The sequence below is a fragment of the Mercenaria mercenaria genome, chromosome 5 (assembly GCF_021730395.1).
Source record: "Mercenaria mercenaria strain notata chromosome 5, MADL_Memer_1, whole genome shotgun sequence".
Classification (NCBI taxonomy): Eukaryota; Metazoa; Mollusca; class Bivalvia; order Venerida; family Veneridae; genus Mercenaria; species Mercenaria mercenaria.
The window spans coordinates 21,442,118-21,514,206 of record NC_069365.1 but is presented as its reverse complement, the minus strand read 5'-3'; the positions used below and the strand labels follow the sequence as shown (position 1 = coordinate 21,514,206).

The window sequence follows — 72,089 nt, the reverse complement described above, 5'->3', positions numbered from 1 at the left end:
TAAAGGAAATTGGTTTCCGCCCAATAACTAGAACTCTTTGGGCTACAGTCTTAAAATTTTATATGGAGGTTGGACACCAGTAGTTCAAAACCCAAAACGCCAAGAATTGTTCAATACCCTTGCCTCTAAAGTTAAGACTGGCGTTCCCATGGGAACAGCAGTAGAAAATCGCAATCATATTTTGCATAGAACCTTATGTAATGACCCCTACCCCCACTTGTCTAGGTATGTAGACTATGCCAAAACCGCCTTTCCTTTTTAAAAAGAAACTTTATTAATTTTCCGACGACTTCTCGGCGATTCACTGCAAAAGGTATTACTGCGCTGGACGAACGGTAACTCTGATAATCAATGGGAGGCAACATAGGTGTCAGCACGTGTATATTTTTTTTTAAAAATGTCGATGTTTATAATTTCTTATCAAATACGAATCCTATTCAGAAAATGCGTCTTCAATATGTGAAAATTATTAATTTCTATGGACCTTTATCAAAAAATATTACTTACAATGGACTATTTTCCGAATCGAAGTCATTTCCGCTTTCAGTTGTGAGACACTTCCGTAATACTTTTTGACAACAAAATACAAAATGAATTAATCAAGTCACATATAAACCGACTGCTACTCAGATCAGTGTAAGTGTAGTTGTTATTACAACAATTATTCCTGTTCATTACGTTATGAGATAAAGTTTTCATGAACTGCATTGTTAAGTTTAGATGGTGTATTATTTACAACTTGCCTGGCCCCGATTTTTTACGTGAATGACAGCAGTCTCGTGCAACTCGTGGAAACAGTTATGAAAAGTATGTTGGAGAATTCAAGGACGCATTATAAATGGCATTAAAGTGAGGATAATTGTACTTTTGTCAAGTTCTGATCATTGACATTCCTACTGTGTATAAGTAAGTTTTGTAAATGAGATTTGAAAGTTATTTTCTTATTAAAATTTTGAGTTTTTTTATCTTTATTTTAGTGAGCATTCCTTTGTGTACTAATAACAGTTGAATCAGTATCTATTTCATGTACCAAAACTTTGCACTTTTTTGCAGATAAATTTTGCGTCCCCTTAAATACATTGATTACACGCTCAGGCGATGCAAACATACACATATACACATGCAAAGAAAGGTATGTGAAATATCTTACGTGACGTAAAATCTCATCCGCGCATTTCTTGAACTGGCGGCTTTGACCAAGCACACGGAAGTGTCCATATTTTATTTCGATACTGGATGATAGTAAAATCATATTTAAGAAAAAGACGAAAACTAACACACAACCGAATTCTAAATCCATGATTTTTTGGTAACTAGACAGTACTGCCACTAGAATCAGACATTAAGGAATGCCCTGAACAACTGAAAACGATATAGGAACATGAACCCCCATCTATAATTCATTTGCTTTCCAGTAAAACTCGCGTAGTCGATTTCAAAGAGATTGAATATTCAAATAATCAATAGGCCAGTTCGATTCACTCAACCTGGGACATGCGGGTCACGTGAGCGGCAAGAAAAAAATTGCCGCCGATTTATTAAAAAACAAACGCTCAGGCGTACGCTGGTCACGTGACCTACAAGCGAAAATACTAAATTTCCAATTTGTAACGATTTTCGTTAGTGGTCTGTTCCAAATGAGTTAGCAAAATATTTATGCAGTATGTTTCTACCTTTACTTGTATTAACCCAAACTTTCCAAATGTTCCCGATTTTATATTGGGAAATTGTATAATTTGCCGCTTTGACTATCTTGCAAGACCGGCGTGCATTGGCGTATGTCGGATAGACCTGGGCAGTGCCGGGAAGCCAAACGAATGTCTAGCCAGTTGCTCGTGGAGAACCGGCATACGCAGCAAACTCAAATCGAATATGCCCAATACGCTAGATCAGACGGACTGAATAATTAACAAAACAAAACTAAACGTAAAATTCATATATGACAAACTTAAGGTAAAATAAAAAAATTTGTTTGTAGTCTAGGGCTTCTATTTCAAGTTTGAAAAAGATATGTTCTCCTATCCGCGACAAGGCCTAACAGGTATACTGTCGGTTGTCGTGGTTATTAGACGCAGTAAGTCATGGGAAATACCGCTATATGTGATTCATTTGAAGGAGGTTAACTGAATGGCTTAATTGAATGAAGCATTGCTACTTGAGAAAAAAAGCAATGAAGCTTATTTTAGATGAAATTATGCTAATGAAAGTGAAAGCTTTGCTGTTATACAATGTGTAAGCGTTCTCAGACGTCACCTTGCATCCAAAGAAATATGAATGAAGATAATTTATATAAACATATATATGTATTTGTAAATTTTGATTCAAATGATTCTCCATATTCTTGTTATAAATCGAACTGCATTATTTCATACTTTCATAAATGTCCTAGGAAAATGTCGATTTGATTTCATTGTTTTTAAAAAAACACTTCTTATTTTCATTTTAGTTCCGTCCATTAAATATTTTATGCGGAAAGGAACCAGCATAACAGTTTTTTTGTATTGTTGTCCAACCAGTGTATTTATTTTTAAACGTTTCTTTTAGCATAACAATATAGATGAAATATGTTTGTTTCAATCGAGAAACAAATCGTCATATATAAGGGAAGCAAATCAATATTTTCATGAATGCAAAAATAAAGTTTTCGTTTAATTGTATGATCATTTTTGAAAATGAAGGAATTTTCAGTAACTATTCAAATCAGACCAATATTTCTAAAAAAAAAATAATAAATGCATTCTGAATGTTTATATAGATATATATAATGCTAGCGTAGAGACATTAAAATAACGGAGGGATGAAATCAGAGCATTTTGCAAGTTCATAAAAAAAGAAGTCTCGGCAGGGAAATATTTCACGGATAACTCTCAGGATTTCAGCAAATGACAAAAAAAAAAACTATTAATGCTATTCAAAAACATATTGTTATTAGTGATAAGTGGTTTTGTTTAGTGTGTGTGAAGAGGAGATAATTGGCCTACTAGCAGTCTCGGGTTCAGTTATTGACAGTCATATCAAAGGAAGTGAAATGTGCTAGTAAAATATTAAGACAATCGATACAAGAAAATGGCAGTAAAGCTGGTAGGCAGTTGGTAGCTGGTAGTTTAACATTCGAATTACCAACTACGTACTTGTTGCCAGCTGGTTATTCAAAATCTGTTGTTGGGTAGAGATATTTAAGCCAAAATCAAGCATCAAATTCAATGATTTTAACATTCTATGTCTTAAACCAAGATTATTGGGAGATTTGAGGAACAACAACACCCGACTATAAGCAAGCCATTAACGATTATATTCAATCATTTATTCGAATATAGATTGTGAACTGTAGTCAGTGTATTAAGTATGTTTTACTCTGGATATTTCGTTGTTCCACATCCGCTCGACCTATAAATGAAAGCAAGCATCTTGCATGTTTTAATACATTTTATTCATATAAAAATGCAATTCATTTATCAAAATGGATTTGCAATTTTTAAAATAAAATGGGTTGAGTTATCAATAAATAAAATAGAGGATATTTGTGAGTGAATATGGAATATATCTCACTGAGAAGTGAGAAAATTTCAAACATTTGAACATTTTCTCACTTCGAGGTGAGATATATTCAATATTCACAAAAAAAAACAACAATTTTTTATTTTTTTATGCTCATTTACGTTGAGATGTGCATTTTGCAACAATTTTTAATCTCAGCGCGGGAAACAGACGCCTGTAAACAGACATGACGTCAGACGTGTTGTGACGTTAGAAAGACGCACACAATATAAAGTTCCATTTTATTTTATTTTTTAAATTCTCATTAAGTAAAATAATTTGAATCGAGAAATATACTATAAAATATAAAGTGCGACTACAGTTTTCATCCTGTTTTAAGCAAATAATTTAAAATTCATACAAAATGTATGAGAAGGCGGAGCTATATCTCTCACAGTGTGAAAATATAGATTTCATATTTTAACAGTGTGAGTGATGAGATATAAAAATATTTAACTGATAGAATACAGTATTTCATTAGTTAGCATAAAATAAAAGTTCGTATTTACAATTTCTAAAAAGAATGATTTAGTAATTGAAACAGATCAAAGTTTGTGATTGCAAAATTTGGTTTCACTCACTTTTAAATGTTGTTAAAGTAAGAAAACCTGTGTTAGTTTTCATGAATGTTTGTTTATACATAAATTAATCTTAAAGTCAAACCTGTGAACAAAGACCACTAGTCAGAAGAAGCTAACTAAAGTTATTGTTTTACAGGTAAGTTTCAATAATAGATACGATATATTTTGTGTAACAATCAGAGACATGCACGTATGAGTCAGGTATTGTTGATAATGATAGCTATATTTTCTACTTGTCTAAACACAAATTTCAGCAACCTCCGCGCAGGAATATTGTCACTTTCAAGCAAATCACGTGACGATGGAACAACCATGTGATCCTAAAATGGCGACACGCTTGGCAACTCCTGGTAAATCAAATTGACATTTATGTCACAACCTTTAAGAACATAATGAAACTTTATCTATATTTTGCAGTATGCCATTCGTCAAATTCTCTTACTGTACAAGTAATTTCATTGTTTACCTTGTTAGCAGGTGCGCATCACAACAAAAGAAAAGAAGTAATTTTAGTATTACTGAATTAGTTATAGGGACTGTATAAATGGCTTTCTGACGCATACAGATAAGTGCGTTGTCACAATGCTCAACATAACTGATACTAAAAGATCTGTGAAGTACATAATGCAGGTATACTATCGAGCAGGTAATCAAAATAGAAACAATTTCATGAAGAAAGAGTCTCTGGGTTTATATATTTGCAATAGTTGCTTCTCAGCTTGCAAATTAAGCGATTTTATTATTTTATCAAAATCAGCTAATTATTGAAATGCCTTCAGAATCAAGCATATTTCGTTTTGTATCGCCTCTTTTGATTGGCCAACGTTTTAATTTAAAAAGTTATAATTTCGACTTAATATTTGTCACTTGAGTTTGACCTTAGCCTTTAAGCTAGTGAACTGTTTTCAGACGGAACTGATTGTCTTGTAACTGCTATTTTAAGTGCTAAGTCTTTTGAAAGTATATCCATGCACGACAACTTTATTAACCGGACAAACATTTAAGCCATTTACATATTCTCAGTAAACTTTTACTCCTTTACGGAGATGAGGAAAACTGTTTGTTTAAAGAAAATCTATTAAATATGACGCGTTTCTATTTAAATTATTAAATTTGTTGTTTAATTCAGCAAGAATGGTTAAGTATTTGCGTTATACACTTCTTAATTAAAGTGTTAATATTATTTCAGTGCCTTTGGGCCTTTGGGTGCTATTAATTTACTTACTGTATTTGGATTTGCCTGATCCAGCTGATGGTTTTAGAAACCTAATGCCTTAATTTAGCCAACATATACTATGGTAGCTATTGTCATAGGGTGAAATCATAATACAAAAATAAATAAAATGAACGAAGTAGTTGTTGTTTTTCATTATTTATTCCTTAATATCATTTAAATTACAGTTTTAAGATTAAATCCATCATACAGTATTTTATTTCTTTCGATTTATCCTGTATACCACCCTTACAATAGTTCCCGTGATTCCTATTATATTCCCTTGCTCTAAACCATGCAAACTTCATAAATCGATGATCTAGACAAGTGCAATGCATTATTGCACTTGAAATGTGGTTATCCTTCCATAAGGACACATTCATATACACAGAATGAATTACCTTTGATAATCTCTGTTGTAATTGTTTCACTTGGCTCGGCCCAAATTGCAAGAACCTACAAATATTTGATGGAGACTCCTCAGCAGTGAGCCGTACAAAATGTAGACATCTATAACACATCAGTTCATTTAAACTACTTTAAGTCAGTACAAAGTCACAACTTCGTCACTATTAACACTATTACAACAATATTGTAATAAAAACGGCCCAAATCAATCAGCTAAATAAACCGTCTTAAAGAGAATTCCTATATTTTTTTTCCTTTCATAGATTTTTTTTCAAATTCACATATATGATAGGAAAATTTGTGCTACAAACAATCAATAAATAAAAACAATGAGTCACCAGGCTTGTTTTTTGTGAAAAATTGTTTTGAACACTCCCACTATTGCTGAAACTGCCAGCGATTTTTCAACATTTTCATAATTTTCTGCTTTTTTTATAAATACCGCCCAAAATATAAATCAAAACAGCACGAAAAGGTTATTACAGGTTTTATTATATACTTATTTGATATCACAGTCATATTTGTAATACTATATCCTTAGAATAATAGGTACAAATGAAAACATAATATTGTTTCATATTCAGTTTTCGAGGGCTCAGAGCGAAACTAGTCTATCTGCTTCTATTTCTATATACACATAGACTAGTTTCGCTCTGAGCCCTCGTTTTGTGACCTTTTTTCAATGAAAAATACCCATAAAGAAGAATATATTTTTAAATTTTGAAAAAACTCTTTCATAGAATTTTTTCCTGTTTTTCTTGTGTATAAATAATTGTTTTGTGAGCATAAAAATGGCTTAAATGTATGGGTCACCAGGCTAAATTTTATGTAAAGACCGCTTGAATACAACACCTGTTCGGACGAAAATTGGCGCGAACCTGACCAAATTGATTACATGTATGTTTGCTAGAAGTCAAAAAAAGTTTTAAAAATTCTTAATTCTTTCTATAATTGAATACTAATTAATCTGAAAGGTGATATTGTCTTATCAGTACTAAGTCAATTGTCTTACATTATATGACCAGCACTGTCTTTGTACTAAAATGCGACGTGGAAACAGAACCACAAATGATTGTAGATAGAACTTATCAAAAAATGTTAATTATTACAAGATTCACTCAATTTAAGATTGTCTGTCAATGTTCAAAAATGTTGATTACTTCAGTTTTCATAGAGTTCCTCGCAGAAAGTGGCTAAAAACTGTAGGATCCTTGTAAACAATACATGTATGCGATATTCAGAGAGTTGAACATAATCTCATTGTCAGTGCAAGTTTTCTTTACATATGTAATGAAGTCCACATTACTTGTTTGCACGAATATAAGAACAATGCAAGTCATGTCAATCAAATAACAGTCTGTAGTTTTAGCAACTGTCTTCTCTTGGCATATTGGCATATTACTTGACTCCCAAATAAAATGTACTGCTTTCGAAACACATATCTGCTCTTCTCTTTGCAAACAGAGTTGACTCGATGCACAAGACTTCTTGCGCTCTCTTTATTTCCGCTGTTGCCATTTCCCACTATTTCAATCTTCATAAAACTTATATCTGTTGTTGAATACAAAATAGAGTACATAAAGTACATAAATAACCATAATAATACTGCACACGATTAATTCTGCCTTTGCGAGCAGCGCAGATCTGCATCATGATCTGCACTGTTCGCAATTCAGTCAGTACCTTTTAGGCTGCACATCTTTTAACAGTTAATGATGTTGTCCAAATTGAAAGATGGACAGGTTTATTACAGAAATTTAGCAAGGTTAAGGTTAAAGTCCATAAACATTTCAGACACAGTTATTTGTGAATCACCAATTGTCATCTAAAATTAAGGTAAATTATATTTCAATTCCATAGTTGAAGAGTGATTGAATGAATAAGAAATCACACTCACAAATGAACATTTTACATTTTAAATGAGTGAAAATATCCGTTTCTTTAAACTTTTAATTGTTCGGCAGGGTTTGATTTTATAGTGTCAAAGGAAACAACTTATCACACCTATAGAAGATTTAGAACAGTATATGTTAGTTTAAAATACGGTTAGTCTGTTCATTACCAGAACAGAGCAGAATTTTTAATTATTAAATAACGTATACAACATTGTGTACATAGTAATTGGTAACATTGTGTACATAGTAATTGGTAAACAATTTTACAGTTTACAAAAAAAATGTTACTCATGCAATTTATGAATAAAACAAAAATCTAATATTTATGTCCGCAGTTGTTCCAATTCTCTAATGTTGATACATCTTAATGTGGAATGACACAGTTTTACTATCTGCCTTTTCTTCCGTATTCTTTTTATTTTTTGTTTACAGCTTTACATTACCTGTATATAAGATATTGAACTGATTTACCCGAAAGCCTGAGTTTGTACTCGCAATGAAAGATGCGTTGAAAAATCAGAGTTTGAATCATTCTACATTGTAGAAAACCTTTCGATCCAAACGTGCAGAACTACCTTAATTCCTTTTTGCTTGTACCTTTTCACATTTTCCTGGGCAATTATTTTGAGACTGCTGTTATACATGTACTTGCAACCATGGCTAATGAATTTTTCATAACAGTTATTCTTTTTCTCAACCAGTAGACTAAGGGTACTTTATATTACCTGACAATACTTTCTTCTCTTGTTCAAAGTGAGACATGAGTTTGGCTAGGATCAATGACCAAAATAGAAAACACCTGTTTCCAAAGAAGTATGACTTATGACTGAGTTTAACATCGTTCTTCATTTATATTTATGACAGCTTGATAAATGTGCCAGTGTAAACTTGTTCACACCAAGGAACCAACAACATCCTCAGTAGAAGTGGCGGCTCACAAAAGTGTCTCTAGATGTACTACATACACCCAAGTAACAACGTGAGCTTTTCCTTCGTTTACATACTTGTAATTCACAGTCATTTTGTTTGTTTGTTTTGTTAACTTAACCAGTGTTCCTGGATTCTGTACCAGTACAAACCTGTTCTCCGCAAGTAACTGCCAAATTTTCCACATTAATCAGATGTGGAGGACGAATGATTTCAGACACAATGTCCTTTATAAAATCGTCACAGAGAACATATGACCCCGCGATCCTTAGATCGGCGCTCTCCCTATTGAGCTAAGCGTGCGGGCCAAATTACTGTCGTGGCTTGAATACTTACATAAAGAAAAAATGTATTTTCTCTGTTCAGACATATTTTTGTACGCATGCTGATAATTACCAAAGGATATAGTCACCTGGACTCATAACAAAGTTGCCATGTCAACCAACAATAGAATCGGTACGTAGGCTAATTAACCTTTAATAAGATGTTGGAAATTGACATCAGATTTCTTTGAGTTTGATCAAATACACGCAAGATCGTATGTTTCCTCGAAAATACAATTTTGTTTTATATATATTTACGCATGATCTTTGTTTACTTTAGTCATTAGGGCAGAAGAAGAAAGAACCAAAGACAGATTTATTTGTCTGTGATCACTGACTGCGTATTTTCAACATATATTTTATTAAAGATTCTATTTGTAATACATTGAATATAGCGTGACTTTCATCTTGTCTTTCTGAACTTGTTTACGATTTGTTAAGCGAGATTCACGTAATGTTTACAAGGATGCAACCCGGTAACGCGATCGCCTGTGACATGGGAGGTCGGAAATAGATGTTGATAAAATATATGTGTTTTCTATATTACGAATAACATATGACTCGTTGATACAAGACAAGCACAACCATGTAATCTGTTACTGATTTGTATCCTTTACCCTGCCTAACATAGTATGCAGTAACTATGGCGACCGTAATGAGGAAATATTTTCCCTGCCAAACTGGAGTAGGGGTATTTTGTAAACATATTTTTGTTAGAAAGGACCTCACATAAGAATTAACGGTATTGCAAGATTTAGGATTTGTTTCCTTGTATCAATAGATTTTCTTCATTAACTATATTTTTATAAATTTGGTTCGTTTACGAGACTTTAAATAAAACTAACAACTCGGATAATACTGCTTCGTTTCTAGATTTACATCTCTCTATTTACGACAATTTTATACATACCAAAATTTATGACAAGAGGGATGACTTTAATTTCAGTATTGTAATTTCCCCGATTTGGATGGGGATGTACCACAGGCTACATCTTATGGGGTATATATTTCTCAGTTAATTCGGTTTGCCAGAGCGTGTAGTCATGTTCAGGATTTTAATGAACGTAACTTATAAATTACAAATAAGCTTCTTCAACAGGACTACCGTTATCATAAATTACGTAAATACTTTTCCAAATTTTACTACCGTAATTCAGATTTGATTTTGAAATACAATAGCAATTTAACGACACTTCCGCTTTTATGGGGATGTGGTTTACAAACTTCGTAAGATTTTGGGTCATGGCAATTTTCCAATGGTATTTAGTAAAGTGATTAAACGTTTTATGAAAAGAGGTTATGACCCAACTGTTTTGAGACACACCACATGTTTGGTGTTCAGCCCTTTTACAGATGGACGCTACGCTTTCCTCTTTGATTGTGTCTGACGGAACAGGTGGAGGACTCCATGATTAGTGGTTCTTAAATCCCACCAGGACTGCGCTATTATGATTTCCGTCTTCTGGCCTGTTTCGTCGGGCCCTTAAGGGTGTTTCCCTTGTTGCTCTGTCTTCTGCAAAGGCATTGAGTTCATACGTTTTAATTCTTAAGGACTGCTTTATATATATTTTTGTGTTTTACATTACATGCCTTCTGTTGTCTTTACGTATGTTAGGGTTTCACCTGGCGGGGATAACTTTTATTTACATTGTCTTATGGCTTTGGAACATGGTGGGGTTAAGAGTGAGGTTAGGTGCACCATAAACCGGTTTAAACTCCCCAGTGGTGGTTTTGCCACCGACCGTTCCAAGGCGGTGCCCCACTGTGTTCCTGTATTTGTTTGTATTGTCCTTGTGTGCGTGTGCGTGTGTGTGTGTGTGCGCGCGCGCGAGTGTTATTCGTGTGTGCTTTTGGGGAAGCTGCGTTTTTGGAACGTGGTTTTCCCTGTTGGATATTCTTCCTTGTTCAAACGGTTTCCGAAAACACCAGACAAGACAACATCCTAGATCTCTTCCTTACCACAAACCCAACATTTGTCAACAGAGTAAATATCTTGCCTGGAATTGCTGACCTTGACATCATATAAACTATTGTAAATGCAAGACCAAACATACTTAAACAAAAACCTCGAAATATACCCCTCTGCAGAAAAACTAATTGGCAGGATTTCAGAGACTTCATGACCCAATCAAAACAGTTCATATTGCAGGATTCAGATTCTTATTCAGTTGACGTGATATGGGCTAGGTTTACACAGGCAATCGAATGTGGTATGTCTAAGTTTGTTCCTATTAAGAAGGTTGGTTGCAAAAGAGCTCTTCCATGGATTACTAAAGAGCTCAAGAAACTCATACATAAACGTGACAAATTTTATCAGAAAATGAAAAAAAATAGCCTAACTCTATCATAAGAAACAAATTCAAAACACTCAAAACAATCATTAAAAACAAAATTAAAAACACACACATTCAGTATTTAGAAAATATCCTTGACATTGCCAGTAACAAAGACCCTAATCATGGTGCTACAAACAGATGTGAAACAAAGAAGTTATATTCTTTGATCAAAAACTCCAAACAAGACTCCCAGAGTGTGTCCCCTCTTAAAGACCCAGTTTCAGAAACCCTGAAATCAAACAATACAGATAAAGCAAATTTAAAAAAATAACCAGTTTCAATCGGTATTCACCAACAAATCCCCACTTTCCCTGAAACAAAATTGCCTCCAAAAACTTAGAAGCCTATATCCTTCTAAACATTGCCAGTATCCCATAATGTCTGAAATTTCTATCGATAGAGTGGGTGTTCTCTTAGTAAGCTAACCTAAAGCCAGACAAAGCTGCAGGACCAGACCGTATTCGTCCAATTGTCCTAAAGGAACTTCGGGATGAAATTGTTGATGTTCTGGTGGTAATATTCCAAAACTTTACCTCCAAAGGCACTGTTCCAGCAGACTTGACAAGGGCTTTTGTTTGCCCGCTATTCATAAAAGGAGACCCGGCAAATTATCGGTCTATATCACTAACTTGCATACTCTGTAAAACACTAGAACAAATGTCTCTGCTCATCTTTCTAAACATAATATGCTTTATGACCTCTAACATGGCTTTCGTGACAGGAGATCTTATGAGCCACAACTGATTGAGCTAACAGATGAGCTGATTAAAAACATTTTTCCAATCGTAAGATAAGGTCAATCACTTTAAACTCCTTCTAAACCTTCAAGATTATGGTGTTTCTCCACAAATCCTCAAGTGGTCTGAGGTATTTCTACTTGACAGTCTTGGAAGGCGACGATTCCAAAGAAGTACCTGTGACATCTGGTGTTCCACAAGATTCCGTCCTTGGACCTTTGTACTTCCTAATTTATATTAATGATCTCCCATCTTCAATCAAATCTCAAGTCCGACTCCTTGCTGACGATTCTGTAGTCTACCTTACTATAAATTCTCCCAATGACAGCAAAATCCTCCAGGAAGATCTTAACAAGCTAGAAAAATGGGAAAATGAGTGGGTCTGCCATCAAAACTAAATATTTACTCCATGGACATATTTTAGAATCAGTTCCCAGTGCAAAATATCTTGGTGTTGACGTTACAGCAGCTCTAAGCTGGAATACACATATCACTAGAATATCTTCAAATGCTAATAAAAAAAAACTCCTGACTTTATAAAACGAAACATCATAACAACCAACGAAAACGTACAAACATTAGCATACAAAACTCTTGTCCGTCCGCAGTTGGAATATGCATCTACCATCTGGAACCCGTACACCCAAGCAAACACACATAAAATAAAAATGGTTCAGCGCCGTGCATTTTGATGGGTAACAGGTGATTTCTCACCTCTCTCCAGTGTTACTGAAATGCAAGAAAGACTGGGTTGGCGCTCTTTATAACATAGAAAATTGAATTCCCGCCTTGTAATGTTTTACAAAATCTACCATCATGTTGTTGCCATCAAACTCCCGAGTTACATTCAAGTACCATCTAGATTTTCTAGACAGATGCACCCGTATAGTTTCAGAGAAGTACAGGTCACCTCTGATTACCGCAAATGTTCACTTTTCCACACTCAGTCTGTGTTGTGGAATAACCTGCCTAACCATATAGTTACCATCCCTGATCTTGATGCTTTCAAAGTGGCTGTGGTAACCACCCAGTACTAAACCAGAGAGCAATGTTTTTATCTTTATCTTTTAATGATTGTTCTTGCTAATCACACTTACCATGCTTACATTCTTTTAGCCTATTCTCACCTTAGCTGATGTTGGACCCATCAGTCTTTTATAACTCTTTCACCGTAACTAATAAGCCGACGCAGGAGTTGCCATTATTATATAGATAGATGTTCAACTTATTCTGGAACACTAATACTCTGGGAGCCAAGGCGAAAAAAGCTAAAAAAAATACAATTTTTATGCAACCCCTTGCTATACAAATTATTTCTAGGTTAGTATGTTGGGGGATGTCCAGTGTTTATGAAAAATGACTTTGGCCAGCTGACCGCTCTTGTGAATCTGAGAAATCCAAGATGGCCGCCAAAATGGCCGCCAGGTCATAAACTATGGGTACATTTTCAAAACTGAACTGAGAATTTTTAATAAAAATGACCACTGTCACTAAAATGTTCAATCAATTTAAAACTTAACAGTATGTGTGACTTTCAAAAATGTAGAAACATGGAGTTAACAGTATCAGTGTCAAGGTCAGGTTAACGGTTAAAGGTCATTTTTTAAAGAAAAAATAGTATTACACCACCAATTTTCTATTATTTCTTCTATATTACTGTCAGAAACTTTATCTCCTATCAAATTACCAATATCAAGAGAAATAAATACAGCAGTTGAAATCTAAAAAATAAAACGTGTTACCATGGAGAAATTAAAAAATGGCCAAAAACAGGCTATGTATGCCAAACTGAAGAAACAATGTGAAACGAGATTATTTAACCTATTTATTTCAGGCCAAAAGTAACAAGTCCAACTGTCTTATAAGTTCACTGTTATTTTATGTATAGCTTTAAACTGAATGCTATGCACTGAGGTATGTCAGGAACTTCTAGACACAAAAATAGCAGGTTTATGTCAATTTTGATTTTTTAATGCAATTAACAGGAATGGCAGGTAAAACCTACTATGCAGTTAAAAGGAATTAGGTTCAATGAAGACATAGTGTAAGTTTTTGTTCTTTGACTCCTTATGCCATTGCCAGGATCATGCAGTAAGAGATATGCAATTAAGTGGAACCTATGCAAATGTATTTGGAGTGAAAGCATTTACAAAATGGTGTTGTTTGCTTGTGAATACATAACATAATATTTATTGTTTGTAATAATTCATAAAGTCTATGACTATTAAATTTATTAAGTATGTTACATATTTGTAGGCTATTATCTGAAGCCACTTGTCTGCCTGAAGACTGATGAAACAACAACACAGACGTTTCAAGGTGTACCGTATGTCAAAAGTTTAAAGATGATATTGTTTATTACCTAACAGATAAAGGAATTGATTCATTCATAAAAGCTGTTGAAATCAGACATGATCATGTCTATGACAGGCTCAAAACTTTCTTACATTCTTACATAGTTTTTTAAAAGAAACAAGTTGCATGATGGAAAACCTATTCCTACATTGTCAAGCAAACCAGCAAACCCACGTAACATCAAATCAGTTGTTTCATGAAAATGCATGAAAGCACAACCAAGCCTAAAAAACTACACATGCTCACGAGCAAATTTGCGATGTTTTGTTGGATGCTCATGCCTGAAGTTGGTAAATGTGGACGAGTTGGCGTAGAGCCTGAAAGCGAAAACAGTGAGATTGATGACTAACTACTACAGAAACTGACTGCTATGCTGTTTATTCTTAAAACGAAATCAAAACAACTCAGTGCTCAGTCTTCGATGCTGATAAAAACTTACAAGCTGCTAAATTTTACAATGTGTTGATGATAATAGGTTACCATAATTACGAGAGTTTACATTTCTTATCATCTACTTAAAGATATTATCACAAGATTGTATTCATTTAAGAAATGAAAAAGTAAAGTTTTCCCCGTTGATTTTGAAAAAAAAAACAAAAGAAAATGCTTATAATTCAAGATGTATTTTAGTTAAAATCACCAAACCTCATAATCATTAGATAGAACATGACTTTTCCTGACAAATAGTATTATCCCTCTTGTCCGGTAAATGCAAAGATTTTACCCTTAATTTAGTATAAAAATGTACGAAAATGTTTATAATTCAAAAAATGTTTTAGCTAGAATCAAATAATTATCAATATGCCCACTTATAGCATTATCCCTTAAACCGTAAAAAGCAGAGTTTCTCCATTTGATTTCGAAAAATAGGGATTTTTTTTTACTGTAAGTTAATTTTTGATGGAATATCATAAAACTTTACACAAATGTAGATTACTATAAGACTGTTGAATGTAGGCCACTTTTGCCATGATCACTTCTGTAACAAGGGTTAAAGCCCTTTAACTGTTTTACATTTCATAAATTCCTATATGACAATGTAATCCTTCGAGGGATCTTCATGAAATTCAAATATAGATCACTCTAGGGCGAAGGCCCTTTAACTGTTTTAAAATTCATAAATTCCAACAAAACAAAGTATCCCTTTGTTGAATCTTCATAAAACTTTATACAAAATATAGAACATAGAACATAGAATATAGGACAGAGTTTTCCCCTTGATTTGGTAAACAAAAGGAACCAACAAACCTGTGTATATCTGGAGATTAAATATCTTTCAAAATATAGTTCCCTCATTCACAAAAACAACCTATTCGGCGGCTGAATTTGCTTTTTAATCTTTCTCTCAGCATTTAAAAGTACGGCATATTTCTTTGTGTTTGATTATGTGCACGCAAGATAACATTTTGTCACAATTCAATCTTTGTTTTATTCTATTTACGCATGATCTTTTGCCGCTTCATTCATTAGAGCAAAAGAAGACGGGACGAGTCAAGAACGATCTATTAGTTTAGGATCACGGACTGCTTATTTTCAACATATCTTACACTTACGCTTTAATTTGTAATAGAAATATAGCGTGACATTCGTCTAGTCTATGTCTCTTGTTAAAGATTATTTCCTCACGATTTCTAAACATGATTCACGCGAATTTTACTAATATAAATACATAAACACGACATATCGCTATTAAGAATAAAGGTATACTTGGTACTAGGGGTGCGTATCTGTCAAAATGATCGATACGATATCTGTATCGATACAAAATGATCGATATTCGATATATCATATGATATTTTCTAACGGAATGATAACAGAGTACAAGACCATATAGTAGTGCAATAAAAACTTTATTAATTACTTTTAAGGTGGGTCTATTCTGCAACAAAATCGCATGACTTGGATGCATTTGTCTTTAGAAAAATCATGCAGTCTAATGCATTTGCATCGAACTTAGACCTTTCTGCAAACAGTATATCTCCAGAGGTGGAGAAAACTCGCTCTGCAGCAACTGATGTTGCTTGTGCAACAAGATACTTGGATGCCAGTGTTGAGAGATGCGGCAGCCTGTTTTCATTTAATCGCCAAAATTCAAGAGCTTTTTTGGTTTTCGGAATCGCTGTGTAGCGCTTTATTTCATCAGTTGCCATGTCTTTATAAAACTTTTTATAGGCCTCTGTAATTTCAATATCATCATCATCATCATCATACAAAAAACTATCTAATAGCTTTGTTTTGTTTTTTTGTAACTGGACCCCCTTCCTCCTCCTCTTCCTTTACAGTGACTGCACCTTCCACCTTCACTTGTCTGACCATCTCTTCCTTCTCCTGAAATAATAAATAGCTTTATATAAAATGCAAAACCTCCGGAACAACAGTAGTGCAAGGAGAAGGAAGACCACTGACAAGGAGTTTTAATGAGGACGAAGCAAATGTATTTAATATTGATAGAAAATACAAAGAAATTATTCTGTTATACTGTTTTACTAGATCAGTAGAAGAAATTGGTGGACTGATAAAGGACATACTTTGGGTATTGAATAAAATCTTAATGCGTACACGTCTTTTGAAAGGAACTTATTCTGTTTGAATAAATAATTTCTCTCATACCATAGGACTTACAACCTCATCTGACAATTCACTACAGGTACTGTCTTCAACAACACCCCTGGACTTTTTCCTTGGATCTAAGGCTGTGGACTTCAGAAGAAAGGTTCTAACTTCCTCGTCAGTGTACCTCATCATCAGATTTTTACTGTTAGCATGTTTTAGATCCCTTGAAAACTGTGAATCGGTCTCATTTGGCTTACACTTTTTAATGACGTTTTCTTTCAAGGGCAGAATCAAACTAGCAGTTGGACTCTTTTCTGAAAATACTGCCTAAGTCATATCATAAAAATCCTTCATAGTCTCAATAAACTCCTCTTCCCTCACAACCTCAGTGTCCTTGAAATCCCTGTAAATATCTTTGTGAGACTCGAGTCTCTTATCAAGGAAGGTAGCATGTATGGCTACTCTTTGCTCTAGGTACCTCTCAATCATTTCGTAGATGGAATTCCACCTTGTCTCTACATCATTGAGAAGATTGTGCTTGGACACGTTCAGAGCTTCTTGCTTCTCTTTAAATACTTTAGCACCAACATGGCTACGGTGCAGTAAATTGATAATAGGTTTCATTTTTTTGGTTTTAGGTTTAGCTAGTTCACCAGCTTTCTTTGCTGCTAGGTCCAGCGTATGTGCAAAACATCCAATTTTTAAAGGAATGTCCGATATTTGTATGGCCTTACCCATGTTGTTAGCATTGTCTGTAGTTATGACTGAAACCTTATCACCAATCTGCCAAGACTCCAGGACAGAATTTAATGCAACAGAAATGTTCTCACCAGTATGCTTTTTATCTAAGACTTTAGTGTGCAACACTTTAGATTTCATTTCAAAGGTATGATAAAAAAAATGGGCAGTGACAGTCATATAAGGAATTGTGGTACTTGATGTCCAGCAGTCAGACGTCAGTGAAACGTGTCGAGTGGTCTGCAACTCTGTCATGAGATTTACAACTTCTAGGTTTTACCATGATTGAATAATCCTTTCACTAAATGTATCCTTGTTTGGTATCACCACTCGATCATCGCAAGCATGGATCATGTCTCTGAAATATATAGACAATTAATATGTTGTCTCTGTATTCTAAATAATGTCATATTAAAGTAGATATTATATTCAGTTATTTGTTCAGTATATACATATTTTCAGTTTCAAAGGCCCTTCAAAATATCACTAATACCTGAAACTTGCACTCTCCACAGTTGAAAATGGACGCATGGGCCCAGGAGATTTCTGTGGCAAGACAGTCTCAACTGATGACTAAAATATACCGCTTGTTTGGTAGTATTGCCGCCCTTGCTTACAACTTTTCTGTTGCATAGCTTGCAATCTGCACCGCCAATTTTTTGTTAAAGTCGGACCATACTTTACTTTTTGGTGGGGGCATATTGATTCTTACTTAGATTTTCAGACGAAAAAAATTATTACCGCAAAAATTACCTTCTTATGGGAAGAGTTCTTTACCGGGTACCGTATACTTACATTTTTCCGATGCTGTTGAACGCTGATTCGCTGTCAGGTGTGACGTCGCAAAATAGCATTTCCGGAGTAAACAAATTGCGCTCACTGGAGGAGAAATATTACTGAGGCCATTTACGATGTAGTTAAATTGTTTTGATTGATATTTTTGATCGATACAGGAACGTATCGATCGAACCCTGAATACCGGTATTCGATACATATCGAGAACCGGTACGCACCCCTACTTGGTACTAAGCAGTGGTGATCATTATATAAGGTAATCCGCCGACATGTTATTCTGAAAACAAAATTGGTTTTATGCCTAGTTAAAACTAAAGCACCCAACCATGTGGATCCTCAGTGTGCTGCCAACAAACAGAACAATTATCTGATTTAGAATTTGAACTAGAATTTAGATTTATTAGCTTTTCCTGTAGTTGATTTCTTTTCACTTTTCAAATGATATGATTTACATTTTTCTTTGTTTCTTTGGCAACAGTTTTCAGTTTTTCTCTCAAGTATTTTTCTAAGCTGCCATTTTATTTTTCTGGCAAACTGTTTTTACAGAACTTAGTTGCTCTAATGCTGATGTTGTAATACTTTATGCTGAAGTTAAGCAACCAGGCAAAGGTTTGGAAGTTGATGTACTTTATTTTACATTAATACAGGATGGGAACACAAGACCTTCTACAACAAAAGGTGATACTGTATCATCAACAACTGAAGTAAATGGTACGTTAATGTTACTGGCTTTTAGACTAAAAATTTCACTAACATATACTGGTAGTGTGTTATCAGAATTAATAACACTTATACCACTAACACCTGATGGCATGGCATTGTCAGTACTTCTACCAAAATAAAATACTCTTGGCTACATCTGCAAGCAGAAACAAAGGGGAAAGATGCTCAGATGGACAGATGTAACATTTATAAAATTAGTTCCAGATAATACAGAAACACCTTCAGAAGGATTTGGTACAGATTCTGATAACACATTTACAAATCTGATACCTGGTAGAACAGACAAATTCTCAGCTGACACAGGTTCTAATGTTACCTTTACAAAATTGGTAAAACGGACAAATGTTGTGATGACACAGTGTATGGTGATACCACGCCATTATTATTACTAGGTACAACAGACATACTGACAGGGTGAATACTCTGAATATTGATATTTGCAACAGACAAAGGGCTGACCACCTGAGATGTCTTTAAATTATTGTTACAATCAACATGAATATTCTCCATCTTAAAGGATTCAGACTGAAAAGTCATGGAAGGCTTCAAACGACTATCAGCAATTTTTGACTTATCAGTAGGAAAACATCGGTGGCCTTAAGCTATTAACAACAGTAAGAGGTTTGTAAAAATGTAACAAGGCCTCATGAAGTTTGCCTGCAAAATTTTACTTTCCAGTGCTTTTGTCTGGATTATCCCTAGTATATTTCCTAACTGTTTGGTACCAAGATTTCTTCAACGGTCCAAATACACCATTATCTAACGACTGTGAGAAAGTGTTTACTACAGCATTTGGTATCAACCTATAACGACTGAGAAGAAGAGTGTACTACAGCATTTGGTATCGCTCTATAACGACTGTGAGAAAGCGTGTACTACAGCATTTGGTATCGCCCTATAACGACCGTGAGAAAGTGTGAACAACAGCATTTGGTATCAACCTATAACAACTGTGAGAAAGCGTGTACTTCAGCATTTGGTATCGCCCTATAACAACTGTGAGAAAGCCTGTACTACAGCATTTGGTATCGCCCTATAACGACTGTGAGAAAGCGTGTACTACAGCATTTGGTATCGCCCTATAACGACTGTGAGAAAGTGTGAACAACAGCATTTGGTATCAACCTATAACAACTGTGAGAAAGCGTGTACTACAGCATTTGGTATCGCCCTATAACGACTGTGAGAAAGCGTGTACTACAGCATTTGGTATCACCCTATAACGACTGTGAGAAAGCGTGTACTACAGCATTTGGTATCAACCTATAACGACTGTGAGAAAGCGTGTACTACAGCATTTGGTATCGCCCTATAACGACTGTGAGAAAGTGTGAACTACAGCATTTGGTATCGCCCTATAACGACTGTGAGAAAGCGTGTACTACAGCATTTGGTATCGCCCTATAACGACTGTGAGAAAGCGTGAACTACAGCATTTGGTATCAACCTATAACGACTGTGAGAAAGCGTGAACTACAGCATTTGGTATCGCCCTATAACGACTGTGAGAAAGCGTGAACTACAGCATTTGGTATCAATCTATAACGACTGTGAGAAAGCGTGTACTACAGCATTTGGTATCGCCCTATAACGTCTGTGAGAAAGCGTGTACTACAGCATTTGGTATCAACCTATAACGACTGTGAGAAAGCGTGTACTACAGCATTTGGTATCAACCTATAACGACTGTGAGAAAGCGTGTACTACAGCATTTGATTTCGCCGTATAACGACTGTGAGAAAGCGTGTACTACAGCATTTGGTATCGCCCTATAACGACTGTGAGAAAGCGTGTACTACAGCATTTGGTATCAATCTATAACGACTGTGAGAAAGTGTGAACTACAGCATTTGGTATCACCCTATACAGCTCTATTCCCCAGTTTCTTTAGCAAAGGTGAACACATCAACATCAATATGACTGCTTACACTCTCAATAAGAAAACTAACATGTCTCTCTTGACAAGTGTTACGGTTTCCATCGTACATCAATATATGATTTCAATCTTGGTATTGAAGGTATAATGGCTGTTGCCTGCAAAGACACCACTAATAATGTACATTCAAATGAAATGAAAGACTACTAACACAAAATGGCGTGTACTTGGGCAGAAGTATATTTCAGTGTACGTGTCTACATAATTATATCGACAAATATAAAAAAATGAACGGCTGTGGGATAATAGAACAATTATGTGGACACAAACCAGTTGCTATAATATACATGCAAAGGCACCAGAAATAATGTAGAAGTCAAATAAATGATTACAATACAAAATGGCGTGTACTGCCGCAAAAGTATATTTCAGTGTACACATGCGCGTAGTTGATATTAGGTTATGGGAACGAATACAATATAATTGTCATCTATCTAACTAGTAAAGTAACAAGGTAGTGAGTAAGCAATTGGTTATGGATTGATGGATTGTTGTAAAATATAGTATGTATTGTTGTGATAGGTGTTGAGTGTGTGGACGTAGTATTGAATGGTGCATAGTATATGTGTTTATGTGAATATGTATCTGTATATGACAAACATATCAAAGAAATAAACTGTGGAGTACAATACACGACATTACAATACTATAACTACGCAAATAATAAAGAAAGCGGACCGACCTGCGACACAAGCATAGCTATCAAAATGTTTAAGGAACAGAATGAATGTCTTCGTATTTATTCCAGCCTTTGTCAGTATACTCTATTACAGTGCCTTTTTCCTGCTATTAATCAACGAATCATAAGCTATTGGCTGAGGACTTGGATATATCAGAAATGAGGGAATTATATCACCTTCCGCATTTCCACAGAACATAGCAGCCAAATTGTTCTTACTTTTGCCACTCAAATAGGGCACGTTTCCAGGAAAGTCTGACTTAGTATATCCAGTTACTGATCCTGCCTCACTACACATAGAAAATCCACTTTCATCTGCATTATACTCTCTGTAAGGTTTGTCCAACAGATGTTATTCAGAAACAAACTCGTAACAGAAAACCAAGTATCAAGTTCTTTTGAAGTTACTTTAGCTCTAGAACTTTCTAATTATGATTCTTTTCTCAACTCAACTAATTACGTGCCATGAAACTGTAGTACCATGTATAACTAGGCCGATCATAATTAAATGGATTCCTATGTTTATCTTTCTTCCAGATACTCTGAACAAAATATAAAACAAATCTGACACTCCAAGACCCATTCCTCTTTTAGACAATTCAGAGAGCTATTTGCCATTTCCTCCTGTTCTTTTACACTAAATACCGGCTGTGGATCATTTCTGTTGTCTCATGAAACGTTATCAAAACTTCTACGTCTCAGAAAACTTTCTGATAACTCATTCTGTCTTGCAGATTTCCTCACCTCCACTCTCAACGTCCCTGTTCACGTCTGTCTATTTACCAGGAGATTTTTTATAACCTCTTTTGTACTTCAATGTAAATTTGGCCGCTTTGTTCTGTGCATTTAATTTTTTCTTATATAAATAGTTCGTATACTTGTTAAAAGTTATATTGATAATGCAGATCTACCTCTATAAATCAAAAATATAATATACATAAACAAAACATTTTGTTTAATATAGCTTCTACCAGGATAAATTATTTTAGACTAATTTATTTACAATTTGGGCAGTAAAATTCTTCATCATTTTCAAGACCTACAGTAACTTCCAAGTGTATCCAGTCGTTACAACTGTCACACTGTCCCCATAGAATAAATTTTATAGACGTCACAAGTTTGAAGTTTGTGTTTTCTGTTTCTGTGAATCTTTTCTTTGTGGGGGTTTTCTCTGCACTTTTTGTTTTACTTCTGTTTTGTTACAATCTTTTACTACTCTTTTTATTTTCTATATTCTTCATTTTCTTTCCTTCGTTCTCTTTAGTTTCTTGTTCATCTAATTCTTTCTTTTCTTGTGCAAGTTCATCACTTGTTACCGCATTTCCACATTTTGGAATAAACAACCTCCTTGCTGAACTCTGCTCTTGTTTTGATTTGTCTTGTATTGGGATTTCTTCGGGGTTTTTTTAAGTTCAGTCTTCTTCTCTTTCTGTATGAAAATCTGTCTAACAGTAAACAATATAACAGTATACAGTCTCTTCCCTCTTTTCTTGATAAGTCCTTTGTATTGTCAACTCTGTCTGCAGTTTTCTTTGGAAGTTTGGCCATTACAGCTTGGGGATGGAATGGGCACGTGCCAGGTGTTCTAAATGCATTTTGTAAATTATTTGGAGATAGAGCTTTGTTATAAGCTTTTCCGATTAATTTGGACAACTTGTATCTATAATAACATTGTTGACATTGTTTTCTATATAATCGTGACAAAAAGCGTTGAAATACCTTTTAAAAAACACCAACTTTTAACGGTTGTAGAATACGAGTGCTGTGAGGTGGCAGCACGAAAATAGGAATCTTAATGAGTATTGCTTCTTTAATAACATCTAATGTGATATCTGTCAAATGTCCATCATACAACAAAATAGCTGGCGGATTGAAACTTTTCAATAAATGGTTTGTGAAGACATGCTGCACCATCCAGTGGGCTTGGTAGTATATTAATTTCTGGTAGACCATCAGAAATCAGCTCTTTGCAAAGACGTTAGCTTTTGTAAATGACACGCGGGCGGTAACCTAGACAAAAACAATTTCATATTTTTCAATAGATAAATCCGATGTGTATTTTCCTTCACATATCGTCATATTTTTTGATGTTGAATTTCGATCTTCGAGCTGGCTCGAAGTTTAAAGCTGGATAGAAATTTAATTTCGATTTTCGATCTTCGATATCAGTGCCAACTTCTCGACACTACGTATCTACACCTATTGTTCACATTTACAATTCGTGTTTACGGCCATCAGTCGGAAACAACATCTGCAATTTTTGCAACTACAAATAAATATGTCAATAAAATTTGCCTGTATCTGAAAGGAGCATTAATCAGTTTTTGTACCGTTACCAATAACCAAACGACAATGAGAACAGTTTACTGTCTTCATTTCAATTTCCAATCAATTTGCTAGTATATATGCTGGGTGTTTGCTAACGCTAAATTGCTGACATTTACGGGAGCAGTATAAAATATTCTAACCCTTACCCTGCTAAATTTCTATAATGAACTTGTCTATCTTTCAGTTTGGACAGTACCAATAACTGTTTTAAGGGGTCCATACCAAAAAGATACAGACAAGATGGCGAACAGTGTAGATCTTGGTCCGTGCAGTCTGATCGTGATCTACTCTGCCATGGTCGCAAAGGCAGAATCAGTCGTGTCCAGCATGAACCCACTTAGATTGACATTATCACTGTAACTGCTTCTAATATGTTTACTGCTTTTGTATTTGAAAAGGATAATATACAAGTTACTGACCACTTTATCTCAACATTAGATATATCTTACATGTTACGTACAACACATAGGTATTTACCTTAGCTAAAGACGTCGGCAAAAGAAAAAGACAAATTCTGAAACATTGTCTGTTTTTAAAGCTAGCCGATCCGTTTATCATCTTACGTTTCTGTTACAAGATAGACAATGCAATGTGATTTGTTCATTTTCATTTTTTAAGATTTAAGTCCCTTGCAGTGTATGTTAACAGAAGTTATGAAGCTACTTATGAAGCTACTCCAGTAAGGGCAAATGGATTCATTTGAATAGAAGCTTGCTATCAATTTACCTTACAGACTTAAGATAGAAAGGTGAAAAAACACGCCCACGAAAATTGCAAATCACCATCTGGTAAAAATCCACTCAAAAAATACTTACTCATCGATCACTACCATTAAAAATTTGTTTAAGCTGTAACTGAAATGTTTAAATTTTAGCCATAAAAAAAGATTGATAAATCTTCCTACTATGTTAATCAATATCTAATTTTTTGACAAATATTTGAGAAACTTGCCAATTTGAACACATTTTAATGCATTTTAAAAAATGTAACTGCCATATTTTCGTTATGAACATAAATATAATATTAAGTTCTTGTTAAATCGTATTGTCGAAAATATTATCTGAAATATTTGTTAATAGTTTGAATCCAGATTAACACAGAAAAAAAAAAGATTTTTTGAATCTATTAGGGTTTTTTATTATTATTTACCTTTATGGCTCAAACTATTTTAAAACATTATTGAATTTTAAATCGTGCATATAATCTATTCCGTTTCATGTTATTGAAGCAATGTTGTTTTTTAAGAAAATAGAAGTTTTTGTTTTTCTGTGCAAAATGCATAGTGCATGTAGGTATAACGGTTTTATTTGCTGTCTAATGTTTGAACTCTGGAAAGTCACCTTCGTTTTTATGGGGAACGAAAGTCAGTGTTGCGAAAACATGTATAATATTTCAGCCATGAAAAATGATGATATGTTTGGAACCAAGTTTTATACACTCTTTATTAGGATCAGGTTATTTATACGCGAGTCAAACAGGCACGGTAACGGTGTTATGTGCGCGGCTTTGTTGTCAACTGAAATGAATTGAACATTGAAATGAAAAAAAGGTGGACGAGTGTCATTGTTTCGTTGGAGTAACTGTTGAAAAATACTAATTAATTTATCGCAAAATACTGAGTTAGTTGAAACATAAAGTCATTTATATATTTCAGTAATCTTTATATCTTCCCTTTTTACCGATTTTATGGTAACAAAGATACAAATGGTTTCTTATCGTTGAAATATTAAAAGTATTGATATTGTGCATTTAAATGTTATATCCGCCATGAATGCACAGTCGTCGTGCAGATTAAAGTAGCGGACATAATTAATGCGGCAAATGGAGAGATAGGCCGCCTACAGGTAAGGATGTTTTTGTTTTTTTTTCTTAATTGATGCATACAGCTTCGTTAAATCTATAAATTACATCTGCTTATAACTTCCAACATTAAGACTGTGTACTAAACTAACATTGTTCTAAACCAATATTATACACCTGGCCTGATGTTCATAAAAACATTTTCAATCTCAGCAGAGTTTGAAAAGGACTATCTAAATTGCATGATTAAATTAAATGTAAAAGTTAATACAAATGTAACTATAGATTCAACCGAATTATCAATATTAATGGTCAGTCTAAGCTGGGATTTAATCTTGAAGTTTAATAAAATTTGCAACTCAAAATCTGTAGTATTCTGAATTTTGTACAAGTCAAGTAAATTTGTGCAGCAACAAGAACAACATTGTGACATTTTAATGGTACATGTAATTGGTGGAAGAAATACTATCTTACTAATGGAAAGCAGTCAGTTATCTGCCCTTGGTATATGTGGGGACACATCTATCCAAGTTCACTAACCTGCAGATTCAGAAAACGCTGCAGCTGCATGTGAAACCCTGCATTTTACGTATTTATTAACGTGGTATGGATCAATATAAACACACTTTATCATGATACGGCCTTACAAACGAGATAACTGTTTTATCATCTATCAAATTTGATAAACAAACAAAACGACAGAAATAGTCTATTGATAACAAGACATTAGTTACATTTGTGTTTAATTATATATGGAGTATTAACTACCATGTGAGTATTTATTTTCATTGGTATACCTGAATGTCAACTAAAATGTTAAGCCTAAGATGTACTTATTTGAATTTATTAAAGGATTAAGAGTCTTGTTTGATCCGGACAAACCAGTCTGTTACGTGCCAATTTCCGCAAAGCGGTAGCTCCGTTTATCGTATGTACAAGAAGGTACGTTTCTTTTCCGTTGCATGTTTGCAAAGGAAAGATACTAGTGGGAAAGGAAAAAATCAGTTCGCCTATTCTGTCGTCTTTTGTTACATTTTTACATGAGAAAGTGTGTAATATGGACAGCCTTTTGGGATTTTGTCAGCTCTGGAGTCCATGTAATTTACTAGCTTGTTTAGCGTGTCCTGGTTCAGACTGGCAGTTAAATGCTTTTCTTGGGTATGCAGGAAATTATCAAGTGTTGTATTTGCCGCATCAAGTAATATCTCATTCGTAGACTCGCTGGCTAATTTGGCTTTTTAGACAGCAATACCATTCCATTTGTTCACAAGTTCTATTATAGGTCTTATTGACCCTAAGGGTTGTCCAATTGATAAGATCCGTCACTTCAAGGAGTTTTAGTGCCTCTTTTTTCACAAGTTCTTACAGGCGGAGGCATTGAACAACACTTCTCGGTAATCCAAGTGTTTTTACCCACTCTTAGAAATTAAATTCATCATTACTTGAATTAACACTTTGATCTGAAATCGTTCGCTCAGTTTCCGGCATTTTTTTCTCAAGCGCTTAAGTATCAATTAATCAAAATTCTGTGGAGATCAGGCCCCAATTTCACGAAAAAGGTTAAGTAATTGCTTAGCTAAGTCTGTTCTTTCAAATGCGTTATATCATGCTTAAAGAGAAATATCATATTTGCGTGATAGAAGTTCTGCAGACAAATACTATTTACCATAGCATATTTTATCTATAAATCCATTGTTATAGAAAAAATCAACTCTAAATAACAAGTACTTAAGAAATAACACGATTTTAAAATAACAGACTTAACTAAGTAATTACTTTTTTTATTCTTTTTTTTTTTCGTGAAATTGGGGCCAGTTTCGATGCGGAGCGCTAGCGCGTAAACCATAAACTTAACTAAATAGTCAGTAAGTCTCCAGGAATCCATAGAAATGTCACGTGTGATTCGAGAAGAACTTATTTCTTTGTGGGTGGTAACGTTGGGAGGAGGGGATGGGGAGGGAGTTGATTTAACCATATTTTATTGCTTACATATACATGCAAGTAGATACATAGAATTACAATAATACAAAAGCAAAATGGTTGGGCAACAAGTTCTATCCCAGGGGAGGGAGTTAACGTCAGCCGACACAAGCATATATCATACGGCGAATTTCAAACTTATGTTGCTGGAGGCCCGGATGCCTCTCTCGGCATTATTTCAAGCACGAGCTTCTGTTAGGTAGCTGCTGGATGGCTTCCTCGTATGATAGAATGCCATACTCCATGAGAGGGTTTGTGCCCGTAGCGATGAGAGGCGGTCGAATTGATTCGAAGTAAGCGGCCTCATTAAGCACTAGGCGGCAGATGTTTCTGCTATTTGCATTCATAATTTAGATGATTAACATTTGACGTTTCATTTGTCATTTTGCAAGTAACATTTGGTACCTTGGGGGTATACATGAAGCGATTGGCATGACGCACCGACCTTACATACTTTTTCACCGCAATTCACGAATGGTTTCTATTTGCCAATTTTCGAGCGAAATAATTCCGACCTTGCAAAGTGAGTATGTTTATAAATCTCCATACTTTATTTCGAATCATACGCTATCATCTGTTCTTTTTAAACTTTAAAACTCGATAATACGAAAATGACATAATATATATTGGTACACGTCCTGTCATAAGTTGACTTCAGCACCGCAATATGAAAAGCAAACATTGTTCATGTATCAAACACGACTTAATGCGTGCTGTCATGGTATCAACAGCAAACCATCGTGCCGTCGTTGTCACGGTCATAAAGGGACATACAGGTGAATGGTGTGTGAAGAAAAAACAGTTGTTGTTTCTTTCAACTAAAATATACAATGTGCACACTCAGAAAAGGAGGAAAGCCAATAACTGTACATTATGTGGAAGAGTAGACAAATCGAGTCGCAAAGTGCAGAGATTGTCCATTTTTCTCTGGCTTAAAACATGGTCCTAGTGATCATTCCCTAGCCTAGTATTACCACAAATCGAAAGTGACAGAGATCAGCAACACCAGTGACTGACAATACAAAATCATTTCCTGCACAGTCATGTATATCAGTTGTATCAACTGTTACATTATGCAAACAAACAAATTTATTTGAATTTTATAAGGGGAAATATCTTTATAAAAATCAGGAGTAATAACAGTAATAACAGTGAGCTTCTTTGTAATAATATATATTGACTTTGACTTTATTGACTTTGACATAATATGTGCAAAATCGTTATCAAAATTCATGAGTAAAAGCCGAGAGTTTATACATAAACAGAGGCTTAATTTTGACACTCTTCTCTTGATTATACTCCTTAATCTTTACATATTGTAACCAGTTTCATTGTCCTTTGTATAGTTTTCTTCTATTGGGTTGCAATTTGATATTGCTGCGTTATTGGATTCTGACTTTTCCACTTAGATGTTAATCTTTGTTGTTTTAAGTTTTCAGATTCCCAAGTGAGAAATATGTTCTGTTTCTCCCACTAATTGTGTTATCCCTAATAAAGCAAAGACTAAGATAAGATAAGATAAGATACATTTTATTTTGAGTCGGCAAGACATGTAACAATACAACATAAGCACTCTAGGTGCTTTTGAACCGAACACTGTATTCGCCATCTATGGTCTTTAATTTTCTTACACTATACATTTCTTAAGTGTATTCAACAGTACCCTATGCTCACTTTGATATGAAAACCACATTATATTTCAGATTTTTCAAAATCTTTCTCGCACAGTTCGGTGATATCCAGCCTCTCTGTACTTTCAGTACTTTGAATAAAATACCCGACGGTCAGTTACAGTTAGATAATGGATACCGCGCTAAATACACGCACACACGGTACAATAGTTTAATTGTAGCTAGGTAAAGCAGGTAGTTGTATACCACACGTGGTTATAGGATTATAGCAACTATATTAACATCGGTAACAGCATGTTATTTTGATATCCCTATGTTTTGATAATAGTTAGACCATCCACCGTTAGAAATAACAATATTTACAAGTGCATATCATGATGTTAGGAACGGACATAAACTATATGTGCTGGTAGGTAAAAAAGATTTTTTATGTACTATTGATATAAGGAGAATAAGCAGAGAAGATAGATATTTTCAGTTTATTCTGTACATTTAGCTGAACACATTGTCAGATTGTATGTTGTAGAAAATATCAGTCTTCCTTTTCAAACATTTTTTATGTAAATTTGTTTTTGGTGTGTGTCTGGGTACTCCGGGACATGAAATTTTTAAATATTGCATGTTTTGCCTTTTTAACAGCTCTACTTTCACTTTCATTTTGCTATTTTTGCATTTTTTTTAAAAAATATATATGGTTTGTAACAGTTCAGCTCCCGGAGGGCATGATGCAAGATGTATTAGATACACAATAATTATAAAAGTTATGAAAATAATACTATTGGGAAAGAAGCTTGAAGATATCTACAAAATAGAAAGTGGACAGCCAAAGTACTTGTATTGAAGTTTCTTTTAACAGTTTGGTGTATTCTTTATGGTAAACTACGGCCTATGTGGCGTAAAAAAAAATCACCCGAGGGGAGGTTTCAAAGGGCTTTACAAGAACCTTAAAAACGTTTGAGGCAAAATGGAAATCTCCTGTATTGTTATTACTATATTCACCCATCTGTGTTCAAATACCATCAACTTTTAAACTCTGATAATAAGTTTGAATTGATAAAGCTGTGCAATTATGTCAAGGAAGCATTATGTATTCGTAATGCTATTTTAAATAATTCTGCTTAATATGTTCATCCTCTGTTACCATATCATATACTTCTAGCTTCATATTATTACCATAAGTATGTACATGTTCAATCCATATTTCCTCTACCATATTACTAAATGTTTCATTTTTATGTTACACTATTACCATGTATATACACGTGACATGTTAAAATTGTTTAAAGATGTGTTTAGACGATGTACTTATGTATAAGTCTTAATAAAAGTCTGTTCTGTTCTGTTCTGTTCTATTGTAAGTTTTCCATTTATTTGGGGATTTGATCATTTCCCCCAAACTACAGCCAATATAAAAAGTCTCCACAGGTAAATAAATTCATGTTTAAAATGAATAATTCAGAGGGAACACTTTCAAAATGGTTAACTCAAATTGTGAATATAACATGTAGTTACACATATATGATACCATTTTGTAATTTCTCATTGTTGGATATACATTTTACATTTTATATCAAATTTTGCGTAAACCAAGTTATCATCATAGAATACAAAACAGTTTTAGCTAAAAAGTCAAATATTAAATATCTGAGGTAAAATTTCTTAAATTCGAAAAATTTCTGGAAATCATGCATTTTTTATTATTTTGATGCACAATTAAACTTTCTAACAGGGCCTTAGCACAGCTTACAAATACCTGTCAGTGTAGGCCATGAGAAATGTGTGCATGTTGTATATCGAATACGAAGTGTTTTTTTAAATGTCTGTCTGAAACCCCTTCCAGTAGCAACAACCACTACTTTTTGTTAGTTTTGATAAAATTATGTTTTTGACTCTAATATGTGTGTGAATGACAAATCAATTGTGTCTTTGAATGTAACTGATAAATTTTTATGCGTGTTTCAAGTCATGTACTAGATTTTGACACGTAACAACTGTTTCAGGTTTTTTTTGTGCAAAATTGTCCATAGGTGATTGCATTTCTTCTGCTAAACGTATTTGATTTATTTTAATATGACTTATTCATTCACTATAAAGAAACATTTCCCTAGTTACTTTAGAGAGATTACGAAGCCATTCAATAAAAAAATCATGACTGAAAATTTAGCCCAATTCAAATACATGGTACTTTCACTTTGGAAAACAGTTTATAATTTCTAATCTGCACATTTTTAAGTCTTGAAAATCATACAGTATCTTCCCTCTATGTAACATGATAAGATAGGTTTGAAAAGTGAACACGAGCATTTCAATTTTTTGTGGACATATCTTTTGGAAATCCTGAAACAAGGCTTTGCAAGAGTTATCTTTCCTGTGGTTATTGCTACTTCCAGTATCATAAAATATATTTTATGTTCAATTTTGTTTACAACCCTTTTCTATTAGTTGTCCTGTCTTTCAATAATCATATAAGGTAGGTAACTATGTCCTTCCGTTTCCCGCGCTTTTTTTGAATGAACGCATGGTATTTTGCGAAAAAGTATGTTATGAGAAATTTCTGGCCTATTTTTAATTTGGCTCTAGTTGAATGGTTCTTAGTAAAAGAATAGTCCTTGTACATTCATTTTGGTAAGTTTATGCAAACAAGTATAAAATACATAGAATGGCAACTGGCTGTAATCTCGCGTGATCTCGCGTCCGAGCATGATTCGGCGTTATCTTAGTGAAGCGAGCATGGAGTTGCAATTTGTTCCTTTAAAACTACATGTAAAATACATGTTAGCTTCTAAAACAACATTTGTTTAATATGAAATAGTCTTAAGCACAAAATACACGTTTCTTACTTTCAAAAAAAGCGTGGTCATACGGTGATAATTAATAACTGACAGTGTCATATCTTGGTCACAATAGCCTAAATAGTTTCCCCTATATATTCTATATAAAACTGACCTTTTTCAAAGAGCTACCAAACATAGCTAGACCCATTTCAGAGAACAAATCCTTACCTCATTTTAAAGAGTTATGATAAAACTGATATAAAATGAAGAGAAAAGTAGGGGTCATGTATCTTCTAAGAAAGATTTCTCTGGTCACATTTACTTACTGTAAACTGACATCAAAATCACACTGCTGTGACCTGGAAGTACTACTCATACTAAAATGGAGCTTGACTTCACCAAATACAACCTGCTCTCCCATTTTTCCTACCAGAATGTCAACAATACATCCACAATGAAATTTAAACAAAAACTAGCCACAATTTAGATCTCTGTTGCCATGCCAAGTGAAAAATTAGTGTTCATATACCTGGCAGCCATTACGCGACTAGACCAGATGGCTCCCACGCTGGTTCCTTTAGTTTAGTTAGGCCTATAAGAAAAACTGTTTTTCTGTAATAGTCTCAATTTCATTTGTATAGTACCAGTAACACATCTGCATGAAAAATACCAAGTTTCAGCTTGATTAAATCAGTTTTTCAGGTTTTATGGCATTTTCAGTAACGCGTGTCCCTGCGCCAATTTTCCTTCAAAACTGATGTCGCGACATAATTTTTAACCAGTTCTTGTAGCCAGAGCTTGTTTTTGCCCTATTTCATAAATTTTCACCATAATTTGCAAGCAAATTACACATTAACACTTTGAAATATACCAAATGTCCCCTCTGAAAGGTATAGATGGGCATAATTTAGAGAGCAAATTTGCATTTTTTTAAAAAAAAATACCCCCAAGACAGTGAAAATGTGATTTTTTGGGTTTTTACCAATTTTTGCAGCAAAATTTCAATGAAATGCTCATTTTTTACCAAAATCTGACCAAACTAGTTCATTTATATCAATATCTGGACAAATCTCATTTTTTGCCCACATTTTCTTATAGGTCACAATATCCTAAATAGTTTCCCCTATATATTCTATATAAAACTGACCTTTTTCAAAGAGCTACCAAACATAGCTAGACCCATTTCAGAGAACAAATCCTTACCTCATTTTAAAGAGTTATGATAAAACTGATATAAAATGAAGAGAAAAGTAGGGGTCATGTATCTTCTAAGAAAGATTTCTCTGGTCACATTTACTTACTGTAAACTGACATCAAAATCACACTGCTGTGACCTGGAAGTACTACTCATACTAAAATGGAGCTTGACTTCACCAAATACAACCTGCTCTCCAATTTTTCCTACCAAAATGTCAACAATACATCCACAATGAAATTTAAACAAAAACTAGCCACAATTTAGATCTCTGTTGCCATGCCAAGTGAAAAATTAGTGTTCAAATACCTGGCAGCCATTACGCGACTAGACCAGATGGCTCCCACGCTGGTTCCTTTAGTTTAGTTAGGCCTCTTTCGCATACAAAATGGCGCGTGGAGAACTTCCGGTAACGCGATCTCGTTTGCAGCCGCGGGATGTTGGCGAGATTTGCTCTATCTGCCTTTCAAGTTGCCGATCTATTTATTTTTATAATTCTTTGGTTTATGACAAGCGCCTATTTTTAGCTCGACTTCTCGGATAGCACTTATCCGTTCATTGGATTCGGCGTATGTAAGCTTGTATTCCAGCAACAGCTATTGGGAATGGTCTGACACTTCACGCAATTATTTGGTATGATGATTTGACACGGAATGCATAAATTCCATTACTCGATTTTCCATTTTTACAAAGTTATTCCTTCAAGTTAACTATTTCTGGTTACGTTTTTAGCTGGACTGTTCGAAGAATATTATATAGAGCATTTTGTAGAGCTCTTGCATTCGCTCACTTGTTCGTCGGTGTCTGCGTTCCGTTTTGATTTAGATTTTGTATGTCAACTAGAATCTAAGTATCCATTGTTCTCAGGATGTACTGTGACAGAAGATTATTCCTCCCTTACTTATACACAATTTGTACTAAAATTGAAACATATCATAATTCCTTCAGAATATTTGGAGGCTATAACGGAGTCACGACCATCCGTCCGTCCGTCTTTCTGTAATTCCTTTAAGGCGACATATTTTTGACACCGTTCAGTGGATTTGCAAAAACCTTCAAATTATGCTACGACGATAGGCATTTATGACCCAGATAAATAGGTCTAAGGTCAAAATCACGGTTGCAGGTTAAAAACTAAACTTTGTGTCCGTTTCATATGTTATAAACTGTTGAGAATATAACTCAGGTCATTTTGTTTTACACCACCCCACCTCTACAAAAACACAGCCCCTATCCCTCATCCCGCCCTCAACCCGCAAAAAAGGGTTTTCTTTACAATTTCCCCAGTATTATACCTTATATTGTTTCTTAGTATTATTATTTCTCACCACACTAAACACACACGATTTTATGCCCCCACATTTATGTTTGGTCATATAGAGTTAGTACTGTCAGTACGTCCATGCGCCCGTCCGTCCGTACGTTCCGAAATCTTGTGTGTCCAACTCCTCCCACACTATTGGCATGATTTGCTTCTAACTTTCACAGAAGAACAAGCTTGATGTGCAAATAGCCATGAAGGAAAGATGTTTTTCTGTGACTGTTTTATCGCAGTTATGGCCCTTTGATAGTTTTGCTATGTAGAATATATATAAAAAACTTGTGTGTCCAACTCCTATCGCTATTAGCATAATTACTATTTGCTTCAAACTTTCACAGGTAAACAAGCTTGATGTGTAGATGACTTTGATTTTTTTCTGTTATTATTTTACCGGATTATGGCCTTTTGATAGTTTTGCTATATAGAATGTCGAGGAAAATATTGTTTGTCCAATTCCTAAAATACTATTAAAAGGATATTTCTCAGATGAAGGACCTTCATGTGAGGATGACCATTAATAACGGACTTTTTTCTTTGGCTTTTTATCTAGAATTACGGCCCCTTTTTAATTTCATAAAATAGGCCATAGTGAAGAAATTTGGTGTGTTCAACTCCTCATACTATTTCAGAAGGAATAGATTCAATGTTGCTCAGATGCACAACCTGAATATATTTTGCATCAAACTTTTAGTCCAACATCCTTCATGTGAAGATGGTCTGTATTAAAGAGGACGGCACAGTATGTGGGGGCATCCGTCCAATATTTTCAAACACTATACACCACCGCTGAACACACTCCGGCGCACACACACTAACATTTAGATTCCAATTGTTTTGGCTCTCCATATTGTTTCTAAGTACCATCTCACACCTGCATCACATCCTGCCACTTACAGAAACACACGCACGCACGTGCACAAAGGTAGAAAAGTCTATATTTTTCTATTGTATTCGCAAATATCTGTCCTTGATCTACTTAGAATGTCGATCTACGATTGTGAATGATGCCGAAGCCTCTGAGTACTGTAACTTGGCCTAACCCTTACCCTGCTACAGTTTTATAATGACCTTGTCCATCTTTCAATTTGGGTGGTAACATTAACTGTTCAAAGGAGTGCTTACCAATAATATACTGACTGAATGACGATAAGTGAAGATCTTGAGAAGTGCAGTCTGATCATGATTCACACTGGTCACAAATGCTGAGTCAATCGTGTCAATCGTATACAATACTAGGCATCATTATAACATGCTTTATTAATGTAACCCGTATGGATGTCATTGTGTATTAAATAGATAGTAGTCAATTCATATAATATTTATGACGCCTCTGGACATTTTTTCCGTTCTTCCATCAAATTTAATTATCCTTAAACGTTAAACATTTAATATAACGCCAAAGGGCTCTATACCGCTTTTCATTATCATTAAAAAAGAGCAAGAACAATATCTTTTTCATCAAATATAACAAATTAAAACTCTTTTCAATGAAAATTACATTATTTGACTATGAAAACATTCATTTGACATGCGCAATTTTCTTGTATTACCTGTTAATTTATTGCTATAAAATGTATTGAAGACCAGCAGTGACTTTATAGTCAGTTCCGGTTATAGCTTTAGGGTAATGTACGAAGTATGCATTTTTATATCCCTATGATGAGAGTTTGCCAGGAGAAGTTCCCTGATTTAGGTTATCTTATGCACGTAAGTCACCGGTCAAACCTGTAATAAACTTGAAATCTTCAATACGGTAATTAAATATGTACATGTACAAATGTATTGTTTCAGTAAAAATGACACATGTATTTAATGTGGTTATTTTTTCTGAAGATACATGTAAATAACAAGAATTAAAATTGCATTAAAGTAGCGGGTTCTCGTTAAAGATTTTCATTTTTTTAAAGAGTGTAGCTTAAGCGAAAACAAATGATACATCTGTAAGATTTTGTTAAGAGTTTTCTATTATTTGCAATTCATATTCTTGCTCGTTTAAGTGTATTTCCGTTATGATTAAGCTGTATAATGATAATATGTTTGAAACACGGAAAATATTACAATATCTTGTTATAAATCACCTTTGTACTCAAATTAATCAAAACATGTTTAAATTTAGATATTACAAACATTCGTCAAGAGATACCAGTATTTGGCATTTAATAACATTTGTCCTTAACATGTCAATAACAAGGTATCATAAAATTTCCAAGCGGATTTGAAGGAATCAGTTGGAATTGTTTTACATGTCAACAGCTTTTTTTTGTTTTTTTTTTTTTTTTTTTTTGTATTTTTAGAAACTAAGAAAATAATGTTTACGTTTTTAATGCAATGCAATTTTTCAAGTTTATGTATTCTTTGTACGCATGGTCCAGGTTTTATATAAAATGCGGTTTAACAAACGTGCGAATTTTAACGCGATTGAAATCTATACCGTGTTCGTGTTAAATGTCATGTTAAAACGAAAATAGGGGTGCAGTTTTCTTTTTTTCTTTTTCGCTTCACCGATGGACAAGACAACATTTACACGTGTATCGAATAAAATATCATGAAGTTTTTATATATATAACATCCACATGGATTATTAACAAATATTTTGTGAAAATGAAAACGACAAAAGTGTGATAATGCGGATGGAAAATGATAGGACATGAAATTTAGAAAAAGGAAGTGATTCACTTATCTCAGTACTTAAATGAGTACTTGAAATAAGGAAACTGCCTCTTTCGCTTGCCAAGTTTAAAGTTTCAATTGAAGTTCATGAATTCTGATTGTTTAACATCTGTTTGCAGGGAAACTGACATTTTATGAACAAACAAGACTATGTGGATCTGTTTCGGTCATCGTAAATGGAACAGATGATATTGACAGTTGCTTAATGGAAAACGAATGTCAAGAACTGGAGAGAAGGAGTGAACCGATAACAACTAGAATTAATTCAAAGGTACGATTTTATCTTCTTCAATACTTATATTATGATTATAGAGTTCCGCTTTAGTCTGCCCTAAGGTTGGTTTCCTCTCATCAAGACAAGAGTTGTGGTCCTTGACTTTATGAAAAAATACACATTATGTGCTGAACTTAAAATATGTGACCTAGAGTTATGAAACCATACAGGAGTGTTATTCATCATGTGAATTTGGGCACCTGAGTTTTGTTTTGGATTTCATTGACATAGTTAAAAATACACATGGAGTGCTTAAAAGTTTGTTGCAGTTATCGTAAGCATGTTTCACCTAGAGTTATAAAACCATGTACAGTGGCAGGAAGATGCTCCAGTGTCCCATGGACACACAACAAGTTTACACAGAGACATTTTATACAAATGCGATATCAATCTTCTGTATGCCATCATCAGTCCCCAAGCCACGTAACTCCTCCCTCCTTATCTCAGTCCCTCCCATCTTTATGTTTCTTGTATTCCTTAATATTGTGTCTTAGTATTGACTTTTCCGTTCCCCGCCACATTATTTACTCACCTAACCACACCCACATTGCCCCTCCCCCAGTGTCGGGTACAATAGTTTTTTTTTATGCACCCCTTCGAAGAAGGAGGGGTATATTGTTTCGCAGATGTCGGTCGGTCGGTCGGTCGGAATGTAGACCAATCCGTTTCCGGATGATAACTCAGGAAATCTTGGGCCTAGGATCATGAAAATTGATAGGGAGGTTGGTCATCACCAGCAGATGACCCCTATTGATTTTGAGGTCTGTATGTCAAAGGTCAAGGTCACAGTGACCCTGAATAGTAAAACGGTTTCCGGATGATAACTCAAGAACCCTTGGGCCTAGGATCATGAAAGTTGACAGGGAGGTTGGTCATGACCAGCAGACGACATCTATTGATTTTGAGGTCAGTATGTTAAAGGTCAAGATCACAGTGACCCTGAACAGTTAAACGGTTTCCAGATGATAACTCAAGAACGCTTAGGCCTAGGGTCACAAAAGTTGATAGGGAGATTGGTCATGACCAGCAGATGACCCCAATTGATTTTGAGGTCAGCATGTCAAAGGTCAAGGTCACAGTGACCAGGAACAGTTAAATGGTTTCCGGGCAATAACTCAAGAACGCTTAGGCCTAGTGTCAGGAAAATTGATATTAGGTTGGCCATGACCAGCAAATGACGCCTATTGATTTTGAGGTCATTAGGTCAAAGGTCAAGGTCACATTGCCCAGGAACAGTTAAACGGTTTCTGATCTTCTTGTCCAAAACCATAGGGCCTAGGGCTTTGATATTTGGTATGTAGCACAATCTAGTGGTCCTCTACCAAGATTTTTCAGATTATTTCCCTGGAGTCAAATATGGCCCCACCCCGGGGGTCACATGGTTTATATAGACTTATATAGGAAAAAGCTTTGAAAAAGCTCTTGTCCAAAACCACAGGGCCTAGGGCTTTGATATTTTGTATATGAAATCATCTAGTGGTCCTCTACTAAGATTGTTCAAATTATTTCCCTAGGGTCAAATATGGCTCTGCCCTTGGGGGTCACATGGTTTACATAGACTTATATAGGGAAAAACTTTGAAAATCTTCCTGTCAAAACCACAAAGACTATGGCTTTGATATTTTGTAATGTAGCATCATCTAGTGGTTCTCTACCAAGTTTGTTCAAATTATCCCTCTAGGGTCAAATATGACCCCGCCCCAGGGGTCACATGGTTCATATAGATATAGAGAAAAACTTAGAATCTTTATGTCCATAACTTACATCATTCAAATTTGGACCACATGTATAGTTTTGAGTGGCAAGATTAACCTTGACATGAGTTGGCCTTGATCTTGACCTAATGACCTACTTTCACATTTCTGAAGCTACAGCCTTCAAATTTTGACCACATGCATAGGTTTGTGTACCGAAAAAAACTTTGACCTTGTTATTGACCTAGTGACCTACTTTCACATTTTTGAAGGTACAGGCTTCAAATTTGGACAACATGCATAGCTTTTTGTTCCGAAATAAAATTTGACCTTGATTTCGACCTAGTGACCTACTTTCACATTTTTCAAGCTACAGCCTTCAAATTTGAACCACAAGGATAGTTTTGTGTACTGAAATGAACTTTGATCTTGAGATTGACCTAGTGACCTACTTTCACATTTCTGAAGGTACAGCTTCAAATTTGGATCACTTGCATAGTTTTGTGTTCCGAAATAAAATTTGACCTTGATTTTGACCTAGTGACCTACTTTCACATTTCTCAAGCTACAGCCTTCAAATTTGAACCACTTGCAAAGTTTTGTGTACAGAAATGAACTTTGATCTTGAGATTGACCTAGTGACCTACTTTCACATTTCTGAAGCTACAGGCTTCAAATTTAGACCGCATGCGTATTTATTTTTGTGTTCTGAATTTAAATTTGACATTGATTTTTACCTATTACCAACTTTCATATTTCTCAAGCTACAGCCTCCAAATTTGAAGCACATGCATAGTTCTGTCTACCGAAATGAACTTTGACCTTGAAATTGATCTAGTGACCTACTTTCACATTTCTCACGCCACAGCTTTCAAATTTGGACCACATACACATTCTTCTGTACCAAAATGAAATTTGACCTTGATTTTGACATTGAGCTAGTCTTGAAATTTGGAACATTCAAAAAAGGCTCAGAGGATGGCGCATAGATCACTCTGTAATCTCTTGTTAGGTTAATAGGTTAAAGGTCAACGTATCTGTTATAGAATATCACATTTTCCTAAACCTATTTTTCATGAGTTCAGTCATAACTCAACGAGGAAAAAATGAGAAGAAAACGGGGTTGAATAGTTCCTAGTGAAATGCCAGTCAGAAAATAGCGCATATTTGCTTTTGTCTGTACAATAACCCCTACACATGGTTTCGATCTGCAAAACCTGCCATTTGGGGTGTATAAACATGAAAACCGTCTCATTTCATGCAGAATGTATTCCGGCTGTGAAAACGTGTGATTAAAACCGTCGATCTACACGAATTTGCGCAAAAAAATGGGAAAATTAGAATCTTTTTACTTTGGATTTCTTTCGACTACACCACGGAATACACCACGGAAACACGGAAGCATTACTGACCTTATTTCTATATCTGTATACTGACATTTTGAATCATAAGAGTAAGGAACTCAATAACAATAGCACGTTTCCGGAATTCAACAGATACTATTTTAGTACACTGTATATGGCACGCCAATTGTCTAATAATTACGTAAACCCAGGTTCACGGTCGAAAAACTAGGAGTAACGATCGATAAATCAGGTTTTTCAAAAACTAACATATATTTTCGAGCGAAAACAAAGGATAACGCCGTAAACCATAGTTCACGCTCGTAAACGTAGGTTCACCCTTGAAAACCCAAGTTCAAGCTCGTAAACATATGGTTCACGTTCATAAACTATGGTTTATGAGCGTGAACCGGGGTTCACGAGCGTAAACATAGGATAACGAGCGTAAACAAAGGATAACGACCGAAATTTGTAGTTCAATCGAGAAACCTAGTTTATCAAACGTAAACCATTGTTTACGGTCGATATATTAGGATTATAAAATCAACTATGAATTTCGGACGTGAACGTAGGTTTACGGCCGTGAAACTATGTTTACGAGCGTGAACATACTTTTACGAACGTTAACCCATGTTTACGACCGTGAACCTAGTTATTTATTTATTTATTCCAAAAACCTAGTTATCGATTGTTAATCCTAGTTTTTCGACCATGAACCGACAATTGGCGTGCCATAACTGTAACCCACTATTAAGACTAATATTATGGTAATGCCATATCCAAGCTCATTAACATGTTCATACACTTTGTCTTGATCTTCAAAAGCACACTGCAGTCCCTATACACTGTAATTTGTCACCTATTTTCGCGGGTTCAGCTGGAAATATTTCGAACCAAGGTACATTTATCTATAAGCTATTGTCAGTCAGAGAACAGCACAGTGCACACATTCATGTCTCGTTGAAAGTAAAAATTATAAGTTGAACACGTACTGTATAACGAGCAGGATTTGTCGTTGTGACGACATATGTAATACGGATTTATATTTATATATTGTCGTTTTATGACATGTTCCACATTTTTTTGCAGATTATTCTGCCCATTCATATAAAAAAATACGTAATAGAATAATATGACATTAGGATAAACCATTTTACCTTTAGTTTCTTATTTCATGGTCCATATGGCTCAGTAAAACTTCAATAGAGTTTCGAAAATAGTTTTGATTTACATATATTAACCTAAAAAATGCTTTTTAGTAAAGTAAATATAAATTTACTAAAGTAATGATAAGGTATTCTGAAAATGAAAAGTGTAAATAGCTCAAAATAAGTTAAACAATGAATTTATAAAATCTGTTCACCAATGTAACGGTATCATACTGTTAGTATTGAGAGTTAGAATGTGCACGAATTAACATAAAATTTCACCTGGGTATCATTAAAGTATAAATACAGTTCACGAGTGTAACGATATCATGTGAATATTCAAAGGAGGGGGCAGGGTTAATAATGTGTCGAATGACGATATTAAAACCGAACGAAAATCCTTTTTTTTTTAATTTTGAAATCCAAATTAAAGCCTGTTATGCAGTATGTTAAATGTAAATGAAAAAGTCATCGTATTTATGTGATTCAGAAATTGAATGTCTTCTTGTTAAATGATAGATACAATGACATAAGCCGAACAGTACTTGAATACTTTTGTTTTCCCTATCGGAACGTTAATTCGCACCATTTGTGTACATCAATAACGATATTTTTGATGTGCAATAAATGATAAATACCCACACTGGAATAGTGTTGGTAACATATGCAAGTTTTTGTCATATGTTAGTAAAAAATTATTCAGTAACTGAGGGAAATCAAAACTTTTTACAGGTATGGATTGCAATAGATTGGGCATTGTTAGGGAAATATATTTTGTACATTTCATTGATTGAGAGTCTAGAGACATTTATATATCTATGATTCGGTTCTCGTTGCATGCAAATATATGCTATTGTGACATTAAGCATTCTTGCTCGCATCCTTATTGTGCAAACAAGTCGATTAAAACAAGATCTAATTATCCCTTTTCCTATAACGCTTACAATTCAATAAGCATTTCCTAGGAGGGAGGTTATCGATCGAACTATACAGCATCATTATACATTAGTATTTAAAGCTAGATTGGAATCACTGCCGCCAGTCCGCGGACGATAATTGCAACTATGTAGTTAGAGAGACGCGGTTGTCACAGACAGGCTATAAATTCCTTATTCGCTTTATCCTTCAGGGAACTAAATGCAATCATCTTAGACTTAAGTTGTAGCTGTTATCGATATTTTCCCAATTTTTTCACATTGTATCAAATTCTCCCAGAAAGCATTTAGAGTGCATAGAGTATGGATTTATTAGAGTTCTGTAGCCGCGTGCAGGGTTTCTACTTCATTAACACGTCGTTTTACTCTGTTCTCACTCTCTCGCAGAACACAAGTGTGCTTTAATTTTCTGACAGTAAGATGAGGTTTAAATAGTTTTACTCTGTACTAACACGAAGTTATTGTTAAAGGATAAACTCAAGTGATAATTTTACGGCAAATGAATGAGTTTTTCATGGCTTGCTATGTTTCAGAGGCTTGTTTCTTTAGTGTCAAAATGCGGACTGTGTGGATAAGAAACAAATTTGCCTTATTTTTGCTGTGTGTTGTCATACTGGCTTGGATATCTTTATCCACACTATCTTCAGAACATTTTCACAAGGTTGGTATAAAATTTGATATATTTTAGATATACATGTTTCAAAGTATTTAGTTGCTTCTGACGTATTCCCAACGCAACATCCAAGTATTTATCTTTGTAACTGTGATCGAAGACCATAATTATGCTATCTTTTTATAATACTACAGCCAGGTTTAGCAGATGTATCTAACACTTATCATGCTGAACAGGATTGATTCTGCCTTTGCGACCAGTGTAGATCATGATCAGTCTGTGCATTTGTGCAGTCTGATCATGATCTGCAGTGTTCGCCATTCACTCAATAACTGTTTGGTAAACATCCCTATTGACAGTAGGTGCCCCTCCATGCATTATTTCATCACGAGCGGGCACCTGGGTAGAACCACCGACCTTCCGTAAGCCAGCTGGGTGGCTTCCTGACATGAAGAATTCAACGCCCCGAGTGAGGCTCGAACCCACATCGATGAGGGGCAAGTTATTTGAAGTCAGAGACCTAAACCACTCGGCCACGAAGAATAAAAATACATGTAACGTACGAACAACTGTCAGACTAGCTAGGAAGAGTATGAACGTTGTCTTATTTTCAGTTGTATACAATTCTATGAGTTATTTGGTTTAATCTTTATTTGAACAATTCCAACTTACAATTCCTTCTCGGATTTCTTAATCCATTATCATTTTTATTGCAGGGGTTATTTTGTTTGATAACTTCCATGAGAAAAATGCTCTCATTTGGCATATTTCAGTTCGAGATTTCATTTTTTATCCCCCGCCGATGAAATCGGGAGAGGGGTATTGAAATGGCGTTGTCCGTCCGTCCGTGCGTCCGTCCACAGCCATTTCTCAGTAACTAGCTGGTAGAATTTCATGAAACCTGAAATAAACATGAACCAACATACTGCGATGATGCCCGTCAAGTTTTTTTTTGGATTGGTCAATTTCCCTTAGATTTATTGCCTTTGATTTAATGAAAAATGCCCAAAAATGTCCACAGTCATTTCTCAGTAACTAGCTGGTAGAATTTCATAAAACTTGAAATAAACATGCACCAACATACTGCGATGATGCCCGTCACGTTTTTTTTTTTTTTTTTTTTTTTTTTTTTTTTTTGATTGGTAAATTTCCTTTAGAGTTATTGCCCTTGATTTAATGAAAAATCCACGTCTGCAGCCATTTCTCAGTAATAAGCTGGTAGAATTTCATGAAACTTGAAATAAATATGAACCAACATATTTCGATGATGTCTGTCATTTTTATTTTCAATTGGTCAATTTTTCTTAGAGTTATTGTCCTTTAATTGTTTAAAAACCTACAGATTTGTACATAACAAACCAACCAATTGGTAGAATTTCATTAAACTTCTTTTATTCTTTTCCATGAAAATTTATTATAAACATGTGAAGTTTTGTACCCATACCTGGTCACCACTTTGCCCCCCCCCCCCCCCCCCCCCCCCCCCCCCCGAAAAAAAACATTCATTTTCTGTTAAAATGATTTTGACTAATGAAATTATTTGCTTCTTAGTAACATCCTTAACTTTTTGCCGGATATATATTTTGCCATTCCTCACCACAAGCCCTTTCGGCCGGAAATACCAATTCATCGAATTTGCTTGTTTTTCATGAGAGATGGAGTGAAAAGAACGTCGAAGACCTGAAACTTTTATTATAATATAAGATTATGTTATAATCAGTAACGTTTAAACAGTGAAACTGATAACAGTTGAAAGTGACTAGTATATTATAATATTGTATTTCTGGTAAATCCATGATAATGTTGCTGATGCAGATTTCATTTGATTTTACCTCTCTGAATTTTCTCCTTGACAAGTCAGAAGTTGTGTAAGTTGGAAGATACAAGATACATAACATACATTTGACTAAAAAAAAATGTTTCGTATTTTTTGTTAATGTTTTATTTAGTTATTTTTTCAGTTGGTAGTGTAATCGTTTGTTTTTCATGTCATTCGTCCCCGTTCCATGTCGGTCGTCCCCGTTCCATGTCAGTCGTCCAAGTCAGTCGTCCCCGTTCCATATCACTCGTCCCCGTTTCATGTCAGTCGTCCCCGTTCCATGTCAGTCGTCCCCGTTTCATGTCAGCCGTCCCCGTTCTATGTCAATCGTCCCCGTTTCATGTCAGTCGTCCCCGTTCCATGTCGTCCCCGTTCCATGTCAGTCGTCCCCGTTCCATGTCAGTCGTTCCCGTTTCATGTCAGTCGTCCCCGTCAGTCGTTCCCGTTCCATGTCAGTCGTTCCCGTTCCATGTCACTCGTCCCCGTTTCATGTCAGTCGTCCCCGTTCCATGTCAGTCGTTCCCGTTTCATGTCAGTCGTCCACGTTCCATGTCAGTTGAACATAATTTGCATTGTCTTGTTTTTTATAAAATGGCAATGCACGGAATGTAGCGAATTTCAAAAAATAAGAAATAACAGTAGGCAATTCAAGTCGTGTCCGTGCATAGCAAACATACAGTACTATAGTTCAATTTAAGGTTTGAAAGCGTTTAATTAGTAAACTTTATCAAGATAAAAAATGCACTCTTTATTCATATCGGGTTCCTATGTCGCCTCAAATAGCGCATTTTTGCCATGATAAAATGCCCACAGTCATATAATCCAAATTTAGACTAACGGGGAAATCCAGGTAAAATTGTACGTTTCTACAATTGTCTAATCAATAAATATTCTCATATGACCAAGGTACTTCATAAAATATTTTATCATACGTTATACATATGGCCATGATTAAGAGAAAGAAAAGGAACTTTGGTATTGCCTTTTTAGTTTTCCTGTTATATATTCACATTTTGTGCCTTCAAATTTTATGAGTCCCCTACTGGTTGAAACCAATTTCGGGGACTATATAATTGCTCTTTTCCGTCCGTCCGTCATTCCGTGCTTACATTTGTATACTTATTAGGTGGCTATAGGAACAAAAGTAACAATACTTTTTCTTTGATGTCATTCATTCTGTTATGCTTTTATGCGGCTATTTTTCTTTCACGTGACTAAAGGAACAATAGAGAGAACAAAAGAGTGGCCACATAAATCCTATATGCTGGAACGTCCGCCCGTCAGTCCGCGATTTTGTGTCCGGTCCATAACTCTGTCATTCATCAAGAAATTTTAATATTACCTGGCACAAATGTTTCCCTTGATGTGATGACGTGTCATGCGCAAAAGATGAATCCCTTGATCAAAGGTCAAATTCACATTTAGAGGTCAAAGGTCAACAGGACAGTTTTATGCCCCCGGCATCTACTGATGCGGGAGGCATATAGCGATTGTCCTGTCCGTTCGTCCGTCCGTCCGTCCATACGAGGTTTACCAAATGGGACCGTTTTGTCTAGCATCAATAATCCTTACTAGAATGACTTGATACTAATGCAGATGTAACCTGTGACCATTCCTCATCTTCAGACATCACGTGACCTCAGTTTGACCTTGACCTCGTTTTGGACTTAGGTTGCTTTGTATGGGCCATCTCTTGGTTAACCAAATTGGACCGTTTCCTCTAGCATCAATACCCCTTACTAGAATGACTTGATACTAATGCAGATGTACCTGTGACCATTCCTCATCTTCAAACATCACCTGACCTCAGTTTGACCTTGACCTCGTTTTGGACTTAGGTTGCTTTGTTAGGGTCATCTCTTGGTTAACCAAATGGGACAGTTTCGTCTAGCATCAATACCCCTTACTAGAATGACTTGATACTAATGCAGATGTAACCTGTGACCATTCCTCATCTTCAAACATCAACTGACCTCAGTTTGACCTTGACCTTGACCTCGTTTTGGACTTAGGTTGCTTTGTATCGACAAGAATGCCACCGGGGGCATCAAGCGTTTATTGAACGCAGCTTCTTGTTTCTGTTCGGAATGTAACTGATCAATCCGTAAAAGGGATTTTTATATTACTTGGCACAAATGTACTTCATAATAAGACGATATCCCATGTACAACTTTCAGGCCTCTAGCTGAAAGGTCAATGTCACACTTGGCAGTGAAATGAACAGTGTCTGTTTCGTGTCCGGTCCAGAACTTATCCATCGAGGGATTACAATATTACATTGCATGAATGTTACCCATAATCAGACGAGGTGCGCAACTACAAGAATCCTAGCTCAAAGGTCAAGTTTAAACTCTGAGATCAAGAGTCAATAGATTTATTCCGTTTTCCGTTCGTAACTGTATCATGCAAAAAGTTGGCACAAATATTTCTCTGGATAAGACGAAGTGTCAGGCGCAAAACCCGGACTCTTAGCTCGAAGGTCAAGGTCATACATGTAGATCAAAGGCCAAAGGTCAACAGCGCTTTTTCCTCTCCGGTCTGTACCTCAACAATCCATAAAAGGCACCTGGGGTCTTCCTCCACCATCAAAGCTTGAAAGTCACTATATGACCTAAAATTGTGTCGGTGCAACGTTAAATCCAACCAAAACAAATCAGAAATATTTAAGCTTAAGTTGACTTCTTTTAATTTATGAGTAATGGAACTTCAAGTAATCTATTTCTTGTTTGTTTTCAGACAAGTGATGGTGATCCAAGACAGAAAGTGTTAAGAATGATAGATGTACAAGGCAGCCGTCCTAATCTAGATAAAACTGTACTAAGATACTCATCCACGGCTTCTGCAGATAATGTTTTAGAAAAGATCTCATCCATTGCAAAATCTATCCACAATGCGAAGAAACATGTTAGAGGATCTAAAACGTCAGATTTTCTTAAACAAACTACAGAAATGATTGACTCTCTTTTAATTGATTTAAATGTAAATCCAGCTTCATTATACAACAGAACAATCTACGAGCCTAAGCATGTGTGTCCTGAAAAGTATATGGGAACTACATTTGGTTATCCTTACTTCTATAAAGGATTTGAAACAACCAACTGTGAACATGGTGTTGCCGTATGGAAACTTGTTACAGTAATAAAACATGTTGAGATTTTCAAACGGAATTCCGTATCTACTTTAAAAGAGACTGAACAATTATTGTCGTCAGTTTATAAAATGAATTCGAATTTCAGTGTAATACTTTCCGCAAGCAATGCGGAATATTTTTCTGATATCAAAAGGTTATATCCAATGCTTTCTGTAATAGACTCGAAAGGTCTTGCGGAGGGGTCAGCTTTAAACCAAATTGTAAGTACAGTTAAAACTCCGTACGTGTTTCTTGCAAGAAACATTCAGTTCTTTACCAATGATTCTAGATTGGAGAGGCTAATTAGAGAGATAGAAACATTAGGTGTAAAAGTTGCTGCAGGTGCCGTTAGAAATGCAGACGGGCAATGGAAGAAAGGCTGTTTTCAGTCTATGTATAGAAATTATACATTAAAATACTTGGAAGGATACGATGAGTCCTTGCATGAATGCTTATTTTGTGACTATGTTCAGGGACCTTTTGTGACTTCGAAAAAATATTTAGAAAAAAACGAATTTGAAAATTTAAATGAAACTGAAGGTTTATTTGAGGAATGGTTTCTACGGATGACACATAAATCCGACGAAGCTATCACGTGTCCAGATTCCATGTTTCATGTTAAATGGATAAATTCTCAAAAATATGGTATGTTAAAAGAATTTATGCAAAAATGGGATTTGTTCAAAATTGTTACACCAAATGGAAGCACTGTAACAAGAACTTGTGAAAATCAATCTTACCAGTCACATAATACTAAGTCATTATCACCATGTTCTGCTCAGTTCAATGCCGACGCCGTAAAGATGATTTTAAGAACATGTGAAGAGGCAGGTCTTTTCTGTGAACTACAGGAAGGAACGGCCCTCGGAGCGGTGAAATTAGGTAAAACTCTTCCATGGGAGAGGGATGCGGACATAACTTTCTTGACGGCAAACTATTCTGGATTTCAGAATCTTAAAAGTGTTTTTAAAAAAGCAGGTTTTGGTTTTTCCGATCTGGGAGCCACCTGGTGCTGTGTGGATAACAGAACTGCAGGAGGGAAATTTAAAATGAGTTACAAGAGTTGGAATTTAGAATTATATGGCCAGCATATGATGGACAGTGAACTTTTGACAGAAAAAGGAATCAAGCCAACGAAAGTTTTCTTGGATGGACAATGGGTAAATGTACCAAGAAATCCTGGATTGTTTGTAAGAAACAGATATGGTAGAGAAATTTATCAGCATGCCGAACATTGGATGTCAACGGGGGGCAGCAGTGGCTGGATTAATTATAAAACAAATATGTTCAAACGATGTTCTAATGAAGGAGATCATGATTGTTTGGACAGGTATAATGCTGATGGAGATCTGCCATTCATTGAAATGCTTCCGTAAAATAAAAGGCTATCTGTGGTAACTGTAATGAATAGTTAGCACGATGATACAGGAATTAACCTTTTCAACATTTATTTATTTGTTTGATTACTGGCCTGAAAATACCAGATCCGTACTTAGTAGATAATTAAACCAGTCCAAGCTAATTGACAGATCATTATGACGATCGTATTACCGAGTTAAAATGCGATTATATTACGTTTTTCAGTAAATTATCGAACTATATTAGAGTGAAATATATTTTGTATTTTCAAAGTGAAAAATATTTTTCACCGAATAGAAACTAAAAAATGGGTACATTCACTAATTGTTAAAACAAGAGTTAAAAAGAAATTTTGTTTGTTTTAAATGTTAGATCGAAATATCTTTCACCTATGAACAACACATCTTATAATTTCACTCATGGCTATGCCACTCGTAAAAATATTGCTTCTGGTGTTCAGTCATGAAAGATAATTTTAATCTTACACTGAAACAAAATATCCTTTATATAATTTTATTGCCAGACGATACACATTCTTCTGGTAAGGTGAAAAATTGCACACACATTCCAGAACAGCTATAAATATGTTTTTTTGGGGTAATCGTGGTGAACAAGTATATCATACAGTTTGATACCCATTGATATGAGAAAAAAATGTTTAGTGCGACGGCAGGTCTACACTCCCGGAACGATAAAATTTCGACCAATTAAAGACTTAGATCCACTGTTATATCAGTGCTATCCTTACCTGCAGCTTATAGGTGATAATGTAAGAGTTATAACTTTTAAGGTAATGAGCTCAGCAAGGGAACAAGACATATTAGAGGTGTTTATAATGTGAACATTATTCTAACTTGTTTCTAGATATAATTTGTATTATCAGTTCTCTTTGAATTTTGTCTAGTGAATACTTCTATTACTGATGTTGCTACTGCTGCTAACTATACCACTAGGGTAACAAGTTGAATTAAGGTAATGATTCACTTTTTTAAAACTTTGCCTTTATTGTACTGGCATTTTTATTTTTGTGTGTAACGTTGGGATGAAATTTTTGGTAAAAAAGTCAAATGTAAATATTCAAATAAAGTCATCATCTTGGTCAAAAGTTACTCCAGCAAATATTTCTACCTTTTAATAAAGTCACTGAACGTCGTAAAATAAGAGTATACAGTCAGATGTATAGTATATTTCAAAATTTGATCGTAACTTACCAAGTATCAATACACTTTGTTAGGAAAGCATATTGATAAGAACTGAACAATTAAAAGCTATATTTTACCTAGGAAATATTTTTTCAAAGGTGTTTATATAGCTAAATATACATTTTGAGATGGTTATGTATTGGATATAATAAGTCTGAAAAAAATGTCTTCTATCAAATTTATAATCGCTTATGCAGTTTCATAGCTGACTGCCATTTTACTCAATTTATGACCTTGTATTTAGGAACCATACTGTGAAAGTTGCAACAACTACGTCAGAATTCCCGTGGCCCACTCCAAAGAGATCAAGACTTTAAGAATAACGTGGGGCCTCCGTTGCCGAGTAGTTAAAGGTCCAATACTAAGGAAAGTGAACATTTTAATTTCTTTTAAAAAGCACAGAAACTATTTCATTTTATTGGAAAATGAAAGTTGGTATGTAGAAATTCGAAATAAATCGCAGTATATGTACAATTATTTTTGTATGAAGTATGAAGAAAGTTAAAAAGACCTGGGGGGTCATTCTGTCGATTCATTGAAATTTCAACATAATACACATACATTTCTTTGAGTTCCAAAGACCTTCTGTAAATTTTGACCTGCCAATCTTCATTATTTAGTGTCTTGCAGAAGTCTATGCACTGGCTATGAAAAAAATTGCCAACTCACTTTCCCTTAGTAATGGACCTTTAAGGTCGCTGACTTCAAGTCACTTGTCCCTCACCGATGTAGGTTCGAGCCTCACTCGCGGCGTTGAATTCTTCATGTAAGGAAGCCGTCCAGATGGCTTACGGAAGATCGGTGGTTCTACCCAGGTGCTCGCCCGCGGAGGGGAGCCTGGGGTCTTCCTCCAACATCAAAAGCTGGATAGTTGCCATATGACCTGTAATTGTGAAAAGATGATGCAACGTTACTCTACTTGGTTAAGAAGTCAAAGTCGATACAATAAGAGTTTCGTGAACAAGCAAATACTTTAAACGAACTATACTAGTAATAATATATAGTGTGAGTTTTTGAACATGTAAATATTTGAATGTGCAAGTACACCTCCTGAAAAGCTGTTAAAATTTGTACATTGCTGACGTCATCTGTTGAAGGACTTCATGCATTAAAGGAATTGTTATTTACTGAAATGTTTCCTGACTTGATAACTTTTCTAACTCCCCACTTGTTTTTTAATGCATTGGACACAGTAATTAATGATTCATTTGTTACAACAATGAATCACTTAGAGCTCTGTAACAATCACGCAATGGTAACGTCACAATCAAATGACTGTAGTACACTTAGTAATTTATGTAATGTATAATATAATTTACAACCTCATTTTTCTGTTAAAATACTTAATACTTAAAATACTATCTCCGTCAATATTTTTCAACTTGCACGAAGTTGCACTCATTTGTATCACTTTACTGTAAGGTTACCATATTGTAAATGTCATAGCTTAGTACATTTATGTCCAATTTTTAATTGTTGTTTTATCTTATTTTTAAAATATGATAATTTCACTCCATGTCCAGTTTTCAGAAAAATATATCAATTTTAAATTGACAGATATTATTATTATTTCTACTACTATTACTACTACTACTGCTATACAACATAATAGCAACAAACCAAGAGTGGAGTTAGAAAAGTTGTAATGTATATTTCTTGTAACGTTAGATTGCAAAGGCAGCTCTCTAATTATTTATACGTTATGTCGTTTCATGTGTTAAGTTCTAATAAATTTTATTTCCTGTTGTTATTGTTTTATGAAATAACAATATCTTTTATAACGAAAATTTGTAAAAACAATTACAAAGATTCAGAAGGAATTTAAAAGGAGTCCTGTGTGCGGCACATTGTCACCTTAAAGTGATCTGAAGGATATAACACTTTCATGTATATCCCGGTACAAAATATTGATAAAATGAAAATGATGTTTATTTGAACTTGACCTGACAGTTGAGCTTTCAATCAGCAATTTGTACATGACAAATTGGCATTTTAAACAGTCATATTTGAACGCTCTTTTCCTTAATTGCCCATATGAGTCCACTTTAATGTCGTATGTGTGACCTTCACCTTCAAGATAGCCTTTGCTTGGACAAAATGTCATCTTACATTGATCATTTACACATATTTATTTAAAATACATCATGCAAAGATGGATTGTAGACCAGTATGAAGTACACGAATTTGACCTCTAATTGAACCTTCTACACGAAGTGACTTCAGACCGCCATCTTACAACCTGCTGCATTTAATTACACCATCCCGCGGTGTCGAATGTCAAACTTGGTGTCGTCATTGTAGGTGAAAAGGATCTGAAGGATTGGCTACTGATCCCGGTATCATGTTCTGATGATTTAGAACTGGACGACATGCTAATACTAAAAGTCAGTAGCTAAAACAATGTACGTACGACCAGCCTAAATTTGAGCTATCGCACGTAATTTCAACGGCACGGAAACAGTAACATAATTTACCTCAAGATATTTCAAATCAAAACAATCAGGACATATCCCTGTGTAAGCATGCATATGAATTTCGGTTTATGTTTGTTACATTTCAAGAGTTCGTGAAGGGAAGAAATTGACAACAAAGGTGACGTTAATTATGGAATCACATGATGTTTAGTATTATCATGAATCGATTGAAAACAAAATATTACAATTTGGGTTAATTTGTCATTGGTGTAAGCATTCATTCTAAGAAACTACAGTGTTTTTCTATTGACTTCAGTCGTCGCAATCTGTAGTATAGGATGTTTGCACTAGAGAAAGGAAAACGCCTTTATTATGACTGAGTGATATGTGGTGTATAAACTCCAGACAATTCTTAGGTCTATGCATTTCCAAGCTAATGTGGAGGAAGACCCCAGTCCTCCGTTATTTACATAGACGTACGACTTCCGAACAGCTGGGCAGATCAAGAGTTTCAAAAGATGAAGAAGCAAATTACCGAGTCTATACTGAGTGAGTTAAACGGTAGATAGAATCTAAATCTTAGTACTTCCCAACGCTATTGTGACCACGCCCGTCATGTCCGTCCGTTTTCCTTGAACATTTGTTGTACATCTCTGAAACAGGGGCTATTGAGTTTCAAAGTGAGACCAATTCCTGAGTTAACCGAGAATTCAAACTAGAGAATATCAAAATTACCAACGAACACGCGCTATTGTTGCTTGAGCGAGCACCAGAAATTTCTCTGTACTTAGAAGTTGGTGATGTTGCTTAGGTGTTCTACTTTCGAAGTTGTTCAAATTGCTCCGCTTGGAGTTGCTAGACCTAAAATAGGAAACTGGTAAGAGCACGTCTCCAAAGCCGCTGTTACGACTTGAAATAATTTATGTAAAAGTTTCAAGATAACCTCTACAATATTGTTCAGTTGTTCCGATTTCAATTATTCTGTTTCACACATTCATTAGTAAAGTTCAAATTCTTTAAAACTCTTGCCCGATTCAATTAACTTTGACAATGTCCTAAAGACTTTGTACAATTTGTTCATGTATCGCAAATGCTACCTGAGCTAAAATTTTAAATAATTTATTTACACCATCTCTTCCTAAACCACTGGTCAGATTTTGAAGAAAAAATTACATGTAACAATTTTCTTCTCAACTAAAACAAAGCCATCTGATTTTGAGAAAAAAAAAACATTAAGAGCGGCTAGATTATCATATTTTACGTTATGAGAAACCTAAAATAATCTCGGAAACTGCTGGCTAATGTTCAAAGTAGTTCGACAAAATGTTTATTGGATGATTTACTACCAAACCTATTGTATGTTTTAGCTACGATCTATGGCAATCATGACCCCTCTCTTGTTAATAAATTATTCCCTTTCAATAAATGTTCGCGAGTTTGATACCCCGTTCCACCAACTAGATATTTATGAAATTAGAATAAGACAGGCTACAGAATCCTGGAAGAGTCGGAATCGGAGCGTCTCCTGTATCTTGCACCATTAATGTCGCCCATATGGATTTTCGTGGCGACTATTTAGTCTTAAATACAAACGGAGATGTTATAGGTATCGAGTAATTAATATAGATAAGATAAGATAAGATTTATTTATTATAGTCTCACTCTGCATGAGTACAAATATAATACAGTTACATTTACAAATAAAATATTCATACAAACCTTTCTTAAAAGAAATATGAGAGACTAGGAGAACAAACATTACAGAATTAAACTTTAAAAAGTTTCATATTAATATTCTATCATTAAAACTTTTAAAAGGATTTTCTACAATTCACAGTAAAATCTCCATCTACTAAAAGAACAATATATTGATATTACACATTATATACACACACATGCCTTTAGCCCTTGGAAACAGACAGACTGTATAAGTGTATCAGGGACAAATTCCTAAATGCCTAAAACATTTATATATTTTAAAATCATCTAGGATCTTATCACAAAATACAGGTTATCATCATCCAGTAAGTATACCATGTTTAAATTCTTAATATAATATAGAGATACTATTAGATAAATGGAATTAGTGACAAATTCTTTAAACATAACCCTGACATCCAGTGAAGTGGAGTAAACTGAAGTGTGTAGTATCACCAGAAGTACTGGAATGTAGTGAGGAGGTGAGTTATTGAGTAGTACATCAAGTGAGTGAGGTAGACTGTACTGAAATGTTTGATGAAGCGGCGTATTGGGTTGAAGTTGAGAAACTGAGTAAGAATTGAATGAGAGCAAAAATAAACAAGAGCCCCGCCGGCTAGTGTCATCTCTTGTCTGAAAAAGTCATAGTTCAAAATTTCTAAGTACAAAAAGGACCCTAATTCTGACAAAATGCAGGATAGAGTTATGGGTCTTGGCCTACATAGTCATGTAATAATGATAAACACGTATGCAGAGCCTTAGCTGTTTTAAAAGTTATTAAGAAAAGGTGGACAACGAGCTAAAAAGGCAAATAGTTTTCCATAATATTAGATATTAAATGTGATACAGTATAAAATGTTTCCAAGGACCAAATGCATCATTACTTAAAGATCAACCATACCGTACTATGTTCCTTCTGTTTAAGATATTAAAACAGGTTTTGGCACTTAAAATACAATATCTCTGTTTGAGAGCAAATATCCAACTTTATCAATATCAGTAAGTTCTGTAAAATTTGCATTAAAATTTGAAGCTGTTTGTATCAGTTCTGCTCGGAAAGAGCTATACAACGGACAATGTAATAGAACATGTATTTCATCTTCAACAGAATCTCTACACTGAAAACAAGTTCGTTCCTCCACCGGTATACCATTATATCGTCCTAGCTCAATACAATTGGGACTGTGCCACTTCTGAACTTGACTAATGCACCCCTATAAGATCTATTAAAGACTGTTGTACAATATTGCTCTGCATAAAAACTTTGTTTGAATGTTTTATATAATCTAAGCTTATTTCTTCCTATTCCATTCCGTGCAGTATCACGGTCTCTACTCCAATCTTGTATTACATTATCAAGAATGTTAGGTAGCATATTACTAAATACATCAACTTTATGAAATGCTGTTTCAATATTACAAAATATTTCACAACCATACTATTAAAAACTTTTGACTGACTTTGTAGTTCCAATCTTACATCTATTATTTGACATTCTATCTGACCAAACAAATATTTTCTTATTCAATCTTAACTGACTCATACTACTAAGTCTACACCAATTAGCAAGCACAGATTTCCAACAATTATAAAAAATTGGTGTCCAACCTATATCACCACAAACTGCAGCATTTGGAGTGTACCTACCTACATTTAGGAAATACCTAGCAGCTCTATTTTGTACTGCAGTGATGCATGAAAAAGTATCACACCCCCATACTGATGATGCATAAGTTATTACTAAACGTTGAGTTAATAATACTTCTAAATACTTATACTGTCTTACATAATTAAGAGTTGTGTCACCGATTCTAAACACAAATTCTGACTGATTCACGGACGGATTGCGAAAATGTATAATATTTGGCTTTAATGGGATTACATTCATTACATTTGTGACACACCATAAATTCAGAACATTTAACATACACTGTAGGTCATTTTCTGTAGTTGCTATTAAAACAATATCATCAGCATACAATAATAAAGGTACATTTTCACCATCAATATCAATCCCATTACATGTTAAGTTTTAAAGCTAGATCATTTATATAAAGGTTGAATAATAAAGGTGACAATGAACAGCCTTGTATTAATCCAGTATTGACAGTAAACCAATCTGTATTGAAATAATTTAGTTTCACAGAATACAAAACATTTTGATAGAGTGACTTAATAGCATTAATTAATTTCGAATGAAAACCAAGTTTAGTCAATTTGGTGTACAACAATTCTCTACTTATGGTGTCGAATGCCTTTTTAAAATCAATTAAAGCACAGAAGGTTGACATTTTACGTTTTTTTCTTGTATCAATAATACTAGTTAAAGACTGAATGTGATCAACTGCGCTACGGCCTTTTCTAAAACCATTTTGACCCTCGTAGATGATATTATTCTCTTCAGTCCAATATGTTATTCTATTATTAATCAAGGTACAATAAATTCGATAGATACATCATGAATAATTGTCTTGGTAACTAGTTACGAAGCTAACTTCTGTTAGAGATGACATTTAAAGAAGACGTTCGAACTTTATAGACAGAAGAAAGGTTGCAATACCAAGTAAGATAACAGGTTGATCTGTTCGACTTGCTCCTAGAATTTATACTTTCCTAGTAGTCAATGAGGGGCCTCCGTGTCCGAGTGGTTAAAGGTCGATGACACCAACTCACTTGCCTCTCATCGATGTGGCTTCGAGCCTCATTCGGGGCGACAAATTCTTCATATGAGGAAACCATCCAGCAGGCATGTTAAAGGTCGGTGGTTCTACCCAGGTGCCCGATGAAATAATGCACGGTGGGCATCTGGGGTCTTCCTCTAATGTCAAAACTGGAAAGTTGCCATATGTCCTATAACTGTGTCGGTGCGACGTTAAACCGAACAAAATAAATAAAGTAGTAATCAATGAAAGCATATACATGTATAAGCTGTTCATTGAAAATATAAAGTTTTAACACAATTATGGTGAGCTATGCAGACAGTTGGAGAATTTCAGAATACAGACAGAAAAGTTCAGCCTTATTGGTCAAGTACAGCCAAGCCATCGTGGTTATACATGTATACATATTACGGTAGTTGAATGTTATATATAGTAAACTACTGTCTTAGTTACTGTGCGATGCAATATTCAATAGTTACTACTTTAATGTTATGACAATCAGCTCTTTGAAATTTGATATCCGTCTCCAAATTAATTTCGTGGACGAACAATATGGCAGAGGGTTACATCCCCTTAACCAAATAAAAAGGTCGTAAGGTTGAAGCATTTATACATTTACCTTGGAAACGGGTAAGTGTTTAAAATGTAGTAAAAGTTTTTGGTAGAGTAGGATCAAATTTGTTTTCAGAATTCCTTCGTTTAATTTATTATTTTTGAAAGTCTTGTCCTCTCACGTCTTATAGTCATAAAAAAGAAAAGGTGGAAACCCCACAGGTCGCTCAACACAACAAAAACGAAAATGTTGCAGGCTCGGTTTGATTGAGCCTGTTCATGGACGGTAGTTAAAATGCATGCTACTGTCCACGCCCTCTAGCCCCGGGTTGAGCAGAACTCAACATTTACACATGCTAAAAGTACGAAAAAACAATTTAGAGACATCCGCAGATGTGTTCATACGGCGGTGCACATGGAACCTTCAATACTACACTAGCGTGTAATTCCATGAAAAGCGGCGTATGGTCCCCAGTTAAAATAATGGGTTTGCCCTAAACGAGAAAGCAATGAGCAGAACTAAACAAACTGGAATTGAGAAAGGGGATCTGAGGTTATGGAGCCTGCATATCACAGGAACTGCCAAAAGACAAAATTAAAAAGCAGGCACCATATCCAAGGGGTGATTAAACAATACCCAAAGCTATGAAAGCGGGAGTATTGGAACCACCCAGGCCGAAATGTTCATGCTGAGAAACTAAACAGTACCAGTAACACGACATAAAAGTCGTGCTGAACGATCTGAGAAGATCGAAATATAACAGCCCTGATTGAATGTACGGGGAGACTTTTTACGGCCACCACACGGTACAAACAACGCTGCTGTGATAATAAAATAGAAAAAGTGGAAACCCCACAGGTCGCTCAACACAACAAAAACGAAAATGTTGCAGGCTCGGTTTGATTGAGCCTGTTCATGGACGGTAGTTAAAATGCATGCTACCGTCCACGCCCTCTAGCCCCGGGTTGAGCAGAACTCAACATTTACACATGCTAAAAGTACAAAAAACAATTTAGAGACATCCGCAGATGTGTTCATACGGCGGTGCACATGGAACCTTCAATGCTACACTAGCGTGTAATTCCATGAAAAGCGGCGTATGGTCCCCAGTTAAAATAATGGGTTTGCCCTAAACGAGAAAACAATGAGCAGAACTAAACAAACTGGAATTAAGAAAGGGGATCTGAGGTTATGGAGCCTGCATATCACAGGAACTGCCAAAAGACAAAATTAAAAAGCAGGCACCATATCCAAGGGGTGATTAAACAATACCCAAAGCTATGAAAGCGGGAGTATTGGAACCTCCCAGGCCGAAATGTTCATGCTGAGAAACTAAACAGTACCAGTAACACGACATAAAAGTCGTGTTGAACGATCTGAGAAGATCGAAATATAACAGCCCTGATTGAATGTACGGGGAGACTTTTTACGGCCGCCACACGGCACAAACAACGCTGCTGTGATAATAAAATAGAAAAAGTGGAAACCCCACAGGTCGCTCAACACAACAAAAACGAAAATGTGCAGGCTCGGTTTGATTGAGCCTGTTCATGGACGGTAGTTAAAATGCATGCTACTGTCCACGCCCTCTAGCCCCGGGTTGAGCAGAACTCAACATTTACACATGCTAAAAGTACAAAAAACAATTTAGAGACATCCGCAGATGTGTTCATACGGCGGTGCACAGGGAACCTTCAATGCTACACTAGCGTGTAATTCCATGAAAAGCGGCGTATGGTCCCCAGTTAAAATAATGGGTTTGCCCTAAACGAGAAAACAATGAGCAGAACTAAACAAACTGGAATTAAGAAAGGGGATCTGAGGTTATGGAGCCTGCATATCACAGGAACTGCCAAAAGACAAAATTAAAAAGCAGGCACCATATCCAAGGGGTGATTAAACAATACCCGAAGCTATGAAAGCGGGAGTATTGGAACCACCCAGGCCGAAATGTTCATGCTGAGAAACTAAACAGTACCAGTAACACGACATAAAAGTCATGCTGAACGATCTGAGAAGATCGAAATATAACAGCCCTGATTGAATGTACGGGGAGACTTTTTACGGCCGCCACACGGCACAAACAACGCTGCTGTGATAATAAAATAGAAAAAGTGGAAACCAGCCATGTGAGCAGTCCTTTATAATGTTTATATATTACATAGGATTGGCAACGAATATTCGTTCATTACACGAATATTCGAATACTGTTTCACTATTCGAATATTCGGAAAAAAATATAAGATCATGAAAAATGAATAAAAGCCAAATGAAAGAACAAAAAATGTGTTCGTTATCTAATTTGCCAAAACCCGCTTTCATTATAAATTCGCGCGATTTGTCAGACGTGTCATCTTGTATATTTGCGTACCGAGATTGTACATCGCTATGGTGATGACAGTGTACCCTGTAGGTAATACCGATAATTGCTTACCGTTAGAAAATTTTAATGGTCACACATTGATGCAAATCCGTTACAACTAGCCTTATTTTTTCGGTAGGTGCGAACCGTGTGTAATTAAAAATGATCAGACACCACTTGAACTAATTACTAAGATTTCAATCAAAGTCGATAAAAGATGTATCAGAGTAAAGAAAAATGCCGAAAAGTGTAGAATACAAGTCAAATGGGATGCGTATCATTTTTTTACGTGAATGAAATGACGAATAAATGCATTTCGTATGGTTAACTTTTTTTTAAAATCAGTACTCAATTTTCAGAGAAAGAGACGCAAAGTTAAGCCAAATATTTCTTTTTCTTTATATTACCCTTATCCCACCCGCAGTGAATCTACTGTTAAAATGCAAGCAATGCCTCCGTTTTGAACTATTTTACGCGATCATCCGATAAGAAGTCGGTTACGTGTAATATGTGTGGATAGACCTCACTTACGCCAGGGCTTCATTCCTGTAAGAAATAAATAAATTCTATATAAATTATATGTATAAAAAAGCAAATAACGAAAATTAATATTTTATACTCCAAAAGATGAACAAGCGATGAGAACGATTTGTCAGTTTTAATGCGTCAATGTCTGAATTACTTCCGGTGTAAACGAAAGTAGAATTAACGCCTGTCGCTGTATAAAACACGTAGGATTTTGAGTTGATTTGATGATCAGTTGATGACCGAATATTCGAATATTCGTTCGGAAGGTTGACCGAATATTCGAATACCAAAAATGCTATTCGTTGCCATCCCTAATATTACAAGAAACCTTTGAAGATTTTATCGAGTAGATATATACAACCCCTAAAGTGATAAAAAAGAAGGAAAGCGGTTTCTTCAACCAGCTTGACTGCAGTGATGTAAAGTGTATAAAAGACCTGAATTATTACATAACTGACGACTGCTTGACGGCTTTTGTGATAGTTTTCAAAATTGTACTGGTATAATTTTATATTCAGTTAACAGTGCATGAATAAATGGCAATTCGGTTGAACTCCTAATCAATATTGAAACGAGTATCAATTTCTGTAGAAATCTACCATTGTTATTCAGCATCATCAATAATTTTTGAAAATTATCTGTTCAAACTAAATTATATCCCTTTTAACATCACCTGTTATTTCGTAACAGATGTCGAAGATTCTTTTTTTTTTAAAACTCTACTTCACAACTTTTTTTTGCACGCGAATACTAGCTACAAAACTCTGTGTCTGCATTTTATTAACATTTACTAACTCTAGTAAGAAACTGGTGTGTCCGTTATAAGCTTTCAACAACGAAAATATTCCGGACGACCTAGATTCTACATTTTGTTTGCTTTCTTGTAATTATGATCAGCTTCTATCTTAAGCTTGATTCAACATTTAGTAATTGCTAAATTGTTGTCGAAGACTGCTGCACAGAGAGACTGCTAGTAAAAATAGACTGCGCGCTCACAGCCGGGGCAGAATGAACACCTACTTAACTAGACTTTGTGATATGACCTTTTGGCCAACAAATCCGACTTTCTTGCTGTATAGTTTTCTGTTAAATAACGGTTACAGGTAGAAACCTACATGGTTCTCCATATCATACTGTGCATAAAATATTAAAATGTTTCTGTCATTTTGCGTATGAATGTATACAAAACGGAACTATTTTCTGTTTTCTGTGTAGTCACTATACTAAAACACAACGACATACGAGTTATATCAGGCTGTTCAGCCTGTGGCTTCTTAATTAAAGCTGCAATTCAATATACATGTACTGGTGCTCTGCTTAAATATATGCTGTTATATATAACATTCAATATATTGGTGCTCTGCTTAAATATATTCTATTATAGATCTATATAACATTCAGTATATTGGTGCTCTGCTTAAATATATTCTATTATAGATCTATATAACATTTAATATATTGGTGCTCTGCTTAAATGTAATATCTATACCTTGAATGCGGACACACCTTATTGACTGGAACTGGGATTGCATTCTAGGAAATGAAATTAAATTGCGTTAACATCGTGAATTTTAGAGATCTCTTCCAGTAATTTGATCTGCACGATATTGTATTTCAAGTCGCTGATTTTAGAATGATATGGATTGTTATAGCTCCATCTCGTATTCAAGCAAATCGTTATTATTAGATACTGTAAACGTTGAATGTTGCATGCGGAATTACAAACAATTGATAGAAAATAAACAGATCATCTGGATCAATTAAACATTTTAAGCTAATGATTTTTTTTTCTTTAAAATAATTAAGTTAACTTACCGTATAAAATTGTTGTTAGCGTATAATGGCCGATGTAGATCAACTTTGCTCTGTAAAATTGCTATTTCGATCACCGTTCAATTACCGATATTAATAGTAATAACCCGCCAGCTTAGCTCAATAGGAAGAATGCAGATTTACGGATCTTGGGTTCATGCGTATGTTCTCCGTGACGATTTAATATAAGACATCGTGTTTGAAATCATTCGTCCACCACCTTTGATTCGTTTGGAGAAGTTACTTGCGGAAAACAGGTTTGTGCTGGTACAGAATCCGTGAACACTGGTAAGGTTAACTGCCCGCCGTAACATAACTGAAATACTGTTGAAAAACGGCATTAAACCCAAAACAAACAAAATCAATATTTTGAAAACTTGAAATACTAATTAACTTTTGATAATGTGGCAGTTGACCTCAATACAATGGTCGATATAGAGTATTAAACTAGCCCTCTTAAACCGGTAGATATGTCCGATATTGATAAAGCTTCCCCTTCACAAACCGTAAAAATGGTCGATATTGATTCCATTTTTCATGGACTTGAAATTTATTTGGATGACATTTTTCTTGTTTTAAAATATAATATCTAACACTAATTCTATATTGTGTCAAACAAAAATATATACGTGGGACAAAATTTATTTTACGCTTTTTAGGTCAAGGTCTTGGAAAGACGGAGTATATGAGATGACCAAGCCAAGTTATAAGGGTCCCTTATAATTGCATGATCATCATCTCTCTTTGCTTAAGTTTTTCTCGGGTTTTTGTATTTGGAAGTCATACTGTTGGCTTGCTAAATGTCAGTAGCTTTCTCTCATGTCTAAAATAAATCCTGTTAGGACGACAACATTAAAGATGGATAGCAGATAACTGAATGCAACAACGAACATACTAGAACTTAATAAATTCTTGCCTACCTGGCGGGGAAAGTATACATCTGTCCGAGCACGTGCCATGGATAGCTATTTCTCTCTTTCCCTAGGGAAAAAAAACTTGTCTAAAATAGCGTGCACTTAGGTGACGTCACATAGTACTGGCTATTATGACGTCATAAACATATAACTTATGTCAGTAACTACCCAAATTTATTTTTCTCCATAATCTATTTTGAACGTGATAGGCAAGAAAAATGATCCAACATGTCTGCCTATGTAAGACAGCTGTTTTCTCAACCCTCGGGACAGCTTGGATAAAAAAAAACCTCGCTAACGCTCGGTTTTCCATTCCACTGTTCCTCGGGTAAGGAAAAACCCGTCTTACACAGGCAAGATCCTTATAATCTCAAATGACCGTATACAAGAAGCATGATAATAATTCTATATTGTGTCAAACAAAAATATATACGTGGGACAAAATTTATTTTACGCTTTTTAGGTCAAGGTCTTGGAAAGACGGAGTATATGAGATGACCAAGCCAAGTTATAAGGGTCCCTTGTAATTGCATGATCATCATCTCTCTTTGCTTAAGTTTTTCTCGGGTTTTTGTATTTGGAAGTCATACTGTTGGCTTGCTAAATGTCAGTAGCTTTCTCTCATGTCTAAAATAAATCCTGTTAGGACGACAACATTAAAGATGGATAGCAGATAACTGAATGCAACAACGAACATACTAGAACTTAATAAATTCTTGCCTACCTGGCGGGGAAAGTATACATCTGTCCGAGCACGTGCCATGGATAGCTATTTCTCTCTTTCCCTAGGGAAAAAAAACTTGTCTAAAATAGCGTGCACTTAGGTGACGTCACATAGTACTGGCTATTATGACGTCATAAACATATAACTTATGTCAGTAACTACCCAAATTTATTTTTCTCCATAATCTATTTTGAACGTGATAGGCAAGAAAAATGATCCAACATGTCTGCCTATGTAAGACAGCTGTTTTCTCAACCCTCGGGACAGCTTGGATAAAAAAAACCCTCGCTAACGCTCGGTTTTCCATTCCACTGTTCCTCGGGTAAGGAAAAACCCGTCTTACACAGGCAAGATCCTTATAATCTCAAATGACCGTATACAAGAAGCATGATAAAAATGCAATTGTATAACAGTTTAAACGTTCCTGCTATAAAATAGCCTTTAGAAGAAAATACAGATAGTCTATTATATCATGCTCAATTTTACTGATCAAAGGTTAACAAGAGACATTAAAAGAGAAATAAATATATATCTTATTTCAAACCTAACGCATTTATGAATTATTCATTTTGACATCATTTCTGCCGGTAAAAACAGAATAGATCTACATCAATACGCTTTCACAGCCGTCCTTATTAAACAGTGTCTGTTATGGACGATGATCGTTCAGTGATCAATTATTCATTGATCGTTGGAAGGTTCGGAGTAATACTTAGTGTACTGAATAAATATAAACGTGTAAATCAGTAAATCATGAAAATTTTACTTGCTATATTGTTTTGTATCATTTAAATGATCATGTTGAAATGCCAGACACATTTTCAGATGAACAGATTGGCATGAATTCTTCATTTTAAGACTTTGTCAAGTAGATAATAAAAGAGAAAAGTTTTCATGTCATTGCTGGATACGTTCTGGGAAAATATAACGTATATAATTTACATATTTGGTCATGTAAAAAGATCTAGTAATGTTTATGTTAATTTGTTTATGTCGATCTTGATATTAATCACCCTCGACACCTCATTCCTGGCGGATGCCATTGCCATTAATTCGAATTTATTTCTGAGCCAAAAGCATTAGATGCAATAGCATTCCTGGTATTTATGATGATAAATGAATTATTCATAGCTATAATAATATATTGTATTTCCTTTATCCGAATATGGAATCCTATCATTGTTCATATCTGATAGATTCAAAATTGTAATATCCATTTTGCAGCCGTTGTCATGATTGTATGATAAGATATACATACATGTAAGTATAAAACTGGAGACTCTTTATTGTTTAGCAAAATTTGCATGTTTTACAATCCATTTGGGTTCATTTGAAACCTGCCTGATAAGGTTATACGGTTGCTTATCTCTTCAATGTGTAATGCAACAATTATTATGACATCAAACTGTCCCATTTTCTCCTTTTAAGAACTCTTATCTATTTTAAGCTAATATACCTTTAACTTAAGAACGTTTCCTTTTTAGGCAGATAGAGAAGGGAAATAACTTTTATTCATTGATTGTCACCAATCACCTGGAAAACAATTAGAATAGCGATCATATTTATAATCACTAGAATCGTTGTGAGAGATATCTTCTCCTAGATTGTAGTCAATTCTTTTAGCCTTTCTTCTCTGTTTCTATTTCTGTTACAACTTTCTCATTTTCTTTATAGCATGTTTTTACATCTTTTTTACTTCTTTAAATTGACAAATTTCTCTCTGTTTATGTCCCTCTCTATTTATGTCACACACTCTTTTATCAGTTTAAGTGTAACTGGGTCATTCTTATGTTTCGGTAATTATTCTCTGAAGTACATTTATCCAGTTATTGAAAGCCGTTTGTCTTCGGTATATTACTGATTTAATGCCAGTCCGAAAGAAGTATATACCTCAATACACTTATGAAACAGCATAAATGAGAAGCAATTAGACGACTTTGTAGCTGCTATTCATTGATATACTTAGTGGCTACAATGTCAGTAAATCTAGATTTGTCATAAAGTTAATGGATAATTAAGAAATAAAATGTGTCATGTAATAACAGATCTTGTTCTGCTAATTACCGCCTTTTACCCATAGCATCAGTTGGCTGAGGAGAAAAGTTATGGTAAGAGGATATAATAATATCTGTCATGTGTTTACGAATCGGATAGATATCGATAGAAATATCCGTCCCGAGGGCACCTACGCAAATAATAGAATAAACAAGAGGGTCATGATGACCCTGGATCGCTCACCTGGGATATATGAGTTACATGTTTCAAATGTCAAACTGATGCTAAAATATTAAGAAAGTAGGTCAGTAGGTCACATTCATGGTCACTGAAAGTCAGTTTTAAGATCGGTGTCCAAAACTGTACATGTCACCAAAATTTCAAGGCTGTATCTTAAAAAACAAGAAAGTAGGTCAGTAGGTCACATACATGGTCAGTGAAAGTTAGTTTTAAGATCAGTTTGCTAAACTGTACATGTCATCCAAATTTCAAGGCTGTATCTTAAAAAACAAGAAAGTAGGTCAGTAGGTCACATTCATGGTCACTGAAGATCAATTTTAAGATCGGTGTGCAAAACTGTACATGTCATCCAAATTTCAAGGTTGTATCTTCAAAAAAAAACAACAAGAAAGTAGGTCAGTAGGTCAAGGTCGCAGTCGGATGACCCCTTATCACTTGGGGTCATCAGATAATTATAATTAAACAGTCTGATACTTTTTGAAGTACTTTTCTCCTATATAACTCATATAACAAGTGACCTCAGAGGCGAGGCCTCTTTTTCATCCCAGGGGCATAATTCGAGCAATCTTGTTACAGATCAACTAGGCATCGATACATACAAACTATCAAAGGCCTAGGCCTTGAACTTTCAGCCAAGAAGGTTTTCAAAGTTTTCCCCTATATAAGTCTATATTAACCATGTGACCCCCAGGCGGGCCCTATTTAACCCTAGGGGGATAATTTGAACAAACTTGGTAGAGGACTATTAAATGATGCTACATACCAAATATCAAAGCACCAGGCCCTGAGGTTTCGGACAAGAAGATTTTTAAAGTTTTTCCCTATGGGATAATTTGAGCAATCTTAGTAGAGGACCACTAGATGATGTTACATACAAAATATCAAAGCCCCAGCTACTGTGGTTTTGTACAAGAAGATTTTCAAAGTTTTCTCTATATGTCTATATAAACCATGTGGCCCCCGGGGCGGGACCATATTTGACCCTAGAGGGATAATTTGAACAAACTTGGCCCTAGGCTTTGTGGTTTTGGACAAGAATATTTTCAAAGTTTTTCCCCATATAAGTCTATGTAAACCATATGACCCCCAGGGCAGGGCCCTGTGGTTTTGGACAAGAATGTTTTTAAGCTTTTCATTTCGGTTGCCATGGCAACCAGACTTCTGTATGGAATTCGTTTTTTTTTTTTTTTTGACTAATTTTAATGCGGATCATGCAAGGAACATTTATTTGAAGTTTCATTAAAATTGAACTGGTGGTTTAGGCTGGAAGGTGTTGACGGAGGACGACGGGCGCCGGACAATCACTGACCACAAAAGCTCACCCTTGAGCACTTCGTGCTCAGATGAGCTAATAAAGCAAACAGAAATAAATTCTTTCTAGCACTCTTTCTTATAGGTAGGCCGGTGGTCTAGTGTTAACACGCTTGATTGTCCACCAGAGGTCTGAAATTTCTGAGATGCTTTTGAGTGTCTCCCACTTAACTAAAAGGCCTGAACTAGTTCTTCCCAGGAAGAATGTGTATCGGTGCTATACACCGGTCACGTTAAAGAACTAGACTGTCTATTTGTAAGGAGATAGGCTGAATAAGCCGGACAGGCCTGTATCTAAAAAAGGATTTCTCCCTATCTGTTCTGGGGGCTTTAACTCACTCTGTCCCTCTGTGTCTATACTATAAATCTAAGTTAATAATATAAATCTGGTTTAATAATAAATAAATAAACAATATTATAGTACAGTATGTTCAATATTTTCTTTGGAATTCTATAGGAACAACTAAATGTATATCTATTTGAAACTGTCACATGTCTACGTATACTTGTTACTATGACTACAACTGCTAAATACAATTATCAGAATGAAATCCGCATAATTCTATCACATTAATTGTTACAACAGGATTCGTCAATACAAAACAAAGTACTTGGAAGTACCACTGAAATCTACAGGGAGTTGATTGAAATTGTGTGAAATTCAACGTAAATATAGGTACCTAAATAAAATAAATCTAGCTATAAACTTTTTCGGCGACGCCGTCTAAATTCGTTTTCGTTACCTATGTCACGTGACTTCAGTTTGCAAATCAAACTACTTAATAACGTAGTATAGATAATTTATCAAAATGGAAGATTTATGCAACACTCTGCCTGATTGGACGAGAGTGTCAATTTCTTTCACTCTGTTGATTGTGCTACGCTGAGTGAAATGTAGACAAAGCGTTTATCCTAAACGACGCTGTTCACAGTTTTAAAGCTAACTTTGGCTCAGTATATTTAGCAAGAATATTGATATATCTCAAAATGATCAGTAAGTTTAATAAATATGATAAAAACCTGTTCAAATACCAACATATATCAAATTAAGGAAAGAGCTGAATACGGTCTGCGTATCACATGAATAAGGGTGTTATAAGAGTCTTTTATGTAGAGAAGTGCTTTTTAAAAGATTTTCCTTGTTACAATTGTCGTCTGTATATGAAAAGGTTTCTTGCTTTTGTTACTTATTCAGATTGCATATTAAAATGAGTACTTGTTTGCTTTGATATATTTGTTATAAATTATTTAACTGATTTATTATATATGAATATTTTTCTTTAGTATGGTATGCAAATATTGAACTCAGTTGAAATCTGTTTTATTATATATATGCTATATAATGACTGAATCTCATTACACTGAAATGGAGGTACGCTGCATACAGTTTATCTATGTGATATGGCTACGGTCAAACTTCGCTTATGAAACAGAAATATTGAAATAATTACAATTGTATCTTTTGCTTGACCTTCACTTTTTTATAGGTGTGACCTCATTGTCCAAAGATTCATGAATAGCGAATATGCATTTGTTAAAGCGGGATCAGTTGACCTATTTTAGAAATGAATTAAAATAATAAATAAAAAATGCTTTAATTGATTTTTGTCTCATGTATTCTATAATCAAATTTGATTTATAGCATCTTTATTAGGCCCGCAGCCAACTTTGTTCAGCTGGGACATTTGACCCCTTTTAGGGGCTGCTAGAGCTAAAACTAGAAATGCCTTTATACAGCGTCTCATGAACAGCTTGGTTGATCTTTGTCATACTTGGTCTGGAGCATCATTATAAGGTCCTCTTCCAAATTTATTTATATAGGAACTTGGGCCCTATTAGGGACCACTATAGCTAAAAGTAGATATGCCTTTCTTCGCATTAACCACTAAAACGTAATGGATTTTTATCAAACTCGATGTGTAACAATATCGTAAGGTCTCCTGCTATTTTGTTACAAACGGGGATAGGGACCAAATTAGCTAAAAATATAAACACGTTTAATGACCTCTTCTCATGAACCGCTTAATGAATCTTCATCAAACTACTGCTGTAATTATTCGTCTAAGGATAAACGAAACAAAATTGTAACCCTACAAAACCTTTGCGAAAAATTAAAAGAGAACCATTTAAATTGTTATTGTTAAAGTGCGGTGTTTAGTTTTGCAATTTGAAAAATGTTAGATGAAAGATGAATGTTAGATGAAAAATTCATAAACTTCTTTCCTTATTACAATTCGCCGACCATCATTTTTAAAGATATTTCTTGTTATAAATGTATCTATTTAACCGACACGTGATTATATTAAGCAGCTGCTAGTGGGCGTGAGGGATGTCATTGTATAGAAATAGGCAGTTCTTTATCTCTCGGAAGCAGACTCTACCGTTATATGTTTTGTTACATTCAGTGATTTCAAGACTTCTTGTGAATTTAATCATGGAGATAAAAAACATTTCTATGTGTCTTATACATCAAAGTCTGCCACATAATAATTTATAAAGCAGTTCTATCTCACAATTTGTTTGCATTCATTAATATTTTGCTCATTGATATTTTTAATGTTTTGCTCATATCAAAACCCAACAGTAGAAAAGTCTATCAGTCTGCTGTTACAAAAGTATTTTGAAAATCACGAGGCTTTCGCCTCTGGTAAATCTTAAACTGCTGTATGTGCAACACACATAAAATGCTTCAAGATTGTCCTTTCTTCCTTTGTTCTTTATGTTGATACATTTCTGTACAATACCTTGATACATTTCTGTACAATAGCTGTTTCGTTAAAACAATCCCGGATTTTTTGGGTTTATCTAACCATTTTGCAACCAATAGTACTATGGCAGGTCAAACGTTGCTAAATTGTATATGTATGTTATTATTTTTATTCAATGTCGTGTCATTCATATTCTAAAATTTGCTATTGTTATTGTATATGTCGTTATTCTTATGGTATGTTCGATATTCTTATGGTAAAAGTCATTATTGTTATTCTATGTTTTGTTATTGTTATTGTATCTTTGATATTGTTATTCAATGTATTGTCATTCATATTCTAAGTCTTACCATTATTATTGTATATTTCGTTATTCTTATTGTATGTTCGATATTCTTATGGTAAAAGTCATTATTGTTATTCTATATTTCGTTATTCTTATTGTATCTTAGATATTGTTATTCAATGTCGTGTCATTCATATTGTTGATGACGTTTGCCATAAGAATATCGAACATACAATAAGAGTAACAACATTTAGAATAACAATGGTAAAACTTAGAATATGAATGACACGACATTAAATAACAATATCAAAGATACAATAAGAATAACGAAATATAAAATAACAAAAATGACTTTTAGAATATGAATGACAAGACATTGAATAACAATAACAAACATACAATAATAATAACATACATATATAATTTAGCAACGTTTGACGTGCAATATAGTACTCTTACTGGCTTATTTCTTCTATGTTTAGAAAGTATATAGCCATACTTATCACATAAATCAATATTATATCTACCCAGCAGATGTATTACCTACACGGTTCTAAAGTGTGTGTCACTCGGCGATACTGATCACGATTGGAGTATATCTTTAATATGGGACTAGTTTCCCAAGCAAAAAAAATGCTTAGAACATTTCTATTGCTCAAGTCTTTTATGGTCGCCCTCTGTATCAAAACATGGTTTAAGAAGCAGATGTTTATGCAAAGCCTAGTACAATTACAGCTTTTAAGGATTATATCTATTCATATATACTCAACAAATTCAGCACTGACCATCAGAACTGGCGGAGTTAATAATCCGTTGTCATATTTTCCCGCGCTGAAATAGTGAAAATAATACTTTTGTGTAAAAGAAGCATAAATAAATGTATCCTTTCCAGTTATAATTTCATCTGGTGCAATCATTAAAACGACCTCCGT

General features: G+C 34.9%; 1 protein-coding gene across 5 annotated transcripts; it reads left to right on the top strand.

Moving 5' to 3' along the window:
- Positions 1-26,494: 26,494 nt before the first annotated feature.
- LOC123556602 (uncharacterized) lies at positions 26,495-52,698 on the top strand. 5 transcript variants are annotated; one of them, XM_045347448.2, is made up of 3 exons: positions 26,495-26,635; positions 37,555-37,706; positions 47,998-52,698. In XM_045347448.2, exons 2-3 carry the CDS (start codon positions 37,641-37,643, stop codon positions 49,765-49,767), a joined length of 1,836 nt encoding a protein of 611 aa, XP_045203383.1. In that variant the 5' UTR covers positions 26,495-26,635; positions 37,555-37,640; the 3' UTR covers positions 49,768-52,698. The 5 variants fall into 5 exon arrangements, with proteins under 5 accessions (XP_045203383.1, XP_045203384.1, XP_045203385.1 ...); XM_045347449.2 differs by lacking the exon at positions 26,495-26,635 and adding an exon at positions 29,558-29,884; XM_045347450.2 differs by lacking the exon at positions 26,495-26,635 and adding an exon at positions 36,819-36,956.
- Positions 52,699-72,089: the final 19,391 nt, after the last annotated feature.

What these genes read in the sequence shown, in the direction of transcription:
- LOC123556602 (XM_045347447.2), top strand. Translation starts at nt 43,386, where the DNA reads ATGCGGACTGTGTGGATAAGAAACAAATTTGCCTTATTTTTGCTGTGT. An exon ending in CTTCAGAACATTTTCACAAG is followed by an intron (nt 43,491 to 47,997) that starts GTTGGTATAAAA and finishes GTTTGTTTTCAG; the next exon opens with ACAAGTGATGGTGATCCAAG.